Source organism: Pristis pectinata, chromosome 3 (genome assembly GCF_009764475.1).
Source record: "Pristis pectinata isolate sPriPec2 chromosome 3, sPriPec2.1.pri, whole genome shotgun sequence".
Taxonomy (NCBI): domain Eukaryota; kingdom Metazoa; phylum Chordata; class Chondrichthyes; order Rhinopristiformes; family Pristidae; genus Pristis; species Pristis pectinata.
The window spans coordinates 120,378,854-120,450,942 of NC_067407.1; the positions used below are offsets into that span (position 1 = coordinate 120,378,854).

General features: G+C 38.7%; 1 protein-coding gene across 1 annotated transcript; it reads right to left on the reverse strand.

The window, feature by feature from the left end:
• Positions 1–2,787: 2,787 nt before the first annotated feature.
• On the reverse strand, positions 2,788–46,633 carry LOC127568012 (fibrillin-3-like). The gene is made up of 16 exons (XM_052011258.1): positions 46,516–46,633; positions 40,771–40,896; positions 40,020–40,075; positions 36,857–37,786; positions 35,708–36,739; positions 29,702–29,824; positions 18,893–21,367; positions 14,747–14,880; positions 12,727–12,894; positions 10,561–10,631; positions 7,679–7,848; positions 6,185–6,295; positions 3,579–3,799; positions 3,377–3,464; positions 2,849–2,883; positions 2,788–2,796 (listed from the first exon to the last, which is right to left on the reverse strand). Exons 2-16 carry the CDS (start codon positions 40,794–40,796, stop codon positions 2,788–2,790), a joined length of 5,649 nt encoding a protein of 1,882 aa, XP_051867218.1. The 5' UTR covers positions 40,797–40,896; positions 46,516–46,633.
• Positions 46,634–72,089: the final 25,456 nt, after the last annotated feature.

Below are 72,089 nucleotides of genomic sequence, written 5' to 3' on the forward strand. Positions count from 1 at the left end.
ACACAGTAATTTAGCCAAAAAAAGCCAGTTAGCTCAAAACTCCATTATTATCCGTATGTTTTCATTTGACATAGAAGGAGGTCATTCAACCCATCAAGTCTACGTCACTTCTCAGAGCAATCCCAGAAGTCTTATTCCCCTATTTCCCTTTAATCCTCCCACAAAGACCCATTAACATGTCCCTGAATCTCCCAACTCCCACTAACACAAGCTGCAATTTACAGAAGCCAGCTAACCTAACAGCTGGTACCTCTTGGGGACAAGGAAGAAAACTGGAGCATCTGAGGGAAACCTACATGGTTACAGGGAGAATGTACAAATTCCACAAAGATAGTGCCAGAAGTCAGAATCAAGCTTAGATCACCAGAGCTGTGAGATAGCTGTACCACTTGTAGCACCAATGTGCCGTCCTGGCATTAACCCCATATCCCTCAATCCTTTATCCCTGTAAAATACATACTGAATGGTTGTTTCCATTTGTGCTCCTGTATTCTATTCCAACACTATTCTGTTAATATTTAAAATACTATACATTGCAATGAAAATGTTCTCCTTTTGAATAGAATTGCAAAGATTTCAATTTTATATATAATTAACACATATCCTTCTGGACTGACTGTCACTTTCTTTTTAACAATAGTTACCATGTTACAGTCACATTTCCCTTGAAATTCATCCACTGTAAGTAGCACTGAGAATGCATTATACAGTACTGACAAGCACTGTACTACATTTCTGAAACTGAGTTCTACCAAAGAGTCAAAGGAATTAGATTTTTGAAATGGAGTACAATGTACTGACACTACTGTAAAGCACATTTAGTACTGCAACAAAGAATTAATTTCCTCTGGGTGTAAAGGTGTATCAACTCTAAGCCCATCTGTTCACAAAACTTATTAAATCTATTTTATGAATTTTTAGCCCTCTCATTAGCTTACATCACTTTCATATTGTAGGTATGTTTTTAGCATTTGTTGAAAATAAATAGCAACCATACTATAAATCATTCTGTACAAAACAACAATTAGTCAGAACTACAATCCCATTCAAATGGTATATTTCTCAAGCTGTAAACTCAGAGATTCTTGTCAATTTAATTTTAACTGGAACGGTCAACAAAGGAACAACTAAATGCTAGGTAACAATAGGCCGATGAGCTTTACATCAGTGGTAAGGAAATTATTGGAGAAAATTCTAAGGGACATTTGGAAAGTCAGGGATTGCTATTTGTGATGAATATTAATGATTTGGATATGAAGGTATGAGGTATGATTAAAAAGATTGCAGGTGACATGAAAATTGATAGTGTTGTGGATAGCAAGTAAGGTTGTCTAAGGCTACAGCATGGTAGAGATCAATTGGAAAGTTGGGTGAAGTGTTGGCAGATGGAATTTAATCCCAACAAGTGCGAAGTGACGAAATTCGGCAAGTCAGATAGGGGTAGGGCATATATGGTAAATGATAGGGCACTAAGGAATGTTGATGAACAGAGAAACCTAGATCATAGTTCCCTGAAAGTGGCAACACAGAGCAAATAGGGTGGTGAAGAAGGCGTACAACATCTTTGCCTTTATAAGTCAGGGTATAGAATATTAGTGGAGATGTTATGCTGCAAATTTACAAGACACTGGTTAGACTGCACTTGAAGTATTGTGTGTAGCTCTGCTGACCACAGTATGGAAAGGAGGAGATTGTGCTGGAGAGAGTGCAGAGGAGATTCACCAGGATGTTGAGAGGATTGGAGTACTTTAGTTGTGGGGAGAGATTGAGTAGGCTGGGCTTGTCTTCCCTGGAGCAAAGGACACTGAGGGGTGACCTGATAGAGGTATGAGAAGCATAGCTAGGGTAGATAGTCAAAATCTTTTTTCCATGGTATAGGTATCAAAAACAAGAGGCCATAGATTTAAGTAGAGAGTTAAGAGTTTTAAAGGGAATCTGAAGGGTACGTTATTTTATACAGTGAATGGTTGATATCTGGAATGCACTACCAGAAGTGGTGGTGGAATCAGATACAATTACTATGTGTTTGAGGCATTTAGACCAACACTTAAACAGATAAGGCATAGTTGGATATAATTCTAATGCGGGCAAATGGGATTAGTGTAGATGGTCATATAGGTTGGCAAGAACGTGACAGACCAAAAGGCCCATATCTGTGCTAATGACTGTATAATTCTATGACTCTATATCAAGTTCAGTGTATGAATTTACACAGGAACCTGTGATTATGAAAACTCTAATGGATTCCATTCTCTGTGTCTTATCTTAATAACTAACTTGGTCCCTGAGTTAGGAAGGGGAAAAAACAGCTTGTATTTCTTTATCTTATGACCTTTGCTGGAAAGTGCAGGTGTGGCTATCATGTAAAAAAAGTTTCAGGTTAGTCCCAACAGCATCTGTTGTCAACGAGTTTGCTTTTGGGTAACGTTCAGGGTCACATGTAAACAATAGCTACACGTGAAATAATGATATGTTACTGATGCCCGTGAAACTACTGAAAAATATATTTTGTTCTGGAAAGGACACGCAAAGGTGTGTGGCATGTTGAACCAGCCTTAAAGTTTATAACCTGTTTTAAACACTTCAATGACCTACAGGATTGTTGAAACTTGTATATTTCCTCTTCAGTGGGAAAACTGCCAGCACGAAACTTAAGATGGTCTCCATTTGGGAACAAAAACTCATCTTCCGCTGTACTGCTCCACAAGCCAAGTAGACCAAGAGTTCTGTTGTAGAAAGAATGCGGTAAGTAGACCCTTGCCTGAAGAAAGCCACCTATGGCTAATTCTACTGTAACTTGTAGTCCAGAAAAATAAACTGCAGAGCATCTGATTCCCTTTTGACACACCAGTGCCAATTGGTTCTGACTGAAGTGGTATACTTCTGTGAAGAAGAAAAAAAGGGAAAGGGCTGTTATTTACTAACATTCAGCTGAATTATAGATATAAAATTAATGATCAAAGCTGTTGAAAATGGTGAATGGCTGATCATAGTTCTTAGTATTTGTATAAATGAAGTGAACTTAAACAAGTCTCACAAATGCACGTTACATTATGGTAAAGTAACAACAATAAAACAATGTGTTAATTCGTTAATGACATATGCTTTTGAGAAAAACAGTTCACAGTGGGTAACTGATAAGTGGGATTTATAGAACAGCTCCCTGATAAGCATTTAGTAAACCAAAGTATTTCTTAGTTATATGAAATAAATATTGTTATATCTAAACAACATCTAGGTGTTAAAATGAATGTTTGGAAATCTGCAGAAGTACAGTTATGATAATTTGATAATTTAGATATGTTGTAGTAGTTACAATAGACATTTTACAAATTAGTGTTTGGATGATTTCAACTGACTCTTTTGCTAACCTTACCTAAATCTTCAGCCTTATTTAATATGATATCTTTATCATTTACTGCAACAGAAAGTTCATTTTCAGACTTTGAACATCCCCACTCTACCTGAAAAGAATACAAAAATTTAGGGCATTAAGTTTCTGAAATTTCGGGACCTTTTTGAAACAATATCTTTAAGCAAACAAGGCATAACTCTGTGTATTAAGTGCTGGTACTTACTTTCATCATTACCATCCCTTGATAAAATGCAGCTAACTTTACAAAGATCACAGGAGTTATAAAGGTGTTATCCTTGATCATTAGGTCACTTTGGCCTTGAAGAGTAAATATGTTATTTCCTTTGGCTGATGACAGCCTGACAATGACGTATTCTCCAAGTCCATGAAATATGTAATCAACTCCATCAAATGTTTTCATATGCAGGGTTCCATAAACCTGACCTTAATAATAAGAGTTCATTTTTAGTCTATTTATCACTACGCAATATCTATTTTAAATCTGTGTTCTTAAAAGTGCAATTTATGAGCTTCATTCTACTTAGACTATGTCGATGATTGGTCTTCTTTCCCTTCCATGCCACAGCCAATTACATCTTACACATTTCTTATGTTGGCTACTAGTTACTATCACTCTGAATGACTTACCCCCTAATTTTTAACTTCCTTTCTTGACTGTGGGGATTGATTAACTTTGGCAGTTAGAAAGTGCCACGAATCCACTTGTAGGTCCAAAAGCCTCCTCAAAAAAATCTGTAAGAATATTTAGAAATCCCCTCTCCCCCAAACCCCCTCAGTGCTCCATAAGACAGTTAGATGTCAGGTTTCATCCTTAATCTGTGCTGCATTAGCTTAAATCACCTTGGTGGCACTCAGTGCTAAGAGGGGTTGAAATAAAATCAGCCAGAAGTTTTGCTTCTGATCCTAATAGAGTCATAGAGTTGTATAGCATGGAAAAAGGCCCTTTGGCCCGTACATGTCCATGCCGACCAACATGTATAATCAAGCTAATCCCATTTCCCAGCACTTGGTCCATATCCCTCTAAACTTTTGTCATCCATATAACTGTCCACATACTTCTTAAATGTATCTAATGTACCTGCCTCAACCACTTCCCCTGACAGCTGGTTCCATATATCTATCACCCACTGTGTAAAAAAGTTGCCCCTCAGGTTCTTATTAAACCTTTCACCTCTAACCTTAAAACCATATCCTCTAGTTTTCGATTCCCCAACCCTGAAAAAAGACTGCTCACCCTATCTATGCCCCTCATGTTTTTATAGACCTCTGTGAGATCACCCCTCAGTCTCCTACTCTCCAAGGAATAAAGGCCCAGCCTGTCAAACTTCTCCCTATAACTTAGTCCCTCGAGTCCTAGCAACATCTTTGTATTTTTTTTTTGCACTCTTTCCAGTTTAATCACATCCTTCCTATAACAGGATGACCAAAACTGAACATAATACTCCAAGCGTAGCCTCACCAACATCTTGTACAATCATAACATAACCTCCCATCTTCTATATTCAGTGCCCTGACTAATGAAAGCCAGCATGCCAACAGCCTTCTTCACTGCCCTGTCTACCTGTAACTCCACTTTAAGGGAACTATGCACCTGTACTCCAAGGTCCCTCTGGAATGTTGTGAACCTTGCTGCACTGTGCAAGATTTTGATGAAACAGACCCAGGAGAAGGCATGCTGTCACTATTAGGTAGGTTACCAACAATGAATAGACTTGTAGATAAAGAGTATGATGCTGGGAGATCTTATGAACCCATACCCGACATCAGTACATTTCTTCAGGGAAAGTGAAAAATAGTGAATATTAGAGGGAAAAAGTAACATAACTGCTGGGAAACTGTGCTTCTTTGGTTTCTTTCTGGTGCCCAATCTATTGGTTCTGTATTTACATCCTACACATGGCTTCAAATTGATGGTGGTTTGGGTAGACGTGTTTAAGCTCTCCTTTGGGATGGTATACAATATAGTGGGTAAGATTATTGTTGCCTTTTGCCTGAGATTTACTATGTAACATAACTGTCCAGCTCACTTCTGACTTCCACTCCTCTACATTGAAGCAGTGGACGTCAGATTTGAGCTAAAGGGCAGGTGATTGCACATCTGACTTTCTGCTCTTGCTGCTGGACTTACTCCATCCGGAGTGATGCCATTCATTTTAATGGGTCGCTGACTCTTGAGTGAAAAGGTAAGAACTTATTTTTCTTTCTCTTTTCTTACCGTTTCAATTAATTTCTTAGACATTAGGGTGATTTTCATTCAATTTATCACTGTTTCAATAAGGTTTAAAATTATTTTTTGTCCATTTGAACTTCTTTTAAATGTCTCTGATTATTAAAGCTATTTAAATCAGTTCACGAATCTTGACATCTGTGAGTAAGCCATCAGAAGATTCTGGTGGTAAGGCTTCAAGATCTGCAATATAAGGCCTAGTCACTTGCAGCCTGCTCTTTGCGTGAGAACTCTTGGGTGTAGAGGGTTAGTTTGGCCAGCTCTCTATGTAGTTAGGCAGCAATTCAAATCCAAGTGATCTGGCCCAATAACAATTCTATCCTCCCAAGGAAAACATGATACTTCACAGTCATCTTGACTTTAGTCATACTTCCTCAAGCTGATTAAGGAATAGATGCCTTGAATCTATAGCGTGCTTTCCGAAATTGTAGCTCAATAGTGATTGTAAAAGGAAACAATTGAGAAAGAGGAAACAACTTTTGAGAAAACACCAAATAAAATGAATCCAGCTAGTGCAGTGGAATTCACATAATGATAAGCCACAAGTGTTATAATGTAAACTTAAATTGCCATTCACTTACCCAAACCTAATGAAGTATAATTTTCACATTTATCAATAGGTCGTTTTTCATAGTACAAATTACATAAGGAAGATTTTCTGCAACACCATTCATAAGGTTCCAAGTCCCCCTCTGTTAATTAAAATATAGATGTCTTAGTAATATACAATTATGATTAAAATTCAATGTTTAAATACATAGGAAGGATTATGTGAAAAGTTCGACTGTAACAAGTTTCGGGATTGTCTTTTGGGGGTGGAGAAGGGGTCACATATTGGCCTGATCATCTGACTGCAGTTAGATAGGGACACTGTGGCAATGTTCTCTTTGTGGGCAAGCTTGTCTCTCACTTTGATGCCTACTCATTGCTACGTGGAAGTCAGAGACAAGTAGGAGTCAGGTGCTGGCACATTCATATACCTTAGCTGTGCTGAGCTGAGGAATAATAGTGACATTTCCCCTTAGTTGTAACACAAGCATTTTGATTGAAAAGGTAAAAGCAGGTTTTTTTTTCATTTTAATTAAGATTGATGTCTTTAATTAAGTTATTTTAAAAATACATTTTAAGAAAATTTATTATTTTAAAATGTTGTTAAAAATTGAGTATTTTGACACTTTTGACCATCAGAAAAATTTTAAAGCAGTTCAGTAGCCTTTGACCATAGTAAACTGTTAGAAGGTCATTGGGGCAATTTGGAGTGGGATCTCAGGCTCTCCACTTATGGACCACTTCACTTTGTGCAACAGTGAGGCCTGGGGTTTATTTGGAGCCACAAGGCTGCAAAAGTTAAGTTCAACCTTGAGAACAGTTCAGGGACATACTTGATCCAGCCCATTAGGTAGTAAAGCACCAAAATTCTCATTAATAGAAACAAAAATAATTCACACACCCGGAAGGTATTTGGCCCTTGTACTCAATTCAGAAACTGTCCTTGGGTCAGGTTTTACACAATTTCATTTTCCTTTCACCCATTTTTTAAAGTTCTTCTTCTTTCAATATTTGCCCACATGATAGCTGCACAGCCCATTTTTTGCAGCCAGTGACTTCATTGGTTCCAAATGCCTAAAGCCAGCGGCCAATACTCATTTTTAATGTTCGCTCCCAACAATTTTAAAAAGATACCCTACTTTTCTATTTATTTCTGTGTCTTACGATCAAAAGTAGTGCAAAATTTGTGGTGAAATAAAACAAATTTAACTGATGGTAAGTACTTTAAAAGAGGAAAGGGGAACTGAAGCTCAAGGAGGGAAGAATTTCTGCAGTTTTCAGGTCATGAGAAATGAAGAGTAAGATCTGATCTCAAACTTGGCAGCAGCTGTTAACCATGTACACATTTTTCAGCAATAGTCACTTAAAATCAATCAGCAACTGAACCCTTGGCTGGTTTATCTAGCATCTCTAATCTGGGTACCAAAACCAATTTGCATTCTTCCTACAGTTCCAGCCAAGATGTTCTAACAACATTAATTGAACCATTAACTGAGGGCAATGAAAACATTTTAATCTATACTCACTTATGTGGTCCTCTATTGTTGTTGCTTCTTTAGAATAAATAAAGTAACGGTCAGTTATGCCCGCAATCAAATATCCTGAACTGTAGGTGCACCTTCGACCAGCTGTGAATCTATTAGGTAATGCAGATTGAAATGTAATCCTTTTATCTTCCAGCTTCTGCTCAGACAAACTATTGAATAGCATAATCTCAGGTATAAAACGGTTGTCTTCCTTCGCTTGTGTCTCATGGCAAGGACATGAATGTATATTGGTATTCCAGGCAGAAGGATTTGGTTCAGTTAGATGCCAATGCCAACACTTCTGCTGGTAGTTTGTACCATATTTACCAGTGTTTTGCAGATCCAGTTGATAAACCCATTGTCCACGGAGTCTGGTGTTTCCAATTGTTTGATCTGGCCTGTACCTTCCTTTTGGCCCATAGGTATTAATCTTTTGTGTTTGTGGGTCATTGTAAAATATTCCTTTTCCATTTGTGTAGCCCATCAATGCTCTGTGGAATAATCTCTGACCAGGATACCAGAGCATTGCAGCATATTTTAACAAAGCAAAGGAGAAAATCCCATCTGTAGTCAATATGCATTGAAATGTATTGGTCTGTAAATAAATATTTGTTAGGAAAAATCTTACATTTCTCTTATAAAAAATTATGTCAAAGGAAAATGGTACAGTTGCACAGCAAATGACTAAGCCAACTCAAAAAGTTGAAATCAACTCAAAAAGTAGAAATTTAGAGAGGACAGTTGGTTTATAAGAGAATGTATTTTTTCTGCATAGGGAGGCAGATTTCACAGTGAACTATGATTTTCTTACTCATGCATGTAATAAAAAATATCAAATATGCAAGGAAAATGTAGCATCTTGGTCAGTATCTAAAAAAAATGTTTAAAAGTTTGAATGTGACCTTTCATCATAACTTGAAATGTGGACCTTAAAGTTAACTAAAATATATTTATTAACCAATTCTCATGAAATATCACCCCCAAAAACATAAAACTTTCTCTCCTTTTTTGACACTAATCAAGCAAAATGAATTTTAATTATCCTGATCTTATATTAAATGTCCTTATTTGAGTTTAATTCATAATTAAAATATTTATAATCTGTTTATTGTTACTATTTTAATAAATCTATTTAAGTTCAGAATTCTGATATTTTCTTAAATTAAATGAAAAGCACACAAATTTATGCTCTGAAGTTACACCATCAATAATAAAGAACAATACTAGGGAGCGCAATAGGACATCAGGATGTGTTCAGACTAGAGAGGACGCAGAGGCAATTTTTGTTGGTGTTTCCAGAGTTGGATAATTGTAGTTATGAGGAGGGTTTGGCTCAATTGGGGTTGTTTTCTTTTCAACAAAGGAGACTGTGGATTGATTTAGTCAATGTGTACAAAATCATGAGTGGCCCAAACAATGTAAACAGGAAGGACCTAGTTAGGAGAAAGAGTAATTAACTCAAAATTAATTAATAAAATGATTCAAAGTAAATTGAGGGATTTTATTTGGTCTCAAGCTGATAACCTGAATAAAGGAAGGGAGGAAGAAACACTCATCACATTTAAAATGTTACTACAAAGCTCTAAGCGAAAACCTAGGAGGTGGGATTAACAGAAATACATCAGTTTTACCTATGTGGACATAATATTCCTTCTTAATGTGCCTTAAATTTCAATGATTCTTAATACTTTCATCTGAAATTCTTCTATCCACTACTTTAGAAGGGACATTAATCTGTTTAAAATAAAGTGGTTAATGCCACCAAAATGAATAATAGAATTTGACATGTATTGACCTGAGTATATCACAGTATATTATCAGGACCATAAACCTTTCATAAAATTATTTCCATATAAGGAAAAAATCAAGAATTATTGTTGGATATATTTGCAAATTCATACTACAAAAAATGTCATTACAATGCATGAAGAAACCAAGTTACAATTCTATTTATTGCTGGCTCCTTTTTTTCCAACAAGGAGAAAAATCTACAAGTAAATATCTTACCTAATGATAATTCTAATATAGGCTCATAAAGGAAGTTGGTATGTGTTATGTGTATTGTTTTGAGACCATTAGAAAACAATATTAGGGTGGAGGAATAATTCAAGGACCACAGAATGTATAAGAAGTCCAGAGGAAGAGAAGTAGCTACAGATAAAGATGTTGAGGGAAGAATTGCTTATCAGGCACTAAGCTTTTCTTGATCCTATCTGGACCCAGAACTTACAGTTAAATTTAATGGCCTTACTTTCAGCACAAGCTTCTCTTTGTCATCTGCAATTTTTTTAAATGATTTTGCTTATTGTTAAGCCCATTTTCAGTCTATAAAATCTGTGCACTGATATTTATCACAGTAGTGTAGCGGTTAGCGTAACACTATTACAGCGCCAGCGACCTGGGTTCAATTCTGGCTGCTGTCTGTAAGGAGTTTGTACATTCTCCCCGTTTGTCTGCGTGTGTTTCCTCCAGGTGCTCCGGTTTCCTCCCACATTCCAAAGACCTATGGGTTAGGAGCTGTGGGCATGCATGTTGGTGCCGGAAGAGAGGCAACACTTGCGGGCTGCCCCCAGCACATTCTCAGTAACGCAAAAAAACACATTCCACCGTGCGTTTTGATGTACATGACTAATACAGAAATATCTTAAATGGCAATGGACTCAGAATGAAACTAGAAAACTTAATACATGATCATTTTTCACTGAGTGCAAATATATTTACCCAGATTTTAGTTCAATTAACTTGAATTAACTAATTTTATACTTCACTGACCTACCTGACTCATATTTCTTTTTTGAAATGAAACTGGTAAGATATGATCCCATGTTACTTTTAATATCCATCTGGGGACAAAATTAGTGCTGATGTTCTTTGCAAAATACTTGTTTACTTCTTCAGTGGTTCTGTTGAAAATAATTTGAGAATAGAGATCGTTCTTACTCTCATCATACACCTGAAATGGGAACAACAGACATGATTTCTGTTTCTTTCATCCAAAAATTTTAAAATATGTTATTTTCTTATGTAGAATTTATATTATTCATCCAACACCATTAAAAATATATGTGCAATGCCAGCAGATATTTGAAGAAACTAAATTATGGTGTTTAACAAGCAGGAAAATGTTCTATCAAGCACTGCAGATTGCATCATTCTAACAGTACGATGAAAGTATGTTCATTTAAAATCATGTCAAGTCAAATTGTGAAGTAAACAGGGTCTTAAGTCATTCAGAGCTTAATTGTTGTTTTGTAAGTGAGCCTTTCTGAATGGAATAAAGACCCTCATGTCATTATCAGTTCAGTTGTCTTTTAATCAGGAAAATCTGCAAACTGAAATATATTTGTCAATTTTATGGTTCATTTGAAAACAACACAGCACTTAAGATTGTTTTGTACCTGTAATTAAGTATGACATCTAAAGTGCAGCATTATATGCACTGTAATATAATACAAGTATAGTATATACATTTATTATTTAGGGATCTACTCTAAAATATCAAAATTGATGCTGATGTTCTTTGCAAAATATTTGTTTACTGATTATACATCTGTGATGGCTAAATAACCTATTTACAAAACAAAATAATCATTAAATCATTTTGCCTTTCATTGAGTTAGAATTTAGTCAACAAATGTAAAGTGGATACACACAAGTTTGGTTGACGTAATTCTTTCCAAAGTCATAGCACTATTTTCTTCCTTTATCTCATTTATTTATTTACTCTAATTTGATCCAGTGTCCAGTTTTCAGTGTCTACTTCTCAGTGTCTACTTCTTAAATATAGAAACAGTCTTGTGCCTTTTAAGAATTTTGAGTCTAGTATCATTGATATGAAGTTATGCTTCCAATGGTCGGGGTGTCTAGTACTAAATATCCATCTCAAAATAAGGGTTCAGCCATTCAGAGCAGAGCTGAGAAGGCATTTCTTCACCCAGATGACTATGAATCTTTGACATTTTCTACCCAAGAGGGCTGCGGAGGTTCATTCACTCAGTATTTTCAAGACAATATTTTAGCTATTTAGAGAATCAAAGGATATGGGGTTAGTGCAGAAAGGTGAGGCTGAGATATAAGATAAGCTATGACCTTAGAATCAGGTTTAGGTTTATTATCACTGACATATGTCGTGGTTTGTTGTTTTGCAGCAGGTCATGCTGAGGGGTCTGTTTAAGTTTGTGTTTACATCTTTAAATGTTTATATGTATAACTATCAAAGTTTTTTTTGTGCTTTCAAATGTCTCAGATAATGAAAGGCATTTGATAATATTGAAGTTGATTTAAAGACTGTCAGGGCCTCAAGTTGTATTGCCTTGAGGCCTATTTGACACTCACTTGCCAATCTTTGGGGATGACCCTGGAACCAAGGCCTTGAGGTCATGTGGAGCTGTGTGGCTGACCATGGGGTTAGCAATGGTGGTGGGAGTGGATGAGAAGCATGGGTGGTGGGTGGCAGATCAGACTGAGCAAGATCCAATCCATTATATCATGCATTATGTGATATAACATTACTGTCCCAACAAAGGAATATGTTTTCTGATTTTTCTATCAGCAACATTACAAGAGCTTCATTTATACTGGTCAAGTTCATACCATAACTCTCTCATTTGTTTGCTGTAATGTATTCTGCTGACTTGGGTTTATCTGAATTGCAACTGACTTACAACAACGTTATCAAGCATTAAGACACACTTAAATTTCTCCCTAGCAGAAGTAGTGAGATGATGAGGAACTGGGGAAGGAGGAATGCTCATCATGTCATAATTTTTGATATGTTACTAAGGTAGAATAGAATCTTATTTGACCCAAGATAGGTGAGTATGGTGACCAAATTAAGTATCTGCTGCACATGTATGGTTGCAGCTGCTTGAATTTGGCCATCAATTATACAACGTTCAAACAAGCTGCTAGAATTTGCTCTCTTTACTCATACATTAAATATGACCATTTGGCTGAGGTTTGAAAATTCAGTGGTGCTCAGGAAGCTGTACTTCAGCAAACAAGAAATTGTCCTAATCAAGAAAATATGCATGATTTAAAAGGCAAACCTGATATAATAACTTCCCATGCCCTAAAGTGAGGTCTGCATCATCCCAGAACACAGCCAACATAGGCACCGTTTCATTGCCTTCGAATCCGTTCTTAAATGGGTTTGGATATAAATATTTCTCATTTGACTGAAAATTTTGAAACTGAATCAGGCCATTATCTGAAAACTAGAAGAAGAAAAATTGCATGTAGGATTACAATGCAGGTATTTTATCACATTGTTTTCCAGATTATAGGCAATGAAGAGTAAACTGGGGCCCCAAAAATGTAGTTCTATGTTATTTTCCCATTTTTTACATATTAGGAATATCTAAATAGGCTTCAAGGTTACATGATTATAGAGACTACCAAACATCTTTGTACTCTTTACACCTTTGAACTTTTGTAATATCAATGATATTTCTTGATCATCAATGTATTTCCTGTAACGAAGCATAAATGTTCAAAATTTAATGATACCTACGGTAGTTAAAGAAATGTAGTGATAAATGCACTGAAGCTGGTATTGAAACTCCTGAACCAGGGAAGGGAAAATCAGCTTGATTTGCAGTCAATGGCACTTATTTGAAAGTTTGTATATATGGATGTGAATGAGGACACATAGTGATTGGCTGCTATGCCTTCAATCAAATAGACTGTCAATATTCATCTAAACATAAGTGAAGTATCCTCAGTTAAAAGATCCTAGGGACAAAACATTTTTGTTTGAATAGTGACTTTCATTTCCCTTTGCCTCCTAGATCTTTGCTTAATAATCCCCATTGATTGGGGGAAAACATTATGATGCTGGAGGAACTCAGCAGGCCCATTCTCACTCAGACCCATTGATGGGGGCTTGGGTTCTGCAGTTGGAGGTGCAGGTGGAGATCTGTGCTCCATGGAAGTCCATTTGCAGATCAAACTAATAAAGGTGGCCCTACAAATTTGTCAGTAATTCCTGGACTTACAGATTTTGCAACCAGTGTACAGAAGTCAGAAATTTATTTTAGTTTTGGTTTTAGATCCTCGGGCAGAGGTCAGCACAATCCAGCCCATTAACATTGTAGTTTTTGTTTACATTCCTATATCTCTGTACTCTAACATCAAACCAATCATGTTTAAAAAATGGGTGGTGATTAGCAAAGCAAAACCAAGACTTGTCATTTCGTAAACCAAAACCTCCATTCTGGAAACAACGCACTACTTCCATTTATATATCAGCTTTAACATTTTAAATAGGTCTGCAGCTTCATGGAAGCATTACCAAAAAAACTGGTGCTAGACAAAGTGAGAAGATATTGAAATAGTATGGAAGAATGGAAGGTGATTCCAGTGAAACATCAGATTTAAAGATGGCTTGATAGATTAGTTGTTGTGAGAGCTTTCCCTTGCTGGTGAAGTATAGAACTAACGGGCAATGTCTCAGAATAAGAGTATGGCCATATAATACCAAGAGGAGGAGGATTTTTTCTCAATTATTGGAAAAATCATGTATTGATTTGTGAATCCTTGGAATTCTCTGTGGAGAGCTCTGGATTCCAGGTCATTAAATATATTCAAGGCTGAAATAGATAAATCTTTGGACCACAGAGGAATTGAGTATGAGGATCACACAGGAAAATGGAAATTAGGCCAAAGTTAAAAATAGCCATGCTCTTATTGAATGGCAGAAACAAGTTAAGAGATCAAATGGACTACTCCCCTTATTTCTTATATTGGTCAATATTTGTAAGGAAAACCTTATAAAGAGGAAGCAGAAATAAAGAGATGGAAAGGTTTGAGGAGGGAAATCCAGAGCTTATATCCTTGGCAGCAGAAGCATGGCTGTCATTAGTGGAAGAATTAAGAATGGAGACCAAATCAATTCTAAATGTTTTTGAAAATGTGAAGATCTCTATCAACCTGTATCAGAAAACTAGGAATATCTGAATGGCTTTACCACACAAGATAGATTTTCCAAAAGAAAAATAAACCATTTATTTGGAATTAACTGCAGTCAGATATTTGTAAAGAAACTAATGAGAACTTTTTTCTACTTACATATATTCTATCCCAAACTGAGTCAAGGAATGGAAATCCCATGGGAGGAACGATAAAGGGCGAGTTTACATCAGCACCAGTAGCAGATATCCTTATGTCTCCAACGGCCTCACCATGCAGATAAAGTATACTTTCTGTGAAAATAATTTAAATTAGGTGATAAAATTGTCTCATATCATAATAATAAGTAATTAATGATTTATGATTTAATTTAATTATCTTGTTATTATTTCACAGATTGAACCCAAATAAAGCAATTATTGAATTCTTAAGAATGGAATTAAACTTAAATTTTATTTTGCATGGAATACAAGAACATATGAAATAGGAGCAGGAATTGGCCATATAGCCCTTGAGCCACCTTCACAATTCAGGAGATCATAGCTGATCTGATTATAACTTCAATTCCACATTGCCACCTATAACTGTTCATCTCCTTGCTTATTAAGAATCTGCCTTAAAAAATATACAAAGACTGTTTTTAACCGCTGTTTGAAGAAGATTTCAACTCAACACTTTTTTTTAAATGACTCCTGATTATAAATTCACCCACAATGGCAAACATCCTCTACATATTCATCCTTGTCAAGTCCCCTCAGGATCTTGTATGTTTCAATCAAGTCCTCCCTCACTCTTTTAAACCCTAGTTGACACATGACAAGCTTGTCAAGCTTTTCCTTATAAGGCAACCCACTAGTTATCAGTCCAATAAACCTTTTTTGAACTGTCTCCAACACATATACATCCTTCTTTAAAAAAGAAGGCTTTACACAGTACATATTTGGTAACATCAAAGCCTTTTATAATTGAAGCATAACCTCCCTACTTTTGTATTCAATTCCCCTTGCAATAAACAAGAACATTCTGTTAACTCTCCTAATTAGTTACTGAAATTAAATACTAGCCTTTTGAAAATTATAAACTAGGCCACCCAGATCCCTCCGCATCTCAGAGCTCTGCAATCTTTCATCATTTAGATAATACTTTTTGTATTTTTCTTACCAAAATGGTCAATTTCACAATTTTTCACATTATTCTCCATATGCCAGGTACTGCCTGTTGTCTATCACCATTGACTCACCTTTTGTCCAAAAATCTATCTCTGCCTTGAATTATTCAACCTCAGAGTGCTTTGGGCTAGAGAATTCCAAAGACTGACAACCCTCTAAGAGAAAGAAATTCCTACTCACCTCCATCTTAAATGGGTGAACCATTATTTCAAAAATAAGACACCTAATTTTAGATTCTCTCATACTGGAAAAAAATCCTCTCAGTTTCAACCCATCAAGTACCTTCCAAATTTTATACTTATAGAAGAATGAGAATTTTTTTTTAAATTTCAATTAATTTACACCCAACCTGTTCAACCTTTCCTTATAAGACAAACCCTTAACCCCAAAAATTAAATTTTCCATGAACTACCTTCTTAAATAGGGACAAAACTTACACAGTGCTCCAGGTATGATCTCACCAATGACATAACAAGCCATTCCTACTTTTACGAAATGAGCAGATGAAAAGTTAACGCTGTTTCTTTCTCCACGGTTGCTACCTAACCTGCTGAGTATCTCCAGCATTCTTGGTCTTTATCCCTACTTTTATACTCCAACCCACTTATATTCAATACCAACATTCCATTTTCCTTTTTCATGCATCAATCCAGCTCAGTCCACAAGTACTCCCAACATCATACCCCATCTCCAAAATTTTGTCCACTTTTAACTCATCCATATCCCTTTAAAAGTTTTTTTACATCTTCCTCACATTGTTTTCCCATCTTAACCAGCACTCATCTGCAAATTTAGCTGCAATACACTCTGTCTGTCATTATGATCAATTGTAAATAGTTGAGCTTTCAGCACTAATGATGTGGCATCCCATTATACTTGCCAACCTTAAAACTATCTACTCATCCTGCTTTCTGGAAGTTAACTAATCCTCTCTCCATACTAATACATTACACCAAAAACAATGACCTCTTACAGAGAGCAAGGACTATGAAGTGGTAGCAAGTTGCACTTGAACAGTAGAGAGAACAAATAAACTGAGAAAGTTAGGAAAGAGTTAATAAACATTAAAACAAAACACAGAAACTGTTTGCAGGTTTAATTTAACTAAAGAACCCAATGCAAAACAAGGGGACAAAAAATGTACAAGTTATTGTGACCAGAATGAGAGGTGCAAGCAGATACAATAACTTTTAAGAGTGAATTGGATAAATATTTGCAGGAAGAAAATTTGCAGGGCCACTGGGATAAATATAGATAGTGTTTTTAAAGAGCTAACAGAACCACAATGGCTAAATAGCTTCCTTTTTGCTCTTTCATTCTAAGATTGTGCAAGATGCACTTTAAGTAATTGTTATATTAATATCAGTGGTAACATTACTAAAAAGTTAATCCAGAGAACAGTTCGTGATTTTGTAAAAATGATTCCTAAATGAAATGTTTCTATAAGTGGAAAGTTACATATGAAATCCGTGGATAGTGGTAGCTTTGGCGTCCAAATTCTCTTAGGGAAGGAAATCAACACTCCTGATATGAACTAACAAAAATGTGACTCCCTAGTCCCAAATTAATGTGATTGATTGTCAACTACTCTTTGAAGCAGCCTAGCAAGCTATTGATTATTAAGAGTTTTAATCAGCTTCTATTTAGCTCACCACAAGCAGAAATCATTTAATTATACCCTTAACAAATGTAAATTAGATTTAACTCAAGTGAATGCAATTGCAAAGAGTAAAATAAATGTTAATAGAAAACAGAGAGCTAAATCATAACTTGAAAAATTCACTACATTTGTTCATTATAAAATTATCAGATGATTGATTTGACAATAATTCAATCCTGAGGTTAAGATGGTAAACATAAGTAGTTTAAGCTTCATATTTATGGCTTATGTCCCTTCGACTGTGATTGGATTACTTAAATTTGTCTAATGGGCTGTACTTAATAGAATCTGGATATTAAGGATGAGTTTTCATATTATTCTAAATTTACAGAGTGAAGCTTAACCTTCAATTATCTCCAGTGCATCTGTGTCCACGCAATGAGAAAGCATTACAAAGAACATAAAAGCTACCAACATATCTGTTGCTGTGGCACCAGCAAGTGATACTTATCAGTTTAGGGGCTCGGGATGAATGTTAAACTCAGATGCAATGATGAACCCTCATATTGTGTTAAGCAAGCATGTTAACCCTTACAGTTGGATTCTGTTCAGCGGAGACTAAATTTAACTTCTTTGAAAATTAATTTAAATCAAATATTGAAGCCTACAGATTGCTTACTGATTGGCAAATTATTCTAGTAAAAAGACTGGAAGGTTCAGGCTTGCTTCCCAGTTTGTCATCACATGTTTTATGTCCGCAAGGGTAGCAGTAGGTTGGTAGTCTCTAAGCTCCAAAACACTCAGCCAGGATTTCTGCTCTTAATTGCTCCTTACTTACTGGTGTGGAGACCTATACATAGGAACATCAGTCTTGGATGGAGCGAGGTAAGGTGTGGTGTATGTCGTGGACGGATAGGATTTGGCTCAGCTTTGATTATCCCTAGTGTAATACCTGCCACCATGACGTAGCTAACGGCTGAATACTGCATGAGTGAGGAATGGCCATGGCCATGCCACAATGCAACGTGAGTCAGGATTTTCGGGAGAGGAGAGAAAATTGAAATAGGAATGATTATTAAGAAAACTGGTATTTTCAGTCTGTGTCGTATAACAACAAATGAATTTAACAGCATGCTATCTACACATGACAAAAAATCTGTATTTTTCCACTCACAATAGCTTAAAATTATTCATTGCTTTGTAATTCATTTTTGCCTAAAAATACAGTAAGATCCATGATATACTTAGAAAACTCATCTTGATGCTTGCCTTTCAAGTTATCAGTCAATTGGATTATGGGATATAAATCTTAAACAACATGATTATTATAATGTTTCTGATAAACAATGCTGAACATTATTTTATTCGACAAAGTAGACTCATGTTATAACACACCATTTGCTACTTGTAGATCACAAGTGTCATTGGATGAGCAAATGCAATTGTATATCTTTTCCACATTTGTGCATTTGCTATTTGTTTGGCAAGATCTAGACATCGAACATTCATCAATGGCAGTGCAAGTTTGGCCAGTACCATTGAATCCCTGGTTGCACACACAATAAAAACTCCCCACAGTGTTGATACATGAAGCTTCTGAATGGCATCCTTGATTGCTCAGCTGACATTCATTGATATCTGTGCATATCTGTCCATTTCCTAGAAATCCCTTCTCACAAAAGCACAAGTATGAGCCTGGAGTGTTCATACAGCGTGCAAGTTGGTGACAGGACCTTTTCATATCCAAACACTCATTGATGTCTTTACAGTTGAACCCATCGCCAATGAAACCTGGTTTGCAGGTGCAGGAAAATAATCCAGGTTGGTTGGAACAAAAAGCATCTTGGTGGCAAGGGAAGTTATCCATCAAGCATTCATCAATATCTACACATGTTGCTCCATTATCTGAAAATCCAGTGGTACAAACACACAGAAAAGAGCCAACTGTGTTAATGCATATCTGATCATCCCGACAAATTGCATTATTTAAGCATTCATCATCATCACTGCAGTTATGTCCATCTCCAATAAAACCAGAATTACAAAGACATTGAAAGGAGCCTTGTGTATTCAGACAAGAAGAGTTGTTGTGGCACGTATGACTATTTGCACATTCATTAACGTCTAGGCACTCTGTTCCATTTCCGATAAACCCAGCCAAGCATTCACAATAAAACCAACCCAAAAAATTGATACAGTTGGCATTCATGTTGCAGTCAGATGAATTTGCTATACATTCGTCAATATCAATACATTCAAATCCATTGCTTTCAAAACCAGCCTCACAATGGCATTCAAATGATCCCAATGTATTCACACAATATGAATCCAATTGACATAAGAATAATACATTAGGTTGTCTGCATTCATCTATATCTTCACAGTATAATCCATCTCCCACAAATCCTTCATTGCATTGGCATATATAGGAAGCTTCTGTATTAATGCAGGTGCTATATATGTGGCACATGGTCTGGTCTTGCATGCACTCATTAATGTCATAGCATATAGTCCCATTTCCTTCAAATCCTTCATGGCACTCACACTGATAAGCTCCAATAGTGTTGTTGCAAGTTGCCTTTTCATCACAAATTGAATACTCTAATGCACACTCATCAATATCTACACATTCAGTTCCATTTCCAAAACATTCATCCATATCTGTGCAGTTCAATCCATCAGCAACAAAGCCAATGCTACATGTACAAAAGAATGAACCAGGTTGGTTGATGCAGAGAGCATCTGGGTGGCAAAAAAATCCATTGGCCAAGCATTCATCAATATCAGTACACATGTCTCCATTTTCTGAAAAACCAGTGTTGCAAACACACTGAAAAGACCCAGCAGTATTAATGCATATCTGATCTTTCCGACAAATTGTAATGCCTGAGCACTCATCAATATCATTACAATTTTGTCCATCTCCAGTAAAACCAGAATCACAGAGACACAGATAGGAACCCTCTTTATTCAGGCAAAGGGCATTGCTGTGGCATATGTTGTTATCTGCGTTGCATTCATTAACATCTGTGCACTCTGTTCCATTTCCAATAAATCCATCTAAGCACTGGCAATCAAATGAACCCCAAAAATTGAAGCAGGTAGCATATTTGTGGCAGTCAGATGAATTTGTTCTACATTCATCAACATCAATACATTCAGTCCCATTACTTTCAAAACCAGCCTCACAGTGGCATTCAAATGATCCCAAAGTATTAATGCAATATGAGTCAAAATGACATTGGAAAGATATATTAGACAAAAGGCATTCATTTATATCTTCGCAGTATGATCCATTTCCCATAAAACCTTCATTGCACAGACATGTATAAGAAGCTTCAGTGTTAGTACAGGTACTGTAAATGTGACATATGGTGTCATTTTTAACACACTCATTTACGTCAAAGCACAAAGTTCCATTTCCTTCATACCCTGCTCCACATTCACAATGGTAGGCTCCAATGGTGTTGATGCAGGTTGCTTTTTCATGACAAATATCCAGAACACAATCATCAATGTCAATGCAGTCTGTTTCATTTCCTGAAAATCCAGATTTACAACTACAGTAGAATGAACCTTCTACGTTGATGCAGTTTGCATTCTGATGACAAATTGTCTGATTACGACATTCATTAATGTCCAAGCAGTGTCCTTCAGCACTTACAAATCCATTTCTACAAGTACATAAGTAGGATCCAAGAGTGTTGTCACAATCTGCGTTTCTGTCACATATGGAAAGTATTTCACACTCATCAATATCCACACAATTGAATCCATCTCCATAGAAGCCTACGTGGCATTCACACTGGAATGATCCCTCTGTATTTTTGCATGTGGCAGAATCATTGCAGGAAGTGGTCATATTGCCAAGGGCACATTCATCGATATCCAAGCATTCAGTTCCATTGCCAGTGAACCCATGAGGACAGATGCAGTAGAAAGACCCAGGTGTATTGTTGCACATTGCAAAAGGATGACATCCTCCATTGTGACTTTGGCATTCATCAATGTCTATAATTTTTATTGAAATGGATAGAATGAGGTACAACAAACATAAAGTGGACAACAATTTCTTTAGAGTTTTGTTCAAAAGTAAAAAAAACCTCTGTATTCAGATACCATGAAATATTTCAGAGACTGTTAGGAAGGCAAGTATGAGAATTTCATAAATTATAACATTATTATTGATGTGGAATCTACTTGAGCACAAAATTTGCATTTGTATATGTAAAATTTGTGTATAATTGCTATTTATTCCATTATTTCCTTTTTTGAGCCCATAAATAATAGCGATCTCTAAGCCATGGTGTGATTCTGTGATCACCTCTGTATCTATGCACATAATTTTTCCATGTAAACTATGTTACAGTGTCAAGTGATGTTTGGATAGGTTTTGCAGTTAGACCTTCAATCAGTCATTAGCTATATTTTGTTATTATTATCTTACTGTTAATATGCTGCCCCTTTCTGCAATATTAGTTTTAAGAACTTCAGCCCATACAAGATTGATGGGTAAACTTAGAAATGTTTGCTCACTGCAAGGTAAGTGACCACAGATGAGGACGTAAAACTTCTTTTACTTTTCAAATATATAACGTATTTCACCTTTCCCATTGACTACTTGAGTAACTGGTGATCTCGGAACAGATATCCTTGTTTTACAAGTGGCTCTCTGGCCTTACTAAAATTGTGGAGTCATGTAATGTCGAGATATGTGTGTTTCTAACCAGACGATGGGCATAATGCGTAAGGCCAAAACTCAAACTACATTCTTTGCCTGCAACCTCAAATGTAGCATCAGCTGTTTGCCTTAAACATTTTGCCCATGGAAGTCAGGTTTATAGTCAAGTTTATTTTTGAAGTTTCACAATAAGTCTAGGCTTCTGCTGCTGATCTCCACCACATCTCTTAGTTTACTGCTCACTGCTGCATTTGGGCAGTCACCCAAACACCATACTCAGGAAGAGGAGATTTCCTCCAGCCCACAGGAACAGACAGAGTAGGCAGGGGTTTGGACACTTGTTTGCATTGTGAACTTCCCCAGAGTGCAGGAGTTCATAGACTGCATACGTCCTTACAGAGACCACTCCGACACTACCTGTCTGAAACAACTGGCTCCATGCAACCCCTCCTCCCACCATCCACCCTTTTAAAAAAACATGCTTTGTTATTTAGGCACCATTCTTCACTAGTCTGTCCAGATTTTTCTGACCACCTGGAGCACTCTCCCACCTCATCTTTCCTTGCACACTCCAAATATTGCAGCATCCACTCATTCCTCCCCTGTAACTGGAGGATTGTTGCTAATATAATGGTATGCCCCCTTAAGAATTGTCAGCAAAGATGGCACCTACTCTGTTACATTGTAACTAATGCAAACTTGCGACACATCAATGCCAGTGTCAATATTGGGAAATACAATAATGCTTCTCTGTGAACCTCACCTTTAAAGTTCTCTCTTTTTGTGCAACTTTCACAGGTGCGGCTACAGAGCAGCAAGTGCTATTTTAAAGGTAAGGAAAGGATATAGAACACATTGTCACAGCCTGCTTTGTGAAGTGAACCTTGCCACAAATTGTTTTCATATTAGTTCAGGTGTTCAAGGACAGATATATTGTGACAGGTAAGAACAAGCTGCCACAGATGTCATTATATTTGAAAATGTTGCCCCAATTCACTGAAAGTTCTGCCTGTATTTTCCCTCATGCATACATTTGGGAATCTCAGCCCCAAAGCATGCATCCTCATTATTTTGTATGTTAACATTTAAACAGCAGTACTGACCAAGAGTAAGAATTGAAAAATCCTAAAATAGTGGCCTACTGCCAAAACCAACTATTAGCACGAAAGTAAGTTGTAACTTATTTTAAGGACCATTCTTGAATAACTACATGCCAGGATTCTACAAGTGTTGAGTTTAAAGGAGAATGAAGTTCACTCTGAGGAGGATTCAGTCTAGCTCTAATCTGAAAAAATACTCAATAAAAAATGAGACTGGAATGTTTGAACATGATTTTCCTCTCTCACTCTGGCCACATGGGATTTCACAATATCAGCAGATAAGGTGTATAGCTTTAAACAATCAGCATGAGAATTTTGTTTTCTATGGTCTGGGTTTACTTATGCTGTATTTATACTAATCCAGTTGGAATAGATAGGAAGGAAGAGTGCCTTTAATGTATATATTTGTTGTGTTTTTATCATACTGCATGCTATAATATTTCAACTGTGGGGTTTACTCTGTGAATGTTTGAGAGATTATGGTGTTCTTTCCAAAAATGTGCATGTATTTGGTGTTGTTGATTACTCAAGCTACCTTATCCATTTATAACTGGATGTGAAAAATCTAGACTGTGACTGTGTACTACCCTTCACACTCTGTGAAGTAATAGACAAACTTATCTGAATAACTATGGTTTAATATAAGATATATATCAACATATTTTCACTCACACTACAGCAATAATGCAGATCAGGAATTAATGAAAATATTATTTCATTAACCTTGCTAAAATGAAAAAGTAAATAGTCAAGTGGCAGTAGGGAGGTGATATGAGATGAATAGGCTCGAGTTAAGAATGTATTAGATGGAGATATGTTGCAAAATTTATTGGGTATTTTTGTGAAAGTATTTTAAAGTGAGAATATATTGACTTAGTGGTATAATTTTAGTTAAGTATTTAGAGAAAGAAATGATTCAGGTGTTGATTTGTCATGGACACTTACTAGATTCAGCGAGGGTAGCATAAGCAACTAATGCTTTTCATCTTCTTAAAGGTCTTCTTGGTAGATGAGTCATAATTCAGAAATGTACTGCATGTAAGAAGTTGCGTTTTACTATTTAATTACTATAAGTTGATGTAGTAGAGGGTTAATGATAGAATTTCAATGTTTCCCAATCCTCTTACTAATATGTACCATATTAGGAGCATTATATCCTATTTAAATCCAATAATGCCTTTTGAGAAATGTTAACATTTTATCTTATTTTTAGCTATTCATAAAATCTCATCTCACTGGACTGTGAGTATGAGATGTTGTCTCCAGTCTCATTGTATATTTGTGAAAGGATGAAGGTATGTTTCTGATTTTTGTGTATGTGAAATGCTGCAATGTCCACCTTTTTCCATGTACCTTTCATACATAGCAGTGTTCTATCTTGTTCTGTGTATTTCTGAGAAAGAGGGTTGTCCTATCAGGTATGTATGTGGAATATATGAGTGTGAGCTAATGAAGTGTGCTGCAATGTTTTGGTTGGTCTTCTCTTGCCCAAGCTCTTTGCTTGGACAGGTGGTTTGATCATCAGAATTTTTTTGGGTGTCTCATCTCTCACCAAATCTTCCGATGCAGCAACAATCATCACTGCACCACTGTCAATATTACATAATTCACACCAGAAAGGTCTTTTTTGGTGATGGAAATCCTTAATAATCCCCAAATCCCCCTATTTTAAGATGATAACAATTGGAGTGGATTTGGAGGATTATCCTGGCCCCAGTATTAAATGTAGTGTTAAGTTGTTTTGTTACTTTGTGCACCCATGAACTTCCACTTATAGAACTCTTTAGTGTAGAAAAATTCCCCAGGTGCTTTGCAAGTGCTTTGACAAACAAAATTTGACCAAAGCACATGAGGAGATATAAGGACAAATAAATAAAAAATTGGTCAAAGAGCTAGTATAGGGGATGTGTCTTAAAGGAGTAGGGAATGGGTGCAGCTTGGCAAGGAAATTCCAAAACAGGTAGGTAGGCAAAGGCAGCACCAGCAATGGGAAAGAAAATTGGTGAGGCAAAGGAGAACAGAATTGTAACTTCAAAGCTTTCAAGAACTGCAAAACATTCAATATAGGAGAGGAGGCTATGGAGGCATTTGAAAATAAGGATGAGAATTTTAAAATTTGAGATATTGCTTAAGTAGGAGCCAATGACTTTGTTAATCACCTAGGTGACAAATGAATGGAATTTGGTGCCAGTTATGACATGGTCAGAAGAACAGTCAAATTTTGCCTGGACTGCAGTCTATCTAGAGTGGAAGGTGAGAGTCTGGGTATTATATTTATATTTTATCCTATTATCCATATACTTGTGAACTTTAAATATTTCATTACCTAACAAGGAAAAATGTGTGTGACAATGATGTAGTGAATTGTGCTGTACTATATATCTACAATCACCATAGTGGACCGTCATACCCTAAATGTACATAATAGCTATCATGTCCTAACCTATACATGTGTGAGAAGGTCATAAAATGCCTATTTAAGTGTGCACGTGGAGGTGATAGTTCCTCCTACCTAAGAGTGCAAATATCATTAATCAATGCAGTAGCTATACTACCCCGTATCAGGTTCCTGCCTTGTGTATGCTGACAAACTCTTTGTAAGACAAGCTTTTCACTGCACCTTGGTACAAGTGACAATAATAAACCAATACCAATACCAAACAGAGGGCCAGATCATCTAACCAGACATCTGCCCACCACTCAGCTTGGAATTACAGCCACAAAGTGCTTTGCTCTGGAGGCTTTATTGATCCTGTCAAACAAAATGAGTTTGGCAGGCTGACTCTGTGGTGAATTTTGCACTGCTCTGGTTGCCTTAGTGCCTAAAGGAGCTCACTTAATTGTCCTTGCATGTACTGATGATGCAATTTCCTTCATTTCTTAGTTGGTTAACCTGGAAATCTTTGGTCAAGTTTCTTGGTTGTCTTTTTTTTGGGTCAGGGTATGGCATTATACCCACTTCCAACCCCAAAATAGGAATCAACTGAAAAATATCACCAGGATTTCCATGTCAGTCATCTAGGAGAGAGCAAGAATTAGATTTTTTTTTATAATATTAGAAATAATTAGGGCCAGGTTTTGTCTTCATTTAGTTATTTACCAAAAATACCTCGACCATGTCAATTGGTATTTTGGGCAATTACATAGTGTTCACAAAGATCATTTCCCTCCATCTCTAATTCCTCACATCCCAGACTCCCAGACTGAGAAATAACCTTGTTCCTTCCCAGAGACTAACTTGACAAGCCATTCTACTGATTCAACCACCTTCCAACTGGAAACTAAGGTAAGAACTGACAATCACTCAGTTAACTGCCAGTTGGCATCTCAGATGATCCAGCCCAATATTGGAGAAGAGAATTAATAATATTTCTGCAATATGTTAGCAGTATCAATATCTGATCATATCTGTTGACGTATTAATTTCGTGTCTTGGCATAGTAGTTTTTGGTCCTCACTGTCCTTGCAACTGAACTTCTATTATAAATGTATCAAATCCTTCATAATGTATTTCTAAGACAAGAACAAAAATGATGGCTACCCAGAAAGCAAGTCATGTATATATCAGTTATTGTTTTAGTACAGAGTGCACTGATATTCCAAAGAATTATAGCATAGTATTGCTTACTGTTAGATTCTTAGACCCCATTACTTTATTTATTTTGTCATTTTTATGTGGATGAATAAACCAATTGTTAATCAAACTACTAGCAAACACAAAGAACAAATGGAAGAATCAACAGGAAGCCAAAATGAGTGTTTCATTCTGAACTTAGTGAGTGGGCCTGATTAACTGAATGCAACATTGATAATGCTTCTTTACTGGGTAATCATAATGATCCACAATATGAAGGATGGAACTTGCTGTTAGCTATGAACCTAAGTGGAGAGGTCAAAGGGCTGAAATGGCTCAACATATTAGCAGGGTAATGCGATAGAAGTTGATGGCAGCAACTATTTTTGTTCAGTTGTCATGTGTGAGCTGCATGTTGAAAACCCAGCTCTTTTTTCACCATCCCTACCAAAGTGTGAGTATCTGAGCCAGTACTTGTTTGACAGGAATTCTGTGATGTTGGACCATTAGAACAAGTGACCTCCTCTGAGACTTGTCCTCTCATTTGAAGGCTTTGTAAAGAGACCTGCAAATGTGAGTAATGGCATGTGTTAAAAGGATGAATAGAGAGATTTTATTGAGGGAGAGATACAACATTACATAAGAATAAGGCTGAATGTTAATGGTGCCTGGACAGATGGAATTTGTGGTAGTGCATAGACAGGGAGGGCCGATATGGGGAAAAGTTTCCTGCAGTCTATCCCATCTCCTATTGCAAAGCCAATTTTGAATCCATTTTGCCAACTTGCCCTGGATCCCATGGATCCTGACCTTGAACTAGTCTCTCATCTGGGACCTTGTCAATGGCCTTACTAAAGTCCATGTTAATTATATCTACTGCCCTGCCCTCATCAATACTCTGTTACATCTTCATAGAATCCGATCAAATTGGTCAGGCTGGGTCTGTTCTTGACAAATCCATGTTGGTTGTCTCCAGTTAGCTTCTCCAAATGATCATTAATCCTGTCCCTCAGAATTTTTTCCAGTATCTTCCCTACCACTGATGTTAGGCTCACGGATCTATAATTACCAGGCTTTTCCTTATTGCCTTTCTTGAGAAGGGGGAACAACATTTGCTGTCCTTCAGTCATCTGGTACCTCACGTGTTCAGCAAAGATTTAAAGAGCTCAATCAAAACCCCAGCAATCTCTTAACTTGCTTCCCATAGCAGCCTGGGTATTTATCCATCTTTAAGCCCGCCAGGGGATTGAGTATCTCCTCTTTACTTATCAAGACCTGCACGAGAATTTCACCTACCCCTTCACTGAATTCGCCAATTACGAAGTCTGTTCCCTTTGTGAATACCAATGAAAAGTATTCACTTGGGACCTCACCTTTACCTGCTGGCTCCCGCACAGATTGGAACTACTATTTCCCTTGTCATCATGATAGAAAGCTATGGAATGAAATTGGCTGCAGCAACATGGATAGAAATTTAGCTGAGTAATAGGAACAGAGGCTAATAGTGAAAGGCGTTTTTTTTAAACTGGCAGGAAATATATTGTGCAATTCCCCAGGAGTCAGAACCAGAAACGCTACTTTGATTATATTAATGGCTTGGACTTGGATGTACAGAACACATTACTAAATTTGCAGATGTCAAAAACAGGGAGGCAGACTGAGTTGTGGAGAGGATGGTAATAGACTTCAAGGAGATATGGACAGGCTGATGGAATTGGTGGATAGATGGTGGTAGATAGATTAAGGCTTAGTAATGTGAGGTGTTACATTTTGTTAGAAAGAAGAGGTCAAGGCAATATAAACTAGAGGGAGCAATCTGAAAGAACTGAGAGATCTGGAGGTATATGTGCAAAGTTTGTTTAAGTGACAGGGCAGGTTGAAAAAGCAGTTAAACAAACTAATGGCAGCCTCGACTTTATAAATAGAGGCACATATTTCAAGAGCAAGTAAGTCATCATGGACCTTCATAAAACAATGAGTTGTTCACAAGTGGAATATTATGTCCAGATTTGGCTGTTACACTTTAGGTAAAGTGCAGAGGTTTTAAAGAGGGTGCAGAAGTGAATCACTTCTGCACCCTCTATAAAATGATTCTAGGGATAAGGGACTTTACTTAGGTGGACAATGTAGAGAAGCTGGAGTTGTTCTCCTTGCAACAGAAGTAGTTGCAGGAGATTTGTTAGATATCTTTAAAATCATGAATGATATTGACAAAGTAAATAGAGAGAAACACCAGTGAGAACAAGGAGATGTAGAATGATGGTGACTGGCAAAAGAATCAGAAGTAATATGGGGTAAAGAATTTGCAGTGAATGACAAGGATCTAAGTGAATTTCCAGGGTAATAGTGGAAGCAGATTCAATTGTAACATTCAAAAGGTAGCTGGATAATTATCTGAAAGGAAATAATTTGCAGGGCTTTTGAGGTGAGGGCACAAGGAGTGGGTCTAGCTGGATTGCTGTTGTATAGAGTTGGTATAGACTTGATGGGCTGAATGGTGTCCTTCCATTGCTATCACCATGCTGAGATTCTATGAAAAGAGTTTGTCATGCATACTATGCTTGAATTTGTTGGGCAGTCTAGCAAATGTCCGTACCTGGTGTCAAAAATTGGCTTCCTTGCTGATGGAGCTCAGAGTTCCTCCAGTCCAAGAACCTTACCTAATATCCATCTACCTTCCAGGCCTAAACAGTCAGATACCAAAAATACCTGCACAGCATGGGATTTGCAAGACTAACTGACTGTGTAACTCTGCCTATAGGTACCCTGAAAATAGCTGATGAGCAGTGGGTTGGACAATCCAACCCATTGAAATTAACAATCAGCCTTTCCCAAGGGCATGGCTCACACATAGTCTTGTGATTTAAAAAGACCAAATAGTGAATTTGAGCCATATTCCCAAAGTGTTCATTTTACTGCATTAAACCCACTCCCCCGACCTATCCACTCCCACGAAATTAAAATTAATTTTGATTCTGATAAAAACTTACCAGAGCAATTTTTTCCATCACCATTAAAACCACTCAAACATGTGCACTGATAACTTCCTACATTGTTGATGCAATGAGCAAACTGGTGACACTCCTGTCCTGCTATGGAGCATTCATCGATATCTGTTGGTCAAAAGAGAAAAAAAGTTATTTGAAAATACATTAATATTATGTAATATTTTGTACCAGCATCCACAAATACCCAAAGAGAAACACTGAATTTCCTTGCCATTTTGGCATTTTAGTGTGCAGAATTGATGCAATTTGAATCTTACAAATTCTGGAGGTATATACTGAATATTTATTCATTTTCCACCACAAAATCTCAGTGCCTCAGTTCCCCATTGTTATTTGGAGTTCCCATAAACCACTGTCTGAATCCCTTTGCAGCTTACTTACATTCATTTAATTTACATTTGCAATGCAATGTGACAAATAAGGTGTATCTGCATCCAGAATCAACTGAGACTGACAGAAGTCAATAGCTTCTGAGCCTGATCCATGAAGGAAGTTGACTATAGATTCCTAGCAAAGTTCTTTCGGAGTTCACGTTTTTGTCTTTTCATTCATTCAGCATTAGAACTCTAAAATTTACGTGAGTAACTGAGACCACTTGGAAATTTCTGTCTTCACCCAGAGTGAGCAGGTCTGAGGAGCAAGTATAGGGTTCTCATTTGTCACTCCTACTCCTACCTCATTTTTTTTCTAAATTGGCCTGTGGTTCCTCTTCCAAGAGAATGGATGAGTGTTTAAAATGAGGGTATTAGCGTGGTGATATGCAGAAGTCACACCATTATAGATAGGTTAAAGCTCAAATAACTAATTGCCAAGTTAGTTAACTCTGTGTGGGGAGTAAATCCCTTCAATTTACCCTCATTTATCGCATATTTTGTACTTCATTTGTGTATACTACCTATCCATTTGGGCTTGTTCCCTGCAAACTAAGTTGATAAAAACACAATTACAAGCTGTATGTATAATGTGTAGGACACATTTCATCCAAATGCCCTTCCACAGTTACCAGCCTACTACTGTATCGGTCCTCCATATCTTTGTCATTGAGGAGCTTTAACACAGTTGATAAGTAGATTGCACAATATTTCATGTTGATAACTAAATATGGTCAACCTTTTAACTTTTCCTAATTAATGTGCTGGTATGTAAAGTGGACAACAAAGGCTCAGATAAATTTTCATATCTTCCCCAAACCTAGAAACTGCAATAAATTATTTAACTGAACAAGCAGTTATTAGGCTATCCTCAATGTCTTTTAATCTGGACATACAGAGCTTGTGGCCTAGAAATTCAATAATGCCCCAAAACAGACAGGAAACTGTCAGCGAAGGAGCTGAGCTCTCCTTTAAATCACCCCCCTTGCATAGTCAACACAATGGCTGATTCATGCCTTGGCAACTTGCAACGTCAGACAAGATGTCAATGCAGGGTTTCCTCACATCTTTTCCTCTATCTCCTACATCACTTTTATCTACCACTGAACATTCTGTGTGACAAATTTAAGATACTTTCACCTTCCTTCTCTCCATTCAGACAAAAAGGTCCCTTTCTTTCATTTCTAATGCTGATGATATGATTCTATCTCTGCCAGCTTTGAAATAGGAGGTCAGTCTTCCTCCTAATCCAGTGTTAGTTTTGACACTTATAAATACTAACTGAAATATTAGTACCATACATAGTTTAAAAGCTAGGTTGGAGAAGAGGTTTTCAAATGACACTATAAACATTCAGGAAGTGGTTCTGAGAGATGGGGCTTCACAAATACAAATTCACCAGTGGATGACATTGCGGCTGTTACTTAATGAGCTATTGAATAAGCTAATGGCTATATGCCAGGATATAGTGGGGGTGATATAAATGTTGGGGTTTGTGATACATTGTAAAAGGAAGGTTGCAATTGGTGGTGAACTCCCTGGGAGATTCTTTGCTGTGTACCTCTCTTCCTGGTCATCCACTGAGTATTGTCACCAATTCTTACTGTACTGAAGATCCCCTGGTTCTCATGGTGGGTAGATTTTAGTCCTAACTGCAATAACTGCTAATGAAATCACCTCTACCCACTCTAACTAAGTCTGTTTATTGCTTTCTTCAGTAGACACGTGGCTTCCAAATTCCTGAACCTCTCTGGGGATAAACCATATGCTTCTGCACTGTGTTATACTGTAAGACTCAACTGCAGTTTCACTGTTCTGAGAATCATTGGCTTAAATTTTAAATAATTCTGAGCATTTTACATTCCTCCACTCACCACTGCTGTGTCCGTGACCAGCTGACTGGTGTTTCAGCTTCACCACTCTGTTTCCTGGCAGGAGTATCACACTTCTGGATCAATGTACAGAAGGTGAGTCAGGATCCTTTGGTGACCTCCAGCATTGCCATACTTGTTTTTACTACAATATCTGTATCCCACTGGGTAATGAATTATATAGATTTACAAGCCTTTGTGTAAAGAAATTTCTTCTAATCCCTTTTTAGGAGCTACATAGAAATTACCTTACAGGACTCGTAATCCAAAAGTGTAGAGTGATAATAACGAAACCTGACTCAAACCCCAATTCATGACAGCTGAGGTATTTACATAAATTCAATGAATATGATTGGAATACAGAGATAGTGAGCACAACCTCTCCAGACTGTGGTAAAAGTCCAGCTAATTCACTAATGCCATTTAAGGAAGGAATTCTGCTGTCTTAAACCTTGTCCAGTTGGGTGAGTATTACTCACCCACTATCATTCTTTAAGTCACATCATGGCAAGGATTGCACATTCTGCTCCTACACCATTACCTCTGGTGTCCTCAAGGGTCTAACCTATTTCTCATCAGGTGCTGTCTTCCAAGTATGAGTTTTCACTTGTACATAACACGGGTCCCTCACAGACTGAGACAAGGAAAATTATATTGGGATATAAGGAAATAGCAGAGAAATTAAATATTTTGTGCTTGTCTTCAAGGAGATGGTGCGGAAGAGGTTCACCAGGATGTTGCCTGGATTGGAGAGTATTAGCTCTAAGGAGAGGTTGGATAAACTTGTACTGTTTTCTCTGGAATGTTGGAGACAGAGGGAGTGAACTGATGGAAGTATATAAAATTGTGAGAGGATAGATTGTCAAAGAGTTTTTTTCCAAGACTGGAAATGTCAAATATCAGAGGGCATAAATTTAAAGGTGATTTACAAGGCAAGTTTTTTTTTACACACAGACAGTGGTAGGTGCCTGGAACACGGTGCTAGGGAAGGTAGTAGAAGCAGATAGAACAGAAATGTTTAAGAGGGATTTAGACAGGGACATGAACAGGCAGGGAATGGAGGGATATGGATCACATGCAGGCATTTGGGATTAGTTTAAATTGGCATGGTTGGCACAGATACCGTGGGCTGAAGGGCCTGTTCCTGCATTCTAGTGTTCTATGGATCTATGAAGACACAGAAAACTTCCTAGAAATAGTGGAGAACTAGAGGTATAGAGTGGTCGAGAAGTTCAATGAAATTAGTATTAGGAAAAAGTCAGGATTGGAGAAATTAATGAGACTGAAAGGCAATAAACCCCTGGGATGAGATGAAGTGCATCCTGTGTTTTTGAAAAAGATATTGAATGACCAATTGTCAGCTTTCAAAATTCCATTGATTCTAGAATGATTCTAGATTGGAAGGTATCAAGTGCAACCCACTATTTAAAAGAAGATGGAGAGAGAAGACAGGAAACTATAGCCCAGTTAGCCTGACATCAACAGAAGGGGAAAATTTTGGAATCTATTACTAAGTTGTGCTAACAGGGCACTTAAAAACTAATAATAGTAGGACTGGGTAGAGTCAGCATGAGTTTATGTGAGGCAAGTCATATTTGGCAAATCAGCTAAAGCTTTTCATGGGTGCAACTGGTAGAATATTTAAGGGTAAACCAGTTGAGAAGTATTTGATCCTTCAGAGGGTCTTTGATAAGGTGCCAAAAAAGAGATTACAAAACAAAATTAGAGTGCATAATATTGGGTGTAATATACTGATATGGACTGATGAACAGAAAAGAGGAATTAATGGTCACTTTCAGATCAGGGGGCTCTGAGTAGTGAGGTATCACAAGAATTCATGGTGAGCTGTTCATAATCTATTTCAATAATTTGAAAGAGGTAATACACCCAAGTTTGCTGATGATCCAGAGCTAGATGGCCATGTGGGCTGAGAGGAGATTACAGAGGGGTTCAGGGAGGATTAGGACATGATATATGGAATATAATGTGGAAAAGGATGAGGTTGATAGAAAAGCAGAGTATGTTTTAGATGGTCAGAGATTGAAAGATTTTGATGTTCAGAGGGATCTAGGTATCCTTATATATGAATCAGTTAAAGTTCAATGCATTTTCAATTTCTAATGTTCTTAGGTTGTTAGGCTTCAGTATGAGATAAGCAGAAATTCTCCCTAACGAAATATTGGGAAGCCTGCTGGAACTACCTGTGGTTCTTGCCTAAACTCTGCTCCTTGACACCAATTAGGTATGTCACCAGATCTGTGACTGAACCAAAAAACACCATCATTAAGTCTGTCTGTTTCCATCTTTAATGTCTGTTGCTGCCCCATCCATGCCTTTGAATATTCCAGCAATGGGATTCTTTATCCTATTCTATCATTGATAAATGTGGACATTAAATATCCTGTTGCCTGTGTCCAACTCACATGAAGCCCCATTCAGGCATCATCTTGGTGCTCACTGACCTACTGCAGCCAAATTTGCTGATGATGGGAAAGCAGATTGTAAGGATATTGCAAAGCGTCTGCGGAGGGATACAGCTAGGCAAGCAAGTGGTTAAAAATTTGGCAGACAAAGTGTAAAGCAAGAAAATGTCAGATTATCCAAATGAGTAGGAAGAATAGAAGAGCAGAGTATTGTTTAAATAGATTAAGATTAAAGAATTCTGCAGTGCAAAGGGATCTGGGTGTCCTTCTACATGAAACATAGAAACTTAGCATGCGGGTAAAGCAAGCAATTAGGAATGCAAATGTCTTGTTCTAAAGGGAATGGAATATGAAATAAGGAAATCTCGCTACAACTGCACAGGGCATTAATGAGGCCACGCCTGGAGTACTACATATAGTTTTGGTCTCCTTACTGAAGGGATATACTTCAGAGGCAGTTCAGAGAGGGTTCAATTGACTGATTCCTAGGATGAAGAGCTGGCCTTATGAGAAGAAATTGAGCAAGCTGGGTCCATTCTCATTGGAATTTAGTAGAATTAGAAATGATCTTATTGAAACACTTTAAGATTCTGAGCAAACTTGACAAATTTGATGCTGAGTGGAAATTTTCAAAATAAAGGGTTGCCCATTTAGGATGGAAATGATGCAGAATTTCTTCTCTCAAAGGGTAGTGAATCTTTTGTATTCCCTACCTCACACAGCTGTGGAGGTTCAATCACTTAGTATATTCAGAGCCAAAATAGATTTTTGATCTATAGAGGAGTCGAGGGTTATGGGGGCAGGTAGGGAAGCAAATCTGAGGCCAAGATCAGATTGCCCATATTCTGATTAAATGTTAGAGCAGGCTCAGTTGTCCACATGGCCAACTCCTGCTCATATTTCTTATGTTCTTTATCTTCAGGATAAGCAATCTCTTATCACTTTCTGTACTTTCTTCCATTATTTACTACAATCGTCCAGGATATCTCTTGCATCCAATTCTGGGCTCCTAGATATTCTAATTTTAATTGCTTTATCACTGGTTGCCACCACTTCAGCTCCCTAGGCCTTAATCTTTGGAATTCCCCACATAAACTTCTTCACCTTTACACGTTCTTAAAATTAATTCCTCCATCTCCCAGAACATCTTCCTTTGTGTATTTACGTCAAAATTTGTTTAATAGCTTTCCTAGAAAGTGACTTGGACATTTTGCCTCAGTAAAGTTCCATGCGAATCCAACTTTTTGTTAACTTATCCCATAAATCTCATTCATAAAAATTAAGAAAAGTGAAAAAAAGGAAGTTGTAATAATAATTATATACCTGTGCAGGAGGATCCATTCTTCTGGAAGCCAATTTTACAGACACAACTATATGAACCAGGTATGTTTACACAATCTGTGTGATTGCCCGGGCAAATATTTTTCTCCATACATTCATCTACATCAACACAACTTAAATTGTCGCCCTGAAAGCCAACATCACAAACACATTGATATCTGCTGCCAGCAAGATGGCACAACGCCCGATCATGGCAAGGTGGAAAGCAACTATCACTTGGCGTCACGCAAGTGTTATTGACTACGAAAGTACCATTGGAACAAGAGCAAACATAGGATCCCAGTGAATTGAGGCAAATGGTGTCCGAGAGACAAGTATTGTTTAGGCTGCATTCATTTATGTCTTCACAATGCTGATCAACCTCTCTGAAGCCCTCTTGACATTGACAGATGTAACTTCCTGCAATATTAATGCACAAAGCATTTATATGACAGATGTTCGGGGAGTTGCATTCATCCATGTCTTGGCAAATAATGCCATTTCCTTCAAACCCCAAAATGCACTCACAGATAAATGAACCAAAAGCATTTGAACACAGAGCATTTTGATCACATGGATTGTTGAGACATTCATCAATGTCATTACAACTAATACCATTTGCCTTTGAAAACCCGGATTTGCACTGACAATGATAAGACCCTAAAGTATTGACACACTGTTCATTTGACTGACATGGTGTACCAATTATCTTGCATTCATCAATATCTCCACAACTGGTGTTATTTATAAGGTTGAATCCATCAGGACACGCACAGAAGAAAGATCCCAGTGTGTTTATACATGATGCATTGTTCAAACAGCCGCCATTATTAACCTTACATTCATTAATGTCTTCACAGTGTAAATTTCCATTACCAGAGAAACCTCTTTTACAAGTGCATGTATAGGTTCCAACTTGGTTTATACAAAAGCCATTTGAGTGACATCCTCCATTGTTTAAGAGGCATTCATCAATGTCATTGCATACGGTACCATTTCCATTATAACCCCTGTGGCAACTGCAGGAAAAGGATCCTTGGACATTGTTGCAGGTGGCATGACTGTCACAAACACCAATAGAACATTCATCCAGATCAACACATTCATTGCCATTCAAGATAAACCCAACGCCACAATCACAATGATAGGAACCCTCAGTATTAATGCAGGAAGATGTCGGAGGACACTTTGCAATTCCATTGCACTCATCAATATCAGAACAAGTGATCCCATCTCCTGTAAAGCCTGATGTACAGTTACAAACATAGCTGCCCAAAAAGTTCTGACAACTTGCTTGAGGATGGCAATCATTTGTGCCGGCACATTCATTGATGTCTACACACGTCAATCCGTTTCCTGTAAATCCTGTCTTACATTCACAGCTGTAAGAACCTGGTTGATTGATGCAGATAGAAAATGGGCTACAAAACTGACGAGCACATTCATCAATGTCAGTACATCTGTTATCATCTACATAAAAACCCGTGGAACAGGTGCACTGGTAGGAGCCCGGTAGATTCTTGCATCCTTTCCATCCTTGCACTGGTGAACAGATACCTGGTGTCTGCGCACATTCATCTATGTCCAAGCACAGGTATAAGCCAATTCCTTTATATCCTGCATTGCAAGTGCAGATATACGAGCCATTAGTGTTGGTGCATGTTGCACTCCAGTGACAGATGCCAGGCTTTGTGCATTCATCTACATCAGTGCAAGTGAATCCATTGCCAGAGAACCCAATGTTACAATGACAAGTCCGACTGCCAGCTGTATTGAAACAAGTGGCACTATCGTGACAACCACCATTGTTTGTAAAACATTCATCCACGTCATTGCAGTCAATCCCATCTCCAGTGTACCCTGATTTGCACAGGCAGTTGTAAGAACCTACATTATTTATACAAGTTGCCTTCCGGTGGCAATCATGTAGATTTGCTGCACACTCATCAATATCAGTGCACTGTGTTCCATTTCCAAGATAACCTGCTTTGCATATGCAGTGGTAGTTTCCATCAAATGTATTCTGGCAGTCTGCGTGCATATGGCACACAAGATCAGTGTTGCCACATTTATTCACATCAGCTGAAATATAATAGAAATATATTAAAGTAAGTGTCTTATTGTCTTCTACAATATAAAACAGCAGTACAATATTTCCGTGCAAAAATCTGTCACCTTAAAAAAATTATATTGAAGCAACAGCAATCAAGCATAAGATTACTTCATGTAACTGTCCAGGTAGAAAAAGGGTGAGCTCTGTTTGTGATGGATATACTTATTGCATATAGTTGTTGATACTAGACAAATTAAGAACAGCATATCTGAAGTGCATTGTGCTATGTGTTCGATGCAATATTTTAAAAGCAGAATTAAATCATTTTAAAGAAAATAAAATTATCTACTTTGATACATACTTTGCCACAACTAACACATTTTTGAAGGACCTAATAGGCCTTGTGCCAAAAAAGGCTCATTTCCCAGAATGAAGATCCATTTTCCTAAATAGCGACAGGAAGAGTCTGTGCTTGAAAAATTATCAAGCCTAGTCTTAAAATGTTATTGAGTAATCAGTCCTTCAGAATCACACTTTTTAATATTTTCGTTTTTGTTTTTGAATCATTGGCATCACTCCACCTAATATCTACAACTTTCTTCAGCTTTACAAACCCTGGAGATGTCTTTAATTTGCCAATCCTACACATTTAGACATAGCTGATTTTTATTGCTGCATTAATATGGCCATGCATTCAGCTGCCAAGTTCCTTAACTTTGGAATTGACTCCCTGACTCTTTCTGCATCCGCACCTCACTTCTTAAAACATACATCTTTGACTAAGATTATGATCAACTGACCTATTGTTCTGGATTTAGTTGAGGGGGTCCTACCACCTGTATTTGTCATTTGGATTCTCTATTGCCCACATTTAGATGACTTGTAAGGCTGAACTTTTTGGCCTTTGCTAAGAAAACCTTTGATAGATGCAAAGCCCGCCCCAGATATGCTGCCTGTCAAACTGTTAAGCTTTCAGAATGCTTCTGAATGAAATAGACATTCAGAAACAATAAAAAATTATTGTAATAAAATATTTTTAAACAAAAGGATTACTACAAATGTTTCTCAACGATAGTTGCATTTGGTTTCTGGTTTCCCACCTGAAAAGTAAAAGACCCAAACCCATTGCCTGAGCTCCACCAGCCATTTCTCAGCTGTGGTGTTGCTGGACTCCCATTAGGTCCAATGGTACAGCAGCAGTTTGCTGAGATTCCCCAACATTTATGCTGAGGAACCTGCTCTCAGATCCTGTGCCAGGTTAGGCCTGGTACAGGATCCATAAACCCATTGATCTGAATGAGGAATGTAGGGCTATAAGGAGAAAGAGAAGAAGGTAAGTGACATTATTTAAATTATTTGTCCTTTGTTGATTGTTTTCATTCATTTAAAATATTCTAAGTATTTTAAATATTTTTATTTTTAATAATCTTTAAAATTATTACTTATTTTATTTGCAGTAGATTTTGTTTAATGTTTCTGAAAGTTACAGTCAATGTAAAAAATTTTGACTTAGAGCATAGCTAGAGATGGGGATTTGCCAAATCTCAAAGTTTCCAGAAATATGTGGACAGGGATTTGTTCCAATGCATCCATATCACCCCATTACTTTGTTTGAGGTACCACCAATGGTCAAGGCCTTATCCCTCAGCTCCACGGTCATGGCTGTGGGAGTCAGCAAGATTTACCTTCCAGATCCAAGGGGGTAAAGATTGGACAATTAGGAACCTGGGGACAATATACAAGGTTTGGGTCCCACTAAGAAAAATCCATACCATGAATAAAATAGTAACAGAACACATTCTTGCTGTCTTCCTCACAGCTGTTACATCTCCACTGAAATAAATATCATGACTCCTAATGTGGTACAGGTGCGAAGAAGCTGATTCCCCACCCTAGATGTCTGGGAATCTCAGCAAGTCTGTGCACTACTAATCCAGTATACAAGTCGTTCACTGGCTGGAATCTGTTACCAAGTTCAGAATTTCCATGATAGGATACACGTGCCAAAATCCTGAATATGCTTGCATTTACTGAGATAAGTGCTGACAGATTGTTGAAGAAATGTGTTGAAGAAACACAATATCTCCTGAAGTAACTCCATGTCAGAGTTTGTTTTCTAATGCTCCCATGAAATGCCTTGGGATATTTTATTACGTTAAAGGTGCTTTTAAATAGAGTTCTGATTGTAAAGGTTGTATAAGTGTCATTGTTTTATTGATTTCACATTGTAAGATCTACTATGAAATCAAATCAGTCTCCTACCTGCTAATAATGTGAATGTGCTCATCCAAAATAGTATTCCACAAACTATAACAGTGCTGTAAAACAGGAAAATCATAGATTTCAACATACATTTCATACATTTCATTTTGTTCACTCTGGAGAAATATACAGATATTTTGAGAGGAAATCAGTGATTATTAGAAGACATATTGGTTTATGACCAATATTGGTCTAAGCCACATGATATTCTCCACCATTGTATAAATCTGCTATTTTTTTTAAAATCACATAATCGTGATTGTTTCCTGCCTTTATATTTTTAATTAGATAAATATCTTGTGGCCTGAAAGTCTACACCTGTTTGCTGAGACTCTCCCTGTAAATTCTTTGAGGGGCCAGCAGAATGACCATACCAGGTTGGTTTTTGCGGACAGACCCTCCATCTGCCACTTTAGGACCAATGTTATTCGTTGCTCCCGGTATCACATTCAACGTATGGCTGGGCTACCCTTTGTTGCCTTCCCTTCAGCTTGCTGACTTAGATTAGAGCCATGGAGTCATAGCATCCTAGAGCATGGAGACAGGTCCTTTGATGCACCATGTCCACGCTAGTACCTATCATTAGCCTGTAGCTTTCTATGCCACGTCAATTGAACTGGTCACTTAAATATTTATTAAACGTTGTGAGTACACCAGCCTCCGCTATCTCCTCTAATGTTTCCTTAAATATTGTCCTTATTTTTAATAGACTGAGTTTGATATTACATTAAATCTCTCATTATTGACTCACCGTGTCTTGCAGATTTGGATCTCCATCAGTTAAATGTTTTTAACATCCATATACACTTGACCCTAATATTTTGAGATTTTAAATACTGTTCCCAGTGATGATCGAGATACACAATCCACCTATCAGCTGAGAGAATATCAGAGATCAGTAATTAGTTGGTGTACTTCATAGACCATGTGACTAAAAAGATATCAATTATTTTTTTTGGAATTTATTTTCTATTATCCCTTTTAATTGTCTAAATAGAACAGTCTTCAGATTAGAACTCTTAATTGTCAAACAGAGCGAGGTCACAAATGCAAGATCAGATTTTGCTACTCTTCAGGTCATTCCTTACAAAGTTTGATATTTTAACAGTTTGTACTTAATCTCATAATTTAGTTAAGTTGTCTTTTTCAGATTTTAAATCTATTTCTATGTATTTCATTATTAATATTTTAATCTAATAATTTAGTTAAAATTGTCATCTTTAGAATTCAAATGCGTTTACATACATTGCATTCTTCTGAATATGTTAAAAGTCTTGCATTTAACACATAATGGAAACACTTAACTTCCAGTAACACTCACTACACCCTTAAGATTGGTTCAAAGTGTAATTCAGTAGTGTGGAAGGTGGCTAGAAAACTGAAAATGAAAAACATTGCTCCGATTTTGAAAATAATATATCCTAAAAGAAAATCTGAAAAAAGAGGCAAACCCATCAAAATGTCTTAATATAATTCCTCCAAACCATTTCAACTTCACAGAATCACAGAATAATTGCAGCATGGAAAGAGACTATTCAGCCCATCAGGTCCATATTAGGGATCAGTCAGATAATTACAGGCCTGTGAGTCTAATGTCAGTTATAACATGAACATAAAAGTTCATATGGTGCTTCACTGAGAAAATAGTATGATGATCAATGAAGGAAGTTCACTACTATTGGAAAAAAATTTGAGGGACAAGATTGACCTACACTTGGAAAGGCAGGGATTAATCAAAGATAGTCAGCATGACTTTCTGCCCATCTAATTTGAATTTTTCAAAGAGGTAACAAGATGTATTGATGAGGATAGTGTTGTTGATGTAGTCCAAAATGGACTTCAGTAAGGCTTTCGAGACAGTGTTTTTTGTGATTGGAGGCATAGATAAGGTGGATGGTAGCAGTATTTTCCCCAGGGTAGGGGAGTCCAAAACTAGGGGGCATAGATTTAGGGTGAGAGAGGAAAGATTTAAAAGGGACCCAAGGGCAACTTTCTTACGCAGCGGGTGGTGAGTACATGGAATGAGCTGCCAGAGGAAGTGGTTGAGACAGGTACAATAGTAGCACTTAAGAAGCACTTGAATAGGTACATGGAGGGGCAGGGCTGAGAGGAAATTGGGACTAGCTGGATGGGCACTGTAGTTGGTATGGACTCATTGGGCCAAAGGGCCTGTATCTGTGCTGTTTTGCTTGATGACTCTATGACTTCACAACTCTCTTATAAAAAGAACTATACAGTTAGTACCCTTCCACTGCCTCCTCCTCATAGAACATATCATTTCGGACCCTAACCACACACTGTGTTAAGAATTTTTTCCTCATATCATTTTTGGTTCTTTTCCCAATCACCTTCATTATATGCCCCCTTATTCTTGACTATTCCGCTGAAGGGAACAGCTTCTCTCTATCTAATCTGCTGGTACCCTTCATGATTTTAGTCCCTTTATCAGATCTCCTCACAACTTCTTCTATTTCAAACAGAACAACCCCAGCTTTCCCATCCTCACATGACTGAAGTCCTTCATCCCTGGAATTACTTTGGTAAACCTCCTTTGCACCACCTCCAAAGCCTTCGCCAAGACCAAGAGAAAATAATCCATTTGTGGTTGAACCTGTGTTTTATAGGTTTTTGTCATGACTCTGCTGCTGTTGCACTCCAGCCCTCTAGTATAGATCCTGTAGAATGACATGGTTCAAGGCAGATAGAGCTGTTGCCTCACAATTGCAGCTACTCGTCTGATGCTGACCTCCAGTACTGCCTGTGTGGAGTTCATACATTCTCTGTGACCTCCAAATGCTCTGACTTCCATCTTCCAAAGCTGTGCAGGTTGGTAGGTTAATTGGCCAGTGCAAATTGCCGCTAATATAAGGAGGTGATAAGGAAATTGGCAGGAACATGAGAGTGCAGATGCTGGGATCTGGAGCAACAAATATACTGCTGGAAGAACTCAGCAGGTCAAGCAGTACCTGTGGAAGCACAAGGATATTCAATGTTTCAGGTCGTGACCCTGTGTCACGATTGGGAGTGTAGTGGGGGGAGACAGCCAGTATAAAGCGGTGAGGGGGAGGGGTGAGGCAAGAGTTGGCAAGCAATAGGTGGGTCCAGGTGAGGAGGGTTTGATGGACAGATGGACCCAGGTGGGGGAGGGAGGGGTAGAAGAGATGGTGATAGACCCTGGGAGGTAATTAGTAGAGACAACAAAGGGCTGCAGGATAGGGAATCTGATAAGGAAGGAAGGTAATGATCACTATCCTCCTCACAGTTCACTACACATACAAATTTTGTAACCTCAGCGTACTTAATAATTATGCCCTGTACTCCAAATTCAAGTCATTAATATAAATCAAAAAAAGCAGTCGAGCTCCTGCCAATCTCTGGGGAACCATTGTACACTTCCTAGCAACCAAATGTGTCATCACAACACTAGAGTGGTTTAAGTCCCAGCAAATAGATTCTGTCCTTGTTGGTTGCATCCTCTCTCTCTGGCCGTGCAATGTTCGCCTTAATGAATACACCTGCTTCCTTCTTTCCATCCCTATATTTCATGAATATCTTTTATCCAGAAATATTTAAAATCTATTCCTTCTCATGTGTTAGCCAGCTCTCTGTTATTGCTGCAAAGACATAATCTCACAAGATTAATTTCACCTGGCACCTACCAACCGCAGAGTTATTAAGTCATTGAGAGATACAACAGACCTATAACCCACCAAATCCGTGCAGACCATAGAGCACTCATTTTTCACACTAATCCTACCCTAACCCATTCTATTCCCTCCACATTCCCATCAACCACCACTCACCTACGCATTAGGGGCAATTTACAACTAACCTACCAACCCGCACATTTTTGAGATCTAGGAGGAAACCCATGCAGTCACGGAGCATCCAAGGTCAAGAATGAAACCTAGCCCCTGGAGCTGAGAGGCAACAGCTTTACTAGATGCACCATTCTGCCTCCCAACGTTTATGCACAGTAAACATATTTCATAGAGTCATAGAATGATATAGTACAGAAACAGGGCCTCCAGCCCACTAAGTCCATGCTGAACACCCATTTAACCTAATCCTACATTAATCTTCTTGTAATTCCCACATTCTCATTGACTCCCACCAGATTCTACAATTTACCAACACACTAGGGGCAATCTACAGTAGCCAATTACCCTAACAACCTGTACATCCTTGGGAAGTGGGAGGAAACTAGAGCGTAGGTGGAAACCCACACTGTCACAGGGAGGCAGCAGCTCAACTAAGTGCGGCACTCTGCCAACCAACCTTGTTTAATATGCTTCTTGCAAATACGTACGTGCACGGTAAACCTATATTAGAGAGGCATAGAGTGAGACATTGAACCTGAATCTCTAGTGCTGTGAGGCAGCAGCTCTACTAGTTTGTGCCACTGTACACATCAGACCTTCTTGTTCTTGCTTTGACTCTGATCTTGTCTAAAATCTATTGTTCTGATGCTGTTTATCTCCTCCAATCCATTTAGCAATCCTTTTTCTCCTTTTCAATGCTACATTCATGTGCCCTGTTCTCTGCTAAATTGGTCTAAACCTCTCCCCCACAGCAGTAGCAAACCTTCCTGTAAGGACATTGGTCCCAACTCTGTACAATCCATCTGGTCTGGAAAAGTCTCACCTCCTCCCCTCTGAAATGGTCCCAACAGCTCAAGAATATAAAGTGCTCCCTTCTGCACTACATCTCTAGCCCCACACTTATTTGTGTTATCCTGCATTCTATACACGCTGGAGTGCAACATAGGGACAACCTTCAGATCACCACTTTTGAGGTCCTGCTTCTTAAATGGCAGCAGAATGATGCTATATAAATGGAAGTTCTTTCTTAAAATGAATAGCTCAAGTGATCTGTTCTCAGTTTGGGTTGGGACCTCACAGCTCATGCGACCCAGGAAACATCCTGATCTCCAGTGTTCTCTGTGCAAGGTTTGTACATTCATCCTGTGACCCCACCACCTCCCCCAGTACTTCAGTTTTCTCCTATGTACTGGTAGGTAGATTAATTCCCAACCATCAATGACCCCTAGTGTTGGGCAGTAGCAACAGAATTGATGGAGATGATGGGCATGTGGGAGACAATAGGTTGCAGGGAAATAATGAGGGAATGGAATTAATGGGATTGCTCTCAGAGCCATTATAGAGTCAATATACTGAACGACCTTCTCTGGTGTAAGGAAACACAGTTTCAAATCTCTTTAAGCAATTAGACATTCTCAAGCCCAAAATAAGACTTTAAACAAAATAGCAGTATTAATAAATTGCACATTGCATAACATTTTTAGGATATCAATGCCCCTTTGCTTCAACCACTGGAGAAACCCACAAAAAAAAACACTGCAGACTCCATATCCCATTGAAAACAAAATCAATGTGATGCATTATGGACATGTTTATTGCTGCCCAAGGGAACGCTGTTTCAGAGAGATGGTGGAAAGTTGGGGATGATTAATCTGCTACTATTGTGATAGATATGACATACTGACAATTGTAGTTTGAATAATTAGGTGATAAATCAGATGCAGAAACAATTTATAAAACAAGTTTTTATACCTCACATGTTTCGATATTGAGGCAATACTGCTCTTCAAAAGACTATTTTGATCATAGAGTAGTAATGAAACTTTACAGATAGCAATTCAAACAATGCCTTGCAAAACCATGCATTTTAATAATAGTGTCAAGACTGGTAAAAATATTTTCTGAGCATTGCTTTTAAATTTAAGTTATTGTACAGACAATTACCAACCAAATTATTGCAAGCAATGGAATTTGCAAATTGACATTTTCACAACAGTGACTCCGCTTAAGAATTATTTCATTGGCTATAAGTTATTTAGCAATGTCCTGGAGTTGTGAAAGGTGCTATATAAATGCAAATTGGTAAATTAGTAAATTGGTTTATTATTGTCACATGTACTGAGGTACAGTGAAAAACTTGTCTTGCATACTGTTCATACAGATCAATTCATTACACAGTGCATTGAGGTAGTACAAGGTCTAACAACAACAGAATGCAGAATAAAGTGTTACAGTTACAGAGAAAGTGCAGTGCAGGCAGACAATAAGGTGCAAGGTCATAATGAGGTAGATTGTGAGGTCAAGAGTCCATCTTATCGTACCAGGGAACCGTTCAATAGTCTTATAACCGCGGGATAGAAGCTGTCCTTGAGCCTGGTGGTATGTGCTTTCAGGCTTTTGTATCTTCTGCCCGATGGGAGGGGGGGAGAAGAGAGAATGTCTGGGGTGGGTGGCGTCTTTGATTATGCTGGCTACTTTACTAAGTCAAAGAGAAGTGTAGACAGAGTCCATGGAGGGGAAGCTGGTTTCCGTGTTGTGCTGAGCTGTGTCCACAACTCTCTGCAGTTTCTTGCGGTCATGGTCATAGCAGTTGCCAAACCAAACTGTGATGCATCTGGATAAGATGCTTTCTATGGTGCATTGATAAAAATTGGTGAGGGTCAAAACGGGCATACCAAATTTCTTTAGCTTCCTGAGGAAGTAGAGGAAGTGAGCTTTCTTGGCCGTGGCGTCTATGTGGTTGGACCAGGACAGTCTATTGGTGACGTTCACTCCTAGGAACTTGAGCTCTCAACCATCTCGACCTCAGCACCGTTGATGTAGACAGGAGCATGTGCACCGCCTCTCTTCCTGAAGTCAATGACCAGCTCTACTGTTTTGCAAATCTTCCTTTTTTTGTGAAGAAATCAGTATTTGTGTTTCAGAATCACAGGTACTTGTCATTATTTGTCATTAGAGAACTATATCAGAAATATGCAAAATAATTCCAAGTGTCTTCATACCTTGACCACGACCTTTCTGGATTTGTAAATTATCAACAACATTCCAAAAATAATTGCAAAGCTACTTCTCAACAAGAACACAACAGTTTAACCTATTAATCTTAAAAGGGACATGGAGAAAGTGGTTGTATGCAAAGGAGAAAGAGACAGTGTGTAGTGTGAGAAGTTATGCATGTGAGGTTAAGGCAGGAGTTTGCATTAGTGAGTGAGTCTGTGTGAGAGTAAAAGATGCAACACAGATTAAATGAGAAGATAAAAACACATCTGCAGTGTGGCTGATATAAAAAGAGTGAAAAATCTATATATAAAAGAAAGTAAGAAAAAAGGAACTGTGAGTATATCAGAGATACAGGGTCAAGAGTTGACAGAAAGAAGAGTGCAGTAATCACCAACTTTGATCTCAAGCATGTTTTACATTTTGCATGTTATGCTTCCCTGCCCACTTAATCCAGAAGTACGCTTCCAGCCTGTTATTACAACAGCTGGCCACTGGACCAACACTTGGAAATCGTTCAGATCATTGGCTCTCTTTAATATTAGAGTTTGGATTAAATTGCAGGTAAATGGAGCATAACGTGACTGTAAGACAGCCATTCCGACAGCAATGGAAGAAATGCTCATCATCAGCCAAGTTGAGAGGAGAAGAATAGAACATTCTAAAATGTCTTCCTACTTAAAAATATAATTTCTTCATTAAATCTGCTGTCATCTCCACTGAGTGCTATAAGGTTTTCTGTGGGGAACCCATTAATGAAAAATTTTACATCAATATGCAGGTGGGCTAGGGTTACAAATGCCTGTCTTATGGCTACACCTACAAAGGAACAAGCTCCCATAATATTATTAAATTCAAAAGTCCTACATACAGCAGAGATAATTTCATCTCTCTCCGCTTTTAGTAATTGTTCTTTCTTTTCAGTCTTATGTGCCTTTGATGCCATTCATGATCATGATCATGATGATCAAGTTATGATTACATATCAAGAGAATTTTGTGCTTTTTCTGACTTATGGATAAAATCAACAAGGACATCCATAAAAACAGAACCCATTTACTACACAGGGATGCATTTGCCCCATTCTATATGCAAAACAACTCCAAAAAATCCTACGCTTCTTATCTTAAACATTGCAAAGTGCTTAATTTCCTCATTGATTGCCATGGAACTTGCCTTTCAAAACTATTTGTTATAGAGTCATAGAGACATACAGCATAGAAACAGGCCCTTCGGTCCATCATATCCAGCTGTATCTTTCTATACCTATCCCATTTACCAGCACTTGGTATGCCTTTGCTATTCAAACGCTTGTCTATTATATTCATAATGCTGTCTTTGCCACAAGACAGGATGGGAGGAGTGGGGGAGGGGGGGCAACTCTGGAGCCACACAAACAGTCCAGTGATAGCTTCTCCGTGGATTGTCACCTTGTCATGGTGGAGAAGCTTGTGTGGTCCTGAGATCCCGAGAGCGATGCCGTCTGGAGCAATGCTCCTGGAAGTGTCACCCATGGCAGTAAGGTCGATGGTAAGGTCCCTGACAAAGAACAATCCAACCAAGACCTCAGTGGTGGAACAGGTGGATGAAGTTACTTCGAACTCAATGGCTGTGAAAGCGGATGAAGGCTGCAACAAATCCATCAGCTCCAATTGTCATGGTTTCCATGCCATTGGAATGAGTTGGTTGATTTGTGAAGTATCGTGTGCTTTTTGTAGTGCAACATCAAGTACACGTTAAAAAAGTACACGCACAGGTGTCTTCTCTCTGTGGGCTTTTCAGAGCCAAGATTGGACTCATAAGCCACCTGAGAGCCCATAAATAGATCAACGGAATGAAGACCATCATCCTTGACCTTGAGGGATAGCCATGACGACCAGTGATAGTGTGCGGAATTCTTCTACCAAGAAATTAGTGTATCTCAAATGGTCACTGATCAGCATGTTATTGCAAGAAGTGATCTTAGAAAGTAATATTTTGTTTTGTTCCATTATTTGGACTTTAGCAGTTGTCCTGTCTTCGAAAGTGTACAATGTCTCTGCAGGAAACGTCATTTTAATCAGTGGCATTTAGTACTTTAGGTACTCTGGGTAGATTTTCCATCACTATTGACCAGAAACTTGTCTGAACCAGACTTATAAATACTGTGGCTGCAAGAGCATGTCAGAGGCTCTGTGATGAGTGACTCACCTGGCACACCAAAGTCTTTCCACCACCTACAAATCATACATCAGGAATGTGAAGTAATACTCTCCACTTGCTCCAACAGTACCCAAGAAGCTTCACACCATGCAGGACAAAGCAGTCCACTTGATTATATTTCCATTCACCATCTTAGATGTTTGCTTCCTGCACCACCAGTGCATCATGGCTACAGTGTGTACCATTCACAAAATGCACTGCTGTCACTCAACATTACTTCTCTGACCACATCACCCAAACCTGTGACCTCTACCTTCAAAGGTGAGAGAAATAGGTTAATGGGAGTACGACCACCTGCAATTTTCTCTCCAACTTGCAAATCATCCTAATTTGGAACTATATTACTCTTCCTTTATGTCATTGTGTCTAAATCCTGGAAGTACCCACAAAAGGAGCATGAATTATCCTTTCTATATTGTGATTCTAAGTATAACTGACATCTTTGTATCGTGCTCAATGAAGATTTGATTGATTCTAATTTTATTCTTGGACTACATTTCTGTGCCTCACAATTACAATTCTGATTTTTCGATCAGATTAGTTTATGGACACCATTGCGGATGTAAACTTGTTCTACCAATAGTTTTTCCCCATAAAGCCGGTAAATTAAATACTTGCCTTCCTGCCAAATAAATTTTGGCATTCATAATATTTTATCAATATTAATTAAAAATAGGCCAAGTTTGGATTATAAAAGGAGGTCAAGGGAGCTACACTGGGTAACCTGAGTTGCCAATCATCCATGATCTAATTAGATAACAGCACTGAATCCCCTGCACTATCAAATAACAGCTTCTGAGCTTTTGAATTTCTGAAATTTATCTCATCAACGTTTGAGTTCTTCCCCTCAAAAGAAACAAGTTATCAATCTAAGGCTGCACAGCGATGTTGAAGGTTGTGTAGCTGTTTCTCAGTTCCAGCAACCTGGGTTCAGTTCTGATCTCCGATGCTGCCTAAGTGGAATTTGCACATTCTCTCTGTCAATGGGTTTTGCCTTGGTTCTCTGGTTTCCTCCTACAACCTAAATATGTGATAATTGCTGGGTGAATTGACTCCTGTAGATTGCCCCTAATGTAGGTGGGCAGTAGGACAAGCAGGGGAAATGTGTGAGAAAATAGGTTACAGAGAGCTGACATAGACTCAATGGGTTGAATGGCCTCCTTCTGTGTTGTAAAGACTATAATTAATATGAGGAATATAATTATGTATATATAAAGATTAGAATTAGGAGAGTGAGATATTTCCGACAAATCTTTCAGGTAGTATAGAACACAAAGCAATTCCAAGTATGTGGAACTAGATTGCCAGCTGCTCTGATGAAGGACTACAAATGGCAGCCACTAGTTTCCTGCTGCCTCCATTGAATGTCATGTTATCTGCTGGTGGCAGTTCTGGATCACAAAACCACTGTTGGTCCAAACCTCCCCCAATCCTCCCAAACATCCCCTTCCCCAAAAACTTCCCTACTCCGCCCCCACTGCCCAATCACCACATTTGTCATGTCCTTCAACCATCCTGCCTCCATCCACCTTCACTCACCTTCTACCCCATAACCACTCCACCAGCTCCCCCAGGTTCAGAAATTGGTGGAGAAATTGATCAACAAATCACCTTTTTTAAGGCAATGGTGCAATTCAGCCAGCAATTTGCAATGATTTATTACTCAGGATGCATCTCTTCATCCCCACAAGCAATATTTTCACTAATAAAAGAAAGTATTATGAACTCACCATTATTTCCTCAGCCAGTTCTGGGATACTAGTACCCACCATACCAACCAGCTCCACTCCTGCCCTCCCACCACCAGTAAAAACATCAATTTTGCATAGTGAATGCAACTTCACATCTGCCACCAGAATGGAGCTAGTGGGCTTTCTAATTATCTATAGAATGCCCTGCAGAACTATTGATGGTAGCCATGAGAAAACATCTTCACATTTAATAGATGCTCTGTATCTTCATTCACTCAAATGAGATATACAGATCAAACATCTTTCTGATAACAGTGTTGTGAAGTGCCTTGGGATGTTTAGCAAACCTTTTAATTAAATACAGGTTGTTTCTTTTGTGTAAGGTCTCTAATTATGGCTTATTAAAAACTACCTGCTTAGTTTGCACGCACTTATATTTTTCACTGAACTTTGCTGATTTAATGCCATTATTAAAATAGGACCATTCAGCCCCTCAAGCTGCTCTATCATTCGATGAGATCATGGCTGATCCAATTTTAATCTCCACTTTCCCACCCTCTCTCCACAGATGTTGATTCCCTTCCTGATTAAAAATCCATCTATCTCAGTTTTGAATATATTCAAGGATTCAGCCTCCACAACTTTCTGAGGCACTTAGTTCCAAAGACTCACAATCTTTTGAGAGAAGAAGTTCTTCTTCATCCCAGTCTTAAATGAGCACCTACTTATTCTGAGACACGTGAGACTGCAGATGCCGGAACCTGGAGCAACACATAAAATGCTGGAGGAACTCTACTGGAGTCCAGATGAAGGGTCTCAATCCAAAATGTCAACTGTCTATTTCCCTCCATAGATGCTGTCTGACCTGCTGACTTCTTCCAGCATTTTAGAACATAGAACCTTACAGCACAGTACAGGCCCTTCGGCCCACAATGTTGTGCCGACATTTTATCCTGCTCTAAGATCTATCTAACCCTTCCCTCCCACATAGCCTTCCATTTTTCTATCATTCATGTGGCTATCTAAGACTCTCTTAAATATCCCTTATGTATCTGCCTCCACCACCTCTACTGGCAGTGCATTCCACACACCCACCACTCTCTGTGTAAAAAACTTACCCCTACATCCCCCTATACCTTCCTCCAATCACCTTAAAATGATACCCCCTCGTGTTAGCCATTAGCGCCCTGGGAAAAAGTCTTTGACTTTGTGTGTTGTTCCTTACTCTGAGACTCTGTTCTCTGGTCTTGAGCTCTTCCATGATAGGAAACATCCTCCCAGCATTTACCCTGTCAAGACCCCCAAGATTCTTGTATGTTTCAATAAAATCACCTCTCTTCTAAACTCTAATGAATATGGACCCAAACTATTCAACCTTTCCTCTTTCAACAGTCCTGACATAATCGGGATCATCTGAGTGAATCTTCTCTGATCTGTCTCCAATGATAATACACCTTTCCTTAAATAAGGGGACCAAATCTGTCAACATAGCTCTAATGTGGTCTCACCTTTGTCTGATGCAGTCGTAGTAGGACTTCCCTACTCCTCCCAATTAACTGCTGTATCAACATGCTTGCCTTCTGTGTTTCATTTTTGAGGACCCCCAAAGAGCTTTGTGCTGCAGTCTTTCTCAACTTAGTGAATACTCTTTTATTGCCTTTCTCCCAAAGTGAACAATTATTCACATTTTCCCACTCTATACTCCAGTTGCTAACATTTAGCTCATTTAATTTACCTATCAATATCTTTTTGTAAACTATTTGTATCATCTCCAAATCCGACCACAGTATATTCAGTTCCTTTCTCGAGATCATTGATATATATTGTAAACATCAGCATTCCCAGCACCGACTTGTTACAGATCGCCAACCTGAAAATGACCCCCTTATCCCTACTCACTATTTCCTGCTAGTTAGCCAAAACAACTTTCCATGCTTACATACTACCTCCAACATCACAAGTTTTTACTTTCCAAAGTAACATTTCATGTAATGCCTTATCGAGGCTCTTGAAATCCAAGTATATTACCTCTCTATCTACTCTGGCTGTTGCTTCCTCAAAGAAGCATATTAGATCTGTCTGGTATGATTTTCTCTTCATGAAGCCATGCTGACACTGCCTGAGCAGGTTATGACTTTTCAAATGTCTGTTATTACCTCCTTAATAATTGATTCTATCAATTTTTAATAATAGACCTTAGGCTAACCACCCTATAGTTATTTTTTTGGCTTCCTATCTATTATGAATAATGATATCATATTGGCAGTTTTCCAATTCCAATATTTAGCTAATTCATAAATAATTGGCTTCAACATGGCTGAAAAGTTTCCCATTAAGTGAAATTGATATTTCAAAAAATACTTAATATTCCTATTGATTGACTGATCTCTGGTCCCATAATGATATCAAATGCCAAGTCTAACAAACACTATCAATCCAATTATGTTTTCCTTTTGGAATTCATATCTGTAAAATACTTTTTATTTTATATCGATGGCTAATGATATCAGTAAATAGTGATGGAGTAAATGTTGAATTAATCTATTTAAAGAGTTAATACAAATAACTTTTCCAGAGGGATAACTGAGAATTTAATTATTGAATAACTACTTCCCAAAGATCTTGGATTGAGATTTGAATAAATTTCCCCTACCAAAAACAGCTCTGAAATACAACAAATATATGGAAAAAAATTGCTAAATAGAAGCCTCCAATTACCCCAAGTACATGCAGCCCCTCAACAAACATTATACTCAGGAATTATATCTTCACAACTTTAGAGACATTGCAATAAGAAGATTTGTAAATTTGTGAAATGGGACTAGCAAAAGACCAGCTTCTGTAAACCAGAATAAAAAGTGGATGATGGATGAGATATTAGCCAAATTTTAAGTTGACAGCAAAGGTTTGTTGGTAGATATTGAGCCATGCTCACTACAAAGTTTTCAGATTAGAAAGCCAGAAATGTTCAGTCACTTTTCAACAACAAAATCAGCACAGTGGATGGTGAAATTTATGGTTAATGATGAGAGAAAATTTCAGGCACAGTATGTAAAGCACTTTGGAATAGGCGCTACATAAATATATGTCTTGATTGTTAAATGGTTTTCATAGGTTTCTAGGATATATAAAAACAAGTACTCTCTTTAACGTCAGACCAGAACCCTCAACTCTCCCAAAAAATTAAGAAAGCATGGGGGGTGGGGGTGGGGGGCAATTTTGACATTTACCCTGTCATCCCTCATGGGTTGGCCACCCATTCAGGTGGTGAAGTGGTGTCACAATTTTGGTAACCCAACCTCACTTTAATTCGTCAGGCAACCTGTGGACACCAACCAGTTCGCAGCTCTGGCGTCAGGGTGAGGCTGGCTCAGCTCAGGGCTGGGATGGCTCCAGGCCAGCTGAGCCCGGTACTTTTGAGAAGTCGGGAGGAACCTGCCTGGTTCTTCCAATTCCACACTAAAAACAGTTTTAAATTTCCAGTTGGAGTGCCTGGGCACACGGGCTGATTGTTCACTTTGTAATCTCAACCGATCTGTTCCCGAAAAGTGCAATTGCTGTCCTAATGACCTCTTCACAATCCTGATTTGCATGAAAAACAAAGGTTTACATTTGTTTCAGGGATAATCAGAGGTCACTGAGTGTGGAAGTTACAGTGGGCTGATCACAGAGGTTAAAGAGAGAGGCAGCATACCACTTCAGCACATACAGGTGGTTCCTAATTCTCCCAGTGAAAACTTGGTCCCAAAAATATGAATGACCCATATCGAAGGCAGTTACAGAAATAATTTTCTCCTACCTTCTGCTTTATGCCTTTCCTCTGGATTGAGTGCTCTTGCCTCCTGGATGTCTCAAATACAGACAAGCTTCCTCCTCACAAGATGAAGTATATTGAGGACTTTGGGCGTTTTCTATCTTTTTCCGATGCCCTTTTTAGAATGCCATTTAGCGCTTATCCAAGTATTGTTTTGCGATAGTCCTGCTGTTTTGAAATCTGTAAATCTGAGAACGGATCCTATTATATAGCTATGCTCCCTGAGGCACATGAATACCCTACCTTGTGATACAGAAAGAAAATGGAAACCCCATTTCATTGGTGTGTACTGATCATGTTACCTTAATAACCTATTATAATGAACAAGTGACCTGCCTTTTGTAAATTAATACTTACATTTGATAATATCCATTGGAGGAATCTGTTGGCATCAACTATCTGTGAACTACACAAGGTTTTCTTCATAATATTTCATGTACTGGAAATTTTTAACATGTTCTTAACCTTAAAAAATACACCATTTCATAGCATTTACACCAGAGAAATAGGCATTGGGCCCAATTAATTGTGCTGTAGTTCATGATACGTTGTCAGAGGCAACATCTCTCAGATATAACATTAAACTAAGACCTCAAGTGTCTTTTCCACTAGATGTGATTGATTCCGTGACACTATTAAGATGATAAAGAAAGATCAGATTGTTCTCCTTACAACCTAACCAACATTCCTTCCTCAACCAGTAATACCCAGATCAGCTTGTGCTAAACAGAAAATGCTGGAAACACTCAATGGGTCAGTGGAAAGAGAAACAAAGTTAATGTTTAAGGTTGAAAGACCTTTTGTCAACATTAGCTCTATTTCTCACTCTACGGATGCTGCCTGACCAGCTGAGTGTTTTGTGTTTCCAGAATCTTTATTTCAAATTTCCAGCATCTGCGGTTTTTCAGTTTTCACTTGAAAAAACTTGTCTGGCTGTTCAGTCACATGCTGTTTGTTGCATCTTTTCACTACAAGCCCCCTGCATGTCCTGACCAGTAACGTGCTTAGTCTTAACACAGACCAAACCTGGCACTGGCAGGAAGACACTTTCATAGAAGCCATCTGATGATTTCTGAACAGAACTGGAAAAGTAGTGGCTGGAAAATGGAGTGAGTGTTTTCCAGCCTAAATCTTTCCATTTTCAGACCCATTGGATTTCCCAGTTTTGTGTTTAGGTGCTGTTTAATAGAAATGGGGATGTTCACTGATGATTGCACAACATTCAATTCCACTTATAATATGTCAACATAAGAAGCAGCCCATTCCTGCATGTAGCAAGATGTAGCTGATAAGTGGCAAGTAACACTTGCAGCATAATTTCCAGGCAATTACAACCTCTAACAACAGAGTCCAACCATCTACCATTGACATTCAATACATTACCATCGTTGAGACCCCTACCGTCAATATGCTAATGATCACCATTGACAAGAACATTAGACCGGCTCCATAAATATCATGGCTACAAGAGCAGGTCAGTGCTAAGTACCCTGCAGTGAATAACTCATTCCTAATACCCCCTTTCCACCATGTACAAGATACTGGTCAGGGGCATGATGAAATATTCTCCACTTTGCCTGGATAAGTGCAACACCATCAGCTTTCAAGAAACTCAGCACCATCCAGGACAAAGCAACCCACTTCACTGGCACCGCATCAACCTCCCAACACATTCATTCTCTCCACCACTGGTACACAGGGCCTGCAGTGTATACCACATACAATACACACTCCAGTTACTTGGCTTATCTATTCCTATTGGAATGTCCCAGACCTGTGACCTCTTGTTCAAAAATGTTCAATATTATCCAAAATTTCTGTGACATTTTCTCGTCGGTGGGGTGGCCATCAGCAGCACCAGGTTGTGACATTGAAGCCTGTGGCACACAATCAGGAACCCTCACTGCTGGCAAAGTTTGAGGAACCTGCTAAAGATACATGAATGGGATCACTTGAGCATATCCATGGCATGCGTTCCGAATGTTTGTTGTAATTCCGTAAACGGGACAATTTAATGTGAATACTAAAAACAATGTGGAATTCTCTGCACAAGCTGTTGAAGAGGACTCTATAAATTCTTTTGAAACCAATTAAATAGTTTCCTGAGAAAGAGTAATATTAAAGGATACATGGAATGGCTTTGAGTTCATGGCTTCAATCACTCCTCTAAAGTTTTCCCTAGACTTGAATTAATGAAGCGCATCAGCGCATTTTATTATAGTAAAAGCACTGTACACTTGAGACATAATCCCAGATAGTACTTCAGTCCAGTTTAACCTGAGACATTAAACCAAGATTCCAGCTGCTCTCCCAATTGAAAATATAAGATATCATGACAGGATCGGAAAGAAAAAAAAGGGCGCGCTCTCAACATCCTGAAAAGAATGTAATTAGCTGTAAAGTGATTTGAAATATCCTAAAGTCATTGAAGATGCTGTAGAAATCCAACTAATTATATTCTACATATACATTTGTTCACAAGTCCTTTAAATTCATGCCACAGCACTTTGTGATGCATGAAAGGCATAATCACGTGAGAATCGTGGTTTTAAAGGAATTTACGGAAGCAGATTTTAGTGGTAGATTTTGGCCATCATGTGGAAATCCCACTCCAAGAATGAAATTATTTGCCCGTATACTGGAAGGCTACTGTGCCATTTGAGTAGAATGCTAAGATTTATTTTATACAGAATAGCTCTGTATTTTGTTGCAATTCCTGCTCCTGTTAACTAAGAGCATAAAAGCAACTGAGTGCCTTGTATTGTACTTAACAGATATTGCATTCGTTTAGCAGTTTTCAGTTTGATGTTGTTCACTACAGACACAGGTAGGTAGCTCTACATACGTTTTACCTGGAATAATATTCACAAAGGTCATTGTGCACCAGGGCAAAAGTTCCAGGTTTCTTCCATAGTCCATGAGAAGTTAGCTAACCTCATTGCTTTGTAAATGACTTCATTAGAAAGAGCTAACAAAAATCATATGTGATTTCTCTTTCCATGGGCAAATGGCATGTACTGTACATACATGAAATGTGAGGGCAGTTTAGCTATAATGTGTCTTTGAACTTGATAACATTGACTCCAAAGATTCACAGATGACAGCTCTTTGGCAATGTAAGAGAAAGCTATTTGCACATGTAAAACAAGATCATTGAATTAATCTTTAGACTAATCAATGGAAATTTAGGACAAGTTTGTAAAATGTTGAGGTTGGAGGAGCATGGTAACAATAATCATTTGGAAACAGTCATGATTAAACCACAAGAGGGTGCCCAAGAATCGTGTCAAATTCTTTAAATGATCAACGAAGAGATCAGTGGGCACAAAAAAATGCTTTGAGGAAATTGACTTCAAGTGACATAACCAACGAAGATAATGATTCTAAACAGGCTGAAAAAAAGTACCACATGCCAATCACTCAGTTTGTGTATGATTGCCAAGTGATGAGAACACATTTTCATATATTTTTATTCATTCTTGGGATGCAGTCATTGAATCAGAATCAGTCAGGTTTATTATCACTGACATATGTTGTGAAATTTGTTGTTTTGGGCAGTGGTACAGTGCAAGACTATAATTACTATAAGTTACAAAAATAAATGAATAGTGCAAAAGAGGAATAATGAGGTGGTGTTCATGGGTTCAAGAACTGTTCAGAAATCTGACGGCAGAGGGGAAGAAGATGCTCCTGAATCGTTGATTGTGGGTCTTCAGGCTCTTGTACCTCCTCCCCGATGGTAGTAATGCGAAGAGAGCATGTCCTGAATGGTGAGGGTCCTTAATGTTGGATGCCACCATCTTGAGGCACTGCCTCTTGAAGATGTCCTCGATGACGGGGAGGGTTGTGATGGAGCTGGCTGAGTCTACAACCCTCTGCAGCCTCTTTCGATCCTGCTCATTGGAGCCTCCATACAGGCAGTTATGCAACCAGTCAGAATGCTCTCCACAGTACACCTGTAGAAATTTGTCTTTGGTGACATACCAAATCTCCTCAAACTCCTAATGAAGTAGAGCCACTGGTGTGCCTTCTTCGTGATTGCATCAGTGTGTTGTGCCCAAGATAGATCCTCTGAGATGTTGATGCCCAGGAACTTGAAGCTGCTCACCCTTTCCACAGCTGACCCCTCAATGAGGACTGGCGTGTGTTCTCCTGACCTCCCCTTCTGGAAGTCAACAATTAATTCTCTGGTGACAAAGCCAACATTTGAAGGCCAGCCCTAATTTTCTTGAGAAGGTGATGATCTGCTTTCCTTAACCACTGCAGTAGTAATGTTGCAAGTACTCCCACGGTGTTGATAGATAAGGAGCTGGAGGATTTGCACCCAACAGCAATATATTTCCAAAGCAGAAGTGTGTGATTTGGAGCAGCCAGGAGATCTGTTGCCCTTCTCCAGCTGGTCTGGTGGTGGAGGCTGCATTTTCTGGAGGTAATGTCAAAGAATCCTTGATAAGTTTCTGCAGATTGTGGATGATAAACAGTGCAGCCAAAGTGCCACTGGTGTCCAGTTGAGTAATGGATTGGCAATCGTGCAGGCTGCTTTGTCTTGGATGGTACTGAACTTCCTGAGTACTGTTGGAGTTGCAAATGCAGGCAAGTAAAGAGTATTCAATCACGCTCCTGATGTGCCTTTAAATAGAAGTAAGGCTTTAGAGGGTCAGGTAATGAGCCACTCGCCACAGGAATCCCAACCTCTGACCTGCCATAAGGACTACAATATTTATGAGGCTGTTCCAGTTAAATTTCTGGTTAGTGTTGATGCCCAGAATGTTGATTGTAAGTAAAAATGACAATGGGAATGTTTGAATATCAAGGGAGGTGGTCAGACTCACTGGCTGACAAATTTCCACATGCAGTGGAATGTGAATGGAAGAATCCAGCAGGAATTCAGACAGTTAAGAGATAAAATGGTAGAAGTCACTTTGAGATGATGCAGAGGATCTGTTTTAGAAAGAATAACTATGATTTCCCAACGCCTCCCATACTCTAATATCTGGTAGATAGAGTAGATATTTTACCCATGGAGTGGGTGAATCCTGATGCCATTGTGGCTTGTGATCATTGAGAGAGATAGAGCTCAGGTCTAGAGGATTTCTTCCACAAATTGCAGCCCAGGGCTTCGGAATGTCTTCAATTTGTTGAAGCTGCACCCACAGCTAGGAAGCTTGCCTGGACAACCTGGAGTAAATGCTCTGCTGTCCACCTGTCAGAGCCAGTGAAAGCAATGACATCACCTCATTCCGCACTGGGCCTGAGGTAGCCTTCTGTGTAAGAGTCAGCCTAATTATTGTCATAGAGTCAAAGAGTTATACAGCATGGAAATAGGTCCTTTGGCACAACTCGTCCATGCCAACCAAGTTGCCTACCTGAACTAGTCCTATTTCTCTGCATTTGGCCCATATCCCCATATAATCGGATCCATCCCATTTTGGAGTGGGGCAGATTCTGCACCGTTCCGATGACACGGCTGCTATGTTAGTGCTACAGGCAGGGGATGTCAACACTGAATATTTAAATGACCCCGCCTTTTGGAGTCACAAACTGACTTCATTTTTTTTCTCCATTGTTGAGGGGGAAGGCGAATAAAATTGAGTAAAGTGATTTGTTTTTGCTTACTTCTGTAAATTCACACATTCAATTCTAACAAGTAAAATGAAGCAGCTTAATGACTTGGATCAGACTTTGCCTCAGTAAAGTGCTTCAATTATCCTAGCAAGAAACTGAATTGTGTGTGCGTGTTAATACAAAAGGCGCACTGCTCAGTTCTGATCACATGGGGGCCCTGACATTCTATCTAGAAACTGAATTATCATATAATTAGATATTAGGCATTCTGAATACAATATAAGGCACTTCTAATTGCTTAAAGGAATTATCAGCATCTCAGTACACAAGAGACTATCCAGGAGGACCAGTAATTTGTCACTCTTGCTACCTGCAAGGACTGGCATGAGTTGGGAAAGAACGTGATGTGCCTTTAGCAAACTGTGAAGGTGAGCATAACAGTGGTTTCTTTACCTGAGACAGAGTGCAACTCACAGCGTTACCAAGCAACCTCACATGCACCTACTTGCAACAGGCCAAGCCTTGCAGCTTTTTCATCCCCTACTATACACAGACACACAGAATAGCTGGAATATACATTTGAAGTACCTACCTAAGTGACATGCAGAATATGTAGAGTAATGTGTGGGAAACAAAGACAGCTTGAGACATGTCTGGTTTATTCAAGATTCTTCTCGACTCTAAACATGCTTGATCAAGTACACCATGCAGTCACGTTACACTTATTTATATAAACTACACAGTTTTCCCACTTCTAAAAAAAAGAGCAATCCCATTCTCCCAGTAATATTCCCTAAAATCTATTCTCCCCTCATTCTCTTCCGTACTAGGGACAATTTTCAGTGGTCATTTAACCTACAAACATTTGCGATGTTGGAGAAAACCAGAGCACATTGGAATAGACTTGTGTGCCACATTGCGAGTGATGCTCTCAAAACCCGTGTCTGCAGTCTTGGCAAATGTGCACTTGCTCATTAGCTGGTCCAGATTCTTGTTTATAGTAGGCAAACAGAAAAAAAATAGGAGCCACTGCTTTTAAGCTAACGCTACCCAAAATCTCCTAGTGTATTTCATTATTTTGCTTCATCAGGTGGCAAAGCCCAGCATGAGAGTGTTAACGACAAGGAAAAAGCATTCATAACCATGTTCATCAAGGAGCATGTAGATGATTCACCTCTGCTTCCTCCTGGGATCCCCACCATCACAAAAGGCAGTCTTCAACTAATTTGATTCACTCCACATGATATGAAGAAATCACTGACTGCAATGGATCCCGCAAAGGCTATATTACCTGAAAACATCCCAGCTGTAGTACTGAAGACTTGTGCTTCAGAACTAGCTTGCACCTCTAACCAAATTGTTCCACTACAGTTATAACACTAGTACCTACCCAGCAATGTGAAAAGTTGCCCAAGTATGTCCTGGTCATAGATCCAATCTGGTTATTTACCTACTGTTAGTCTACCCTCAATTATCAGCAAAGTAATGGAAGGGATTGTTGGTAGTGTTGTCAAGCAGCTCTTACTTATCAATAAACTGCTCACCAATGGCCAGTTTAGCTTTTACTTGGACTACTCCATTTGAGACTTCACAGCCTTGGTCCATATGAGGTGAATTCCAGATATGAGGTAAGAATGACGACCTTTGGCATCAGGGCAGCATGTATCTGCCATCAAAGAGTCCTGATAAAACTGGTCAATGGGCATCAAAGGGAAAACACTCCCATTGTTGGAGTCATATCTTGCACAAAGGAAGATGATTGTGGTTGTTGACATCCAACCATCCAATACCAGGACTTAAATGCAGGAGTTCTTCAGTGTCCTAAGCCCAGCCATTTTTAGCTGCTTCATCAACAACCTTCCTTTCATCAAAATATCAGAAGTAGGTATGTTCACTGATGATTGTACAATGTTCAGTTAACTTCTCTGTGGCCCCATTTGATGGAGTCTTTTATTTTTGAACAGCTCATAATATCTGTGAGAGCAAGTTCTCAACCACGCATGTTCAAATCAATCCAATCATTCAAGGTGTAGTCATACATTTGCTTTAATACTGGGTCCCTCTATTTTAATTTTTCTTCCTCCACTTTAGTTATAAGAAAATCATCCTCTGCTGCCTGTGGGGTTAATCTTGCATTCCTAAGTCTGTGTTAGGATCTTCTTGTGGCAACCTTGATAATGCATCTGCAGGGGCTAGATTAAACTTATTCGTCTGACACAAGCTTGTCCTGCAATGCTGATTCAGAAATGTGCTAACATTACAGATAATGTAGAGAGATTTTTCAAAGCACCTATATAATATGTCTGAGTGTTGGTTTCTGGTCTTAAATTTAAAGTTTTCAATCATCTCCAAAAGTGCCAGATTGAAGTGATTCTGCAATCTCTCACTCACCTCATCAAATGCAACACCTTCTGCCAGAAAGCCGGCTGAAGTGACATGTATCTGCACCTTTCTGTCAGTAGCATTGCTTTCTTATACTGTCAACTTGCTTCATTTTGAGCAGTCACCTTTTTGCCCTCTCTCTATTCATCTCACATATACCATATGCTTTATCATAAAGGCCAAGGTTTCAGATAGAGCCAAGTTTGTTCTGAGCTGTTACTTTGCTCCATTTCCACTTTAATTGCTCTAAGACTCGAGCTACCTTTTATGTTTTCTATGCTCATGTCTAAACGAGTCCCATTGCTCCAAGCCTGCTTGATGAAGTTCCTGTGATTGTGAGTTTTCATATTCATCATGAGCACATGGTTGTTTAATGTGTTTGAGACAACCTTGATACTTAAGGAAATGTTAACTCTTTACAATACAATTCTTTACAATATACAGAGTAATATGCCGTGTTAGGGGAAATCGAACGATTAAAGAATCACACAAGATTGATGATGATCTTTGTGTCCTCCCTGGCCACAATGTGTTACCAGAGGATTGGAGGATGGCAAATTTTGTTCTGTTGTTCAAGAAAGGTAATAGGGATAATGCTGGGAATTATAGACCAGTGAGTCTTATGTCAGTGGTGGGCAAACTATTGGAGAGGATTCTTAGGGACAGGACTTACAAGCATTTGGAGAAGCATTGTCTTATTAGGGATAGTCAGCATGGCTTTGTGAGGGGCAGGTCATGCCTCACGAGCTTAATTGTGTTTTTCGAGGAGGTGACAAAACAAATTGATGAAGGTAGTGTAGTGGATATGGTGAATATGGACTTTAGTAAGGTATTTGACAAGGTTCCCCGTGGTAGGCTCATCCAGAAAGTCATGAGGCATGGGATCCATGGAGACTTGGCTGCATGGATTCAGAATTGGCTTGCCCACAGAAGGCAGAGGGTGGTAGTAGATGGAGAGTATTCTGCCTGGAGGTCGGTGACTAGTGGTGTTCTTCGGGGATCTGCTCTGGGACCCCTGCTCTTTGTGATTTTTATAAATGACCTAGATGAGGAACTGGAAGGGTGGATTAGTAAATTTGCAGATGACACCAAAGTTGGAGGTGTTGTGGATAGTGTAGAAGGTTATAACAGATACAGACAGGATGCAGAGCTGGGTGGAGAAGTGGCAGATGGCATTCAATCTGGAAAAGTGTGAAGTGATACACTTTGGAAGATCAAACTTGAAGGCAGAGTATAAGATTAATGGCAGGATTCTGAGCAATGTGGAGGAACAGAGGAATCTTGGGGTCCAGGTCCATTGATCCCTCAAAGTTGTCACGCAAGTTGATAGGGTGGTTAAGAAGGTGTATGATGTGCTGGCCTTCCTTAGTCAAGGGATTTAGTTCAAGAGCTGCAAGGTAATGTTGCAGCTCTATAAAACTCTGGTTAGACCACACTTGGAGTATTGTGTTCAGTTCTGGTCGCCTCACTATAGAAAGGATGTGGAAGCTTTAGAGAGGGTGCAGAGGAGATTTACCAGGATACTGCCTTGATTAGAGAACATGTCTTATGAGGAAAGGTTGAGTGAGCTAGGACTTTTCTCTTTGGAGCGACGGAGGATGAGAGGCGACTTGATAAAGGTGTATAAGATTATGAGAGGTGTAGATAGAGTGGACAGCCAGCACCTTTTCCCCAGGGCAGCAAAGGCCAATACCAGAGGACATCCATTTAAGGTGAGTGGAGGAAAGTTTAGGAGAGATGTCAGAGGTAGGTTTTGACATGCACACCAATCAGGTGTACAAAATGATGTAAGGGATTGTTTAACCATTTTATGGACAGCTCTAGGTCATCCCATAAGCAGATACCCTGGGCCTGACAGTGGCTTCAGTCATAGTAACCTTGTAATTCCATCTTGTGCTGTCTCAACATGGGTAACTGAGACAGCACAAGACTGTATGTTAGACTGCCTGGAAAGATAGAGGAATCTGGTCAAATCCCATAGTACCTCACACCTGGTCAGTAACCCATTTTTTAACATAATTCTCCATTGCTACCTACCTACTGGGCTGCTATTGCCCTGGTCACCTCCAACATGTGGGAACTACAGAGGGCTTGGTTAATTGACCCACACAATTGGTATGCAAATCAAGTTTTTCACTGTACCTTGGTACAAGTGACAATAATAAACCAATACCAATACCAGTAATTGGAGCTTTTTCTCAGATTGCATGAAAGATCAAACAGGGCATGCAGTGATATCACACTCATACGTACTGCAACGCAGTAAGTGACCTGGGCTGAAGTCATGGCTGAAACCATCTGAATCTTTACTCAAAAGCACACCAAAAAATCAAAGCCAGTCAGGATACAAGTTATAACCTTGATTATCAAACCAGCAAGGAAGACTTGGTTTTAAAAGGCCACCTCCTGTTAATTTTCTGAGCTTTGATTTGTGGAAAACCTTTATGTTCAGTTCAGCCAGTGAAGTTTTGCACCTGCAGGCTGCAAGTTGGTTAGTTCGATACTATATCATTCTATCGCAACATTAAAAGGTACAGACGGCACTCTAAGCCACAGGACACCAGAAACTAGGAGAATATCCCCTGAATTTGATGTTACCATGTCTACAAATCTCTGCCAGATGATCTTCATCTCTGCTCCTTCTGCCCATTTTGCAAGCACTTGGTGGCTGCCTCTATTTAACCAAGCCCATTACTTGTATCAGTCTTTTTCCTGCCAACCTCTCTTGGGACCTTCTATGCTCCTTTTGCTAAAAATTTGCATCCTGTGATGCAGAGCTACTCGCTGCTCCTATACTAACAAACCTCTCTTCCTAATCTTCTCCACCAGCAAGTGTCTGAAGCTCATGGACTTTCATCTCTGAGATTGGAACCATTAATTCAGCAGCTCAAATATCAACATGACCTGTAATGGAGACAAATACATCTTGTCCCTTACCTGTTAATAATTTGAATGTGCTCATTCAGGTTAATATTACACAAAATATAGAAGTGCTGCAAAAGAAGGAAAGCATAGATTTCAAAACTGTATTTTTTCAGTCTAGCTAAATATACATATATTTACAGAGGAAACCTGTGATTATTGGGAAATATAAAGCGGGTTATTATCAATGTCACCTAACCTTTACCATTACGAAAAATTATTATTTTACAAAATCACAGCATCTGGAACTGTTTACTAACTTTTATATTTTAAATTAGATGTAAATGTCTTTGCCCAAAAATCTACAGTTGTACTCTGAAATTTAGTCTGTAAATTCTCTTAGTAGCTAGCAGAATGGTCACAAACTGAGTCCAGACTACAGGGATATTTTTTGGTGATAATGTTTTTTTCTGAGCCTTACAGATTTATTTAGCTAATTCATAAATAATTGGTTTCTAGCAGGCTGGAAGTTTCCTATTGAGTGGAAGTGAATTTTTGAAAACAATTTAATATCCTTATTGATTCACTGACAAAGTATATCAATCCAATTACAGTTCTTCTGGAATTCATACCTGTAAATAAATTTGATTGTCGATCATGAGTAATGACATCGGTAAATACCTTCTTGAGGGAATAATTGTGAAATTGATCTATTTAAAAAATTAATACAACCATTTGATACAATAAGGATAGCTGAAAAAATAATTAATCAATCTGCTTCCTACGGATCTTGCATTAAGTATTTAATATATTTTCCCAGCAAAAATTAACTTTATAATACATTTGCCTAACAAACGTCTTAAAGTATGGAAAATCCAATTATTTCAAGTACTTGCAAACCCTCATCAAATATTACATTTGTGAATTATAATGCACAACTTTAAAGACATTGCAATAAGATGTTAATCAGATTTGTGATAAATTTGTAACATGGGACTCACAAAAGGAAGATCAGCCTCTGTTAACCAAATAAGAAAGTCGATGATGGATGGGATACAGGCCAAATCAAAACTGACAGCAAACATTTGTCAGTGGATATTGTGCTCACAGCAAAGTTCACAGATTAGAAAGCCAGAAATATATGGAGATACTTTACAACAACACAATGGATGGTGAAATTTATGGTCAATATTATGAGATGATCTCAGGTGCAGGGTGTAAAGCACTTTGGAATAGAGGTTGCATAAATGCATGTCTTGATTGCTAAATAGTTTTCAAAGATTTGTAGGATATATAAGAACAGCTGCTCTCTTTACTGTCAGACCAGAACCCTCAACTTTCAAATAAGTTTAAGAAAACACCAAGGGAGCAATTTTGACATTTACCCTGTCATCCCTCACAGGTTGGCCACTCATTCAGGTGGTGAAGAGGTGTCACAGTTTTGGTAACCCAACCTCACTTTAATTTGTCAGGCAACCTGTGGACACCAACCAGTTCGCAGCTCTGGTGTCAGTGTGAGGCTGGCTCAGCTCAGGGCTGGGAGGGCTCCAGGCCAGCTGAGCCTGGTACTTTTGAGAAGTCGAGAGGAACCTGCCTGGTTCTTCCAATTCCACACTAAAAACAGTTTTAAATTTCCAGTTGGAGTGCCTGGGCACATGGGCTGATTGTTCACTTCGTAATCTCAACCGATCTGTTCCCGAAAAGTGCAATTGCTGTCCTAATGACCTCTTCGGAATCCTGATTTGCATGAAAAACAAAGGTTTACATTTGTTTCAGGGATAATCAGAGGTCACTGAGTGTGCAAGTTACAGTGGGCTGATCACAGGGGTTAAGGAGAGAGGCAGCATACCGAACGCTCACTTTAGCACATCTCATTCACCCAAAAATATTAGTGACCCACATGAAAGGTGATTTCAAGAAGTAGTTTTCTCCTACCTTCTGCCTCTTCTTTGAATGAATGTTCTTGCCTCTTTCTCAACTGTAATACAAACATGCGTTGTCCTCACAAGATAATAGCATGTGGAGGACCTTATGTGTTTTTCTATCTTTTACTGATGTCCATTTTAAAATACCATTTAGCACTTATCCAAGTATTGTTTATGATAATCGTGCTGTTTCGATATCTGTATATCTGAGAATGGATCCTATTCAGTTATATAGCTATGTTACCAGAGGCACATGAATACCCTACCTTGTGATACAGAAAAAAAGAATACTCTATTACAATGACACATACAGATCATGTTACCTTAATGACCTATTATACTGAACAAATGACCTGCTCTTTGTAAAATCATCCTTTTGCTTGATAATACCAGTGGGTGGAATCGATTGGTGTCAACTATCTGTGAACTACATAAGGTCTTTGCCTGTTTATTTCATGCAGCGGAAATGTCCTTAAACTTTCTTAATGAGAAAAAACAAATACACAGGATTTCATAGAGTCTACACCCTTGAAAAAGGGCATTTGGTCCAATGATTATTGAAAAATAGTTTCAGCTGGTGCTCTAATTCATGACATGTAGGAGGAGGTTGAAATTGCTCAGTTACAATATTAATCCTGAACCCCAAAGTCTTTTCCAGTGGATATGATAGATTTCCCTGGCACTGTTGAGGTAAAAAGAGCAGATTGTTGCCAGTACATCCTTACCAACACTCCTTTCTGAGCCAGCAATACCTGGAACAGCTTGTCTGGTTATTCTGTTTGTGGCATCTTTTCACCCCAAGTCACCTGCACCCTCTGGCCAGTAATGAACCTGGCTCTAACACCAACCCCTTCATCTGATGATTCCTGAGCTGAACTGGGAGAGTGGCAGTGTAAAATACGGTGAGACTGTTTTCCGCTTTCAGTCCTGTTCAATTTTCCACTGGCCATCTTTAGATGGCACCTCATACACCACCATATATGGAAAAGGAATTGGTCTCATGGGCTCTTAGTCACAAATTTTCAATTGACACAAAAATTTGAATGCTGTTTCTCATGGCCTCAGCCATCAGCTACACAAGGCAGGCCAATGATGAGAGAACCAACAAGAGGGAATAAACCTATTTGACCTCTTCCTCACTAATCAACCAATGGTGGATGTACCAGTCCATGAGAGCATTGGTAGAAATGGCGCAGTCCTTGTGGAGACACCGTTCCACCTTCACACTAAGGACACTGTCCATCAAGCTGTGCATCACTATAATCGTGCTAAATAGGATAGACTCAGAACAGATCTGGCAGCTCAAAACTGTGCATCCATGAGACACTGCGGACCATCAAGTCAAGTAGAAATGTTCACACCACAATCTGTACCTTCATGGCATGGTATGTCCCTTGTTTTACCATTATTAGCAAACCACAGGATCAACCCCGTTTCAATGAGAAGTATAGAAGGTCATGCCAAGAGCACCACTGTCAATGCTTAAAATGAGCTGTAATACAACTCAATGAAGCTGTAATACAGAACTGTACGTCTACCAACAGCAAAAGCTGCATGGAAAGACAGAATTAAGCAATTTCACAACCAACCGATCAGTTGACGCTCTGCAGTTCCAGCACATCTAGTTGTGCGTGGCGGTGGACATTCAACAGATGACATTTAAACATTCACAACTTAGAAGCAAATGTAAGCCATCTGGCTCTTCAAGCCTGCTCCTCCATGAGAAAGCTTCAAAAGTGTTCCCATCCTCAATTGTAGGGGTATATTTTTATAGCAATTGGGATGTCGGTGCAGTTGGAAAAGAATGAATGTCCCTATCCTATTACACTCTGTATCTAGATAATTCCTTGCACTGGCTTCAGTAAGCCAGTAAATAAAGGAACAAGTTTTGACTGATTACTAAGGGGAACTACGAGGGTAATTGAATTCCCACAAAAATGGCTTAATTGTAAGACTTCCAAGGGTGGAACAATTCTCTGGTGAGTGATATTCATTTGAAAGTACTCCACAACGAATGATTCGCCATGAATTGAAAGCTTGGGTGAGAAAGCGAATTTGTACAAAATCAGAGAGAATCACATTCACAAGATCACAAGATCACAAGACAAGGGAGCAGAAGTAGGCCATTTGGCCCATCGAGTCTGCTCCATGAGCTAAAGAAAAAGAGAAAAAAGAAAAAGAAAAAAGAAAAGGAAAAAAAGAAAAAAACAAAAAAACCAAAAAAAAACCTATTCCTATCTAGCCCCAATTTCCAGCCTTATCCCCATATCCTTTGATACCATGACTGTTTGGATACCTATCTATCTCCTCCTTAAACACCTCCAATGATCAGACCTCCACAGCTGTACGTGGCAAAGAATTCCACAAATCCACAAACCTTTGGCTAAAGAAATTTCTTCTCATTTCTGTTCTAAACAGGTACCCTCTAATTCTAAGACTGTGCCCTCTAGTCCTGGACTCACCCACCAAGGGAAACAGCTTGACCACATCCACTCTGTCCAGTCCTTTTAACATGTTAAATGTCTCTATGAGGTCCCCTCTCATTCTTCTGTACTCCAGTGAGTACAGTCCAAGAGCCGACAAACGCTTATCATATGTAAGCCCTTTCATTCCGGGAATCATCCTCGTAAATCTCCTCTGAACCCTCTCTAACATCAGCACATCCTTCCTAAGATATGGGGCCCAAACTGTACACCAGTATTCCAAATGAGGCCTCACTAGTGCCCGTAGAGCCTCATCAACACTTCCTTACTTTTACACACTATGCCTCTCAAAAGAATGCCAACATAGCATTCGCTTTCCTTACCGCCAATCCGACCTGGTGGTTAACCTTTAGGGTATCCTGCACGAGTACCCCCAGGTCCCTTTGTACTTCTGTACTTTGAATTTTCTCCCCTTCTAGATAATAATCTGCCCGTTTATTTCTGTTTCCAAAGTGTACAACTGCAAATTTCTCAACATTGAATCTCATCTGCCATTTCCTTGCCCATTCTCCTAAACTATCTAGGTCTCTCTGCAATCTTCCTGTCTCCTCAATACTCCCTATTCCTCCACCTATCTTGGTGTCATCTGCAAACTTAGCCACAAAACCATTTAGTCCATCATCCAAATCGTTAATGTACAAAGTAAAAAGAAGCGGCCCCAACACCAACCCCTGCGGAACACCACGAGTAACCAGTAGCCAACCAGAACAGGATCCTTTTATTCCCACCCTTTGCTTTCTGCCTACCAGCCAATGCTCCACCCATTCTAATATCCTACCTGAAATTCCATGACCTCTCATCTTATTAATCAGCCTCTTGTGTGGCACCTTGTGGAAGGCCTTTTGAAAGTCTAAATACACAACATCCACAGCCTCTCCCTTATCCACCCTACCTGAGATTTCCTCAAAAAACTCCAATAGGTTGGTCAGGCAGGATCTTCCCTTCACGAAACCATGCTGACTTGGACCTATCTTGCCTTGCACCTCTAGGTATTCCATAACCTCAGCCTTGAGGATCGATTCCAATAACTTTCCCACCACCGATGTCAGATTAATAGGTCTGTAATTTCCTTTATGCTGCCTCCCACCTTTCTTATACAGCAGAACTACATTTGCAACCCTCCAGTCCTCTAGAACCATGCCGGAGTCCATCGATTCCTGGAAAATTACCACCAATGCCTCTGCAATCTCTAAAGCCACCTCCTTCAGAACCCGGGGATGCACCTCATCCGGTCTGGGAGACTTATCTGTCTTTAGTCCATTTAGCTTTCCTAGCACCTTCTCTCTGGTAATTTTAACTGAACTCAGTTCCATCCCTTGAGACCCCTGACTAACCGGTATATTGCTGATGTCCTCCACAGTGAAGACCGATGCAAAATACTCATTTAGTTCTTCTGCCATCTCTTTATCATCCATTATAATCTCTCCCGCACCGTTATCGATTGGTCCTATATCAACCCGTGTCTGTCTTTTACTCCTCATATATTTTAAAAAACTCTTAGTATCCTTTCGAATGTTATCTGCCAACTTCCTTTCATAATTCATCTTTTCTTTCCTAATGACCTTCTTAGTTTCTTTCTGCAGGTTTTTGAAAGTTTCTCAGTCTTCTGTCTTCCCACTAATTTTTGCTTCCTTGTATGCCCTCCCTTTTGCTCTTATTTTAGCCTTAACCTCTCTCGTTATCCACATTTGTGCCTTTTTTCCATTCAAAACCTTTTTTCTTGGAATATATCTATCCTGCATTTTCCTTATTTCTTGTAGAAATTCTATCCATTTCTGCTCTGCCGTCCCTCCAGCTAGCTTACTCTTCCAATCAATTTGGGCCAGTTCCTTTCTCATGCCACTGTAATTTCCTTTGTTCCACTGAAATATCGATACACCTGCTATCAGCTTCTTCTCAAATTTGAAACTGAACTCAATCATATTGTGATCGCTAGTACCTAATGGTTCCTTTACCTTTAGTTCCCTAATCACCTCCGGTTCATTACACAGCACCCAATCCAAAACAGCCGATCCCCTGGTGGGCTCATCAACAAGTCGCTCCAAAAAGCCGTCCCGTAGACATTCCACAAACTCGCTCTCCTGAGATCCACTGCCTTGCTGGATTTCCCAATCCACCTTCATGTTAAAATCCCCCATAATTATCTTAACGTTGTCTCTCTGCCACGCTTTTTCTATTTCTGACTGTAACTTATAGTCCACATCCTGACTGCTGTTAGGGGGCCTATATATAACTGCTATTATTGTCCTTTTACCCTTGCTATTTCTTAGCTCCACCCATAAGGATTCCACTTCTTCTGACCCAATGTCCTTCTTTTCTATTGATTTT

Bases quoted from the DNA above. Each gene is read 5' to 3' on its own strand.
- LOC127568012 (XM_052011258.1), bottom strand. From the start codon at position 40,796: ATGGAGATCCAAATCTGCAAGACACG. The intron at 29,825-35,707 runs GTATATAATTAT...TTTGACCAACAG, and splicing joins GAATGGATCCTCCTGCACAG to ATATCGATGAATGCTCCATA. The intron at 2,884-3,376 runs GTAAGGTTAGCA...TCTTCTTCACAG, and splicing joins AAATAAGGCTGAAGATTTAG to AAGTATACCACTTCAGTCAG.